The 55217-nt window shown below is 41.3% G+C and overlaps 1 protein-coding gene across 1 annotated transcript; it reads right to left on the bottom strand.

Annotated features, from left to right (window-relative positions):
• Window positions 1–640: 640 nt before the first annotated feature.
• ddb1 (damage-specific DNA binding protein 1) lies at window positions 641–39603 on the bottom strand. The gene is made up of 27 exons (XM_071534270.1): window positions 39479–39603; window positions 38145–38293; window positions 37906–38022; window positions 34885–35106; window positions 33976–34090; window positions 33156–33253; window positions 29350–29508; window positions 28581–28664; window positions 28062–28178; window positions 25445–25547; window positions 24143–24218; window positions 23951–24059; window positions 21690–21868; window positions 20802–20965; window positions 19602–19709; window positions 18263–18470; window positions 17900–17995; window positions 17275–17386; window positions 16160–16283; window positions 15361–15525; window positions 14676–14770; window positions 11165–11335; window positions 9263–9372; window positions 7131–7300; window positions 3107–3209; window positions 1858–1981; window positions 641–776 (listed from the first exon to the last, which is right to left on the bottom strand). The coding sequence occupies exons 1-27, from the start codon at window positions 39537–39539 to the stop codon at window positions 693–695; spliced, it is 3423 nt and encodes a 1140-aa protein (XP_071390371.1). The 5' UTR covers window positions 39540–39603; the 3' UTR covers window positions 641–692.
• Window positions 39604–55217: the final 15614 nt, after the last annotated feature.

Here is a 55217-nt window from a genome sequence, read left to right as displayed (position 1 = left end):
AACATGGAGAAAACATCACAAAGACAAAATAGCTACAAATCTATCATTTTCCTCATGTCGTTTCTCATACAGCTTGTTTACTCCAGACTTCAATAATAAACTTACTTAGAAAGTGTATCTCTGCCAAGTCCAATAATCAACTTGTGTCCGACAACAGTGATCACAGCCATGGGGTGTAGAGCATCTCCTAAACCTGCCACTAAAACTCAGTGCCTTTGTATTTAGCCACAAACGACCCAGTGTTTTTCTGCTGGGGGAAAAACCTCTGGGTTTTTCCTATGATATAGTCACACGTTATTCCACACAGACGCAAGCATGCACGCACACTTTTACACACACGCGCACGCACGCACGCACACACACGCACGCACACACACACACAGACCAATGTCTTTACTTTGGTCTTTTTGTTGTCCAACAGGATGCTACGCACCTCATCTAGAGAGTCTTGTCTAATTGAAGAACACTACACCCAGTATGTAGCACCTTCAGGGTCTGAACGGGTGACAAATCATTGAAGTCTGAAGGACGAACATGCACACACTGTTTATTTATAAGTATTTACAAAGCCCCAGACCAAAACCCTTCCCTTCCCCGCCCCCTTTCCCATCATCCCTCCTCCCTCCTCCTCCCTCCTCCTCCTCCCCTGGACCCTCCTCCTGACTCAGCTGGGGTCCGGATGAGGGGCGGAGCTAGTGGATCCTGGTCAGCTCCTCCACAATCTTGATGACCTCGTCCACTGTGGCCTCGCGCTTCATGCCGCTGCCGTCGTCTATCTGAAAACGCACAGTGACGCAAACGTTGAGCCTCCATTACTGGAACAAGTGCCACTCATGCTCTAGAGGCATCTGAGTCTGTGCATTGGTAAGCAAACGCAATAGTTACATGCAAATGGAGGGAGTCATCTGTATGTATTACACATTTCTGGAGCATTTTACCAATTTTTTCATTGTTGTTCTGCCATTTTCCACCATGACATTTCTACTGCCATTTAGATTCTGTTATTGTTGTCTTCGCTTGTCGCTTTAACTCATTTGGTGTTTTTCTTTTTATCTTGCCTGCAGATTGACTGCATCTCTTTTTTCTACGTTGTTATTAAATTATTAGATTTTATCACTTTTTGAAAATCACTTTGCTTTATGTTTTATCATTATGTAAATTAACTAAACTTAAAAAGTAAACTATAATTTAGTCTCTTTTGTTATGTTCTGCTGTACTTAGAGGAGATGCAATGTATTTTTTGCAGTGTTAGGGTTTAGGGCTATCTAGATGATAAGATTGAAGATCAAGATCACAAATAATTATATTGCGACCTTTAAGCCATGAAACATACTATGTTCAAATACTTGATTAAAAAATACCCAAATAGTGATTACAGGCATGTCGTCCCCCACAAATGATGCCGGCAGCCCTTGGGCCAATCACTAACAAGATGCATCATTCCTCCAATTTTCATCAAAATCACAGCAGAGGTGTAGCAGTTAACGACCTTTCAAAGTTTGAGATTTTCACCTCTAATTACAGCATCCCCTTAAGGCCAATCAGTGTAAGTGCCAGAACACGAACTATGCCATCCCTCCAAGATTTGTCAAAATCACATCAGTGGTGTCTGAGATATCATGTTTGAGTTAAGCCCCTATTTGGCCAATCAGTGTCAGTATATAAACTCTGGGACACAGTGTAAAGAAGCATCGTCCCTCCAAGTTTTGTGAAAATCAGACCAGTGGTGTCCGAAATATCACCAGAGATCTCACATTTGACAGAATAATAGTTGCCCGGTCTGACAAAAAGAACCACATTTGGTAAAAATATGAAGATATTTCATAGAGCTCAACATATAAGCGTGTGTGCTCCTACCTGTAGAGTACTGACTACTTCCTGCATCTTGGCCCGGCCTAGATCCAAGAAGCTCTCGATCAGGTCACCGTCGATGAAGCCGGTGGCCTGCTCTGTCTTGCGCTCAGTGTGGAAAGACCTCCAGGTGCCGCGGAGTCAAGGAAGATCGATAAGAGGCTGCAGCTGCTTGGCCTGAGGCCTTTTGGCAAGAGGATCATATTCTAAATGCACAAACACGTATTTCACCTCAGGCGCGGTGAACAACTACTTGTGTGGGAAGTCAAACAATACAATGACTAATGTTTGCAAAAACAGGCAGTGGGCATAACTTCGTAACATATGGAGACTTGGGAGAAAAAGTCAATGTTTTCACGTTTGGGGAAAATGAAGTTATGAAATGTTAAATGAAGACACTGTTAAAATTTGATTTTGTTTGAGTGGTCAAAGTTTAAGCTGTTGCATTTTCTAAAATCCCTGCTTTTTTTACAGGCCCTTTCCCACAAACTCCTGGTTGGCTGCCCTCACTATAGAATTACTGAAATTCATCCATTCAGGCCAGTTTGTAGCATTTGAACTGGAAAGTCTGTATTTACCTCATTTAAATTAGAAGAGCTGCTGTTGTCGGCCAATCAGAGTCCAGTATTGTGACTGTTCTGCTTGTGGGGACTCAGACTTCAAATTCATTCAATTTAACTAAATCAATAAATTCATTCACAAAATATGAAGAACATTAGCCTTATCCTGAGTCATGGTATTTTTGAAAACAGAGTCATGAAAACTAAATAATATGGGAACTTAAACACACCACCCCTCCAATTTATCTGGACTGCAATTTATCAGATCTAAATCAGATTAAAATTAGAAGAATAAAGATTAATTAAAGATTAAAAGATTAAAATTATTCATGAACAAAATACTGGCTACTCAAAAGAACTCACAACATCTATAACAAAAGTTTCTGAACCAACTCAACCACAAAACATCAGCTCTTCAATTTCAGAGTTCTTTGATTTGTCTGATAAGCACTTAGTGCTGGCCTGTATTTTAAATTACAACATGCCACTGTGCGGCACAGCAATCTCACACAAGCCATTTCATGCATGAGATGGTGCAACAAAGTGTCTGTCACACACCGTCGAAGCTGGTTTTAGCAACCATCGCTGTTCCGCCACTTTACTCTCCAGGTTTACCGCCTACATGACAACCACACCTGGCTGCCGAGGCTTTCTCCCTCTGCCTGACAGGTGGTGAGCATGCATAAGAAGGATATAAGCTGTGCTCGATCTTGCCCACACTCTTGATGACCTTGTTGAGGCGGTTCTGCAGGTCCAGGAGGAGGCTGTACCAGCCCTCGGACAGGGAAGTCACCAGGCCTGACGCACAAACACACAAACACACAGAGACATCGGTCAACAACAAATCTCTTTAAAGGGAATTTTAGAGCAATCCTGGTGTGTTGTCTGGTTTTTGGAGGCCAGAAGTCATTTATTCCGGCGGAGGATCATTTGCAGACAGCGACAGATTTGCACCCCGCTGTGGCTGTCGTCTGCGCTGGGCAATACATGTCGAATAGGTTGGACTTTTCTAACTTTTGCTCTGGCAGTAAGGAGGGAGGAGATTTTAGGACTGGTTTCATAACATAACTTAAAATCTCTCAACAATAAACAAGTTAAAAGAGAATTAGTTTTGCCATCTTCATAATGCAAGTTTCATATTGGTAGGCTGTGATGATGTTGGAGGTATATGGTTTCAATACTTCAATATTTCAACAGCAATTTCCACTCCAACATGTATCTGCTTTATTTTGAAAGCATTTTCCTGCTAAATTTCAGTCAACTTGCTTAGGGGGAGTAGCAGACTCTCCTCCCTGCTGAAATTGTGTGAGAGCGAGTGCATTACTCCAGTGTTTCCCACACATAGGCTTTACTTGGGCGGGCCGCCCAGGTATATTAACGGCCGCCAAAGTATATTTGGCGAGCCATTTTAAAAAAATTTTATCCGTCCGAGAGAACGACGCCATCCGTGATCGATTAACTAGTGGACAATCTCCCCTCGCTCTCCCCCTCCAGAGTTTCCCACACATAGAAAACTTTCACTATTTAATCGTAGAACTGTGTGTAGCGCATTGATTCGCTCAGCCCCTAATTACTCCACATGATCTCTCTCTCTCGCTCTCTCTCTTTCTCTGTCTCTCGCTCGCTCTCTCTGTTGCTCCCCCTCTCTCTCTCTGTTGCTCGGTCTCTGTCTCTCTCTCTCTCTCGCTCACTCACCGGACCCATCTGTTCGCCTCCCACTGCACACACGTGAGGGAGATTTTTTTTCCATGCCAAAAAGACGGCCGACTGAATTCCCGAAAAGAAGAGCTAACAGTTAACGTTACTCGGAATACAGCTGAGTTTCCGAGATTAGCACGCTGTATAGCCTAGCTGCTAGTCAGTATCCACGGAGTGGACTGATAACGTTAATATTAACTTTTTAACTCTGACTCTGAATGTTTGCTCCCTCAATACAGATTAATATTGAAACATTTTTTCAAAGAAGGAAAAGGACTGGTCCTGAGGAGGAGCAGGACAGTCTGAACCAGAGGAGCTGCTGAGCAGTAAAACAGAGTAGATAATAATGTCAAAGGCTAGTAATTTAACGATGTAAAGATACAGGTGAGACTGACAGCAGAGAGATGTAGCAGGGCAGAGGGACAGAAAAGCAGATTTCTCTGTAAAAGGGGCCTCATTTCTATTCTTCACCTTGTAGACAAAAGCAAGCAACAAACAGAACAGTATAGCACTGTTTATATTTTTAAGTTATGTTATCTTTGACAAAAAGTACTTTAGATATATACAGGTTAGTTATTTGTTTGACAAATGGAACTATTTAAAATGGAGTACATTAGATCATTTTTCAGCCATCCAGGTAATGGGATCCTTTATTGATATTAGCCTATATATTGACAATATAAGAGAATACAAGAATAAAAAGGCACTAACCCTAACCCCCCCCACCCCTCCCCACCCCTGCCAACCCACCTACCACCACAAATACATTTGAATTCTGTGGGAAACACTGTACTCTGAATCTCTGGGGAAAGAACCTGCGTCAAGGATGACAGTACGAAGAAACAATGGACAAACTTGTGAACAAAGGGTTATGCACAGTGCAGACTTGTTTCTCTGAAAATCCCTGTGAGAGACACAGGGTGAGAGCGCAGGGACAAACTGCCAGGAGCAGTTTGGAGGGCAGTGTCTTGCTTTAACCGCCAGATAAATTGCTGAGACTGTCACAATAAAGCCACGATCGACCACTTGCTCATCCCATCTCTCCCTCTCTCTCTTTCTCGCTCTCATCTTCCCCAGTTTGCACTCTGTGAGAAGGATCAGTCAAAACTGCCTATGTTGAAAAGTAACAGGGGGAATGCATGCCCGTGCATAAAGAAAAATACATTTGTTCGAATATTCAATCAAAGGGTGTCTGCAAGTTTCATGAAGATAGATTCAAGACATTGTAATTTCCGGATTACAGCAGACCAAAACAAGTCCCTGAGAAGTCGGCCACTTGGTGATATTTGGCTTAAAATTGTTGTGTGTGGTGCAGTTTCCTCACAAAAACATCTAATATATCACACCATCTTGAGGAGCGATAAGGATGGCAGCCGTATTTTTCTTCATTACGCAGTGCGGCCCATTTGGACTCACCGGCCGCTGTGGAAAGTGCTTACTAGAACGTAGAATTGGGGTTCTCATTTCCTGTTAAACTTTCCTTGGGGAGTTTTGAAAGAACTGCAAAAGGTGCTGGGGTGAAATAATGTGCTGTGTGTTTGGTGCTGTGGGAGCGCAAGAGGGAAATTAAGGCTGAGTCCAAATGATCTTTGCTTCCTTGTTTTTCATCTTTCTCGTCATTACTGCCTAGTTTAAATCTGAGTAATGGGGTGTAAAACTATTATTTCTCACCTGCACCTCTCTGAAAGGGACAAGTCGCTTCCAAATGAATGCTTTTGATAGAAGTTTGTGATTCTTCCTAATTGGACTGAGGTCGTCATCCATATTGCAGTCAGCAGATTAATGGACAAACGCAGTGGAAGAGAAAATGGTCTCTGCACTATTCATCAGACAGTCTTCAGACTGACAACTGGTGGCAACTGTTCAAGTGTTTATCAGTAAATTAAAGATGGAAATTACACTCAGTGTTTGTTAATTCTGCAAATGCGTCCTGAATTTGGAATTATTCCTAATATGCATGCCAACATTCCTGTATTTGCTGAAATGATATAACATCTTTTTTCGTGCTTCCTGGAGTGCTTCCAAGTCGGATGTCACAACTGGATATTTTCACTACCTCCAGCACATCAGGAAGCAGCTCAGTAGGGGAGCAGATGCGTGGTAGACTCCATATATAAGAACAAGGCATTCAAATTATAACTCGACTTCTTTTCAGATGCAGCATATAAATCCGGTGAAAGACTGTGTCGAGCGGTGAGCAACACCACAAAGCAAGAGTGTTTACTTCAGAGAGGTGCTGATATGCCATATTACCACAAAAGAAGTATGTCGCTGCTGTCGTATGAAAACCTCCCAACTCTAATCTTGGCGATTTTCATGTTTTAACTTCAGTTGAAGGATTCCACGCTCCTCTATGGGTTGAAAAAAATTCTAACACCCTTGATCTTATGAAATCCTTTCAAAACGCACTGGATAAACTAAAAAATGCATGGCAGCCAAGCTGAAAAAGGCAGTTTTTCTTAGTTCCTGAAGAGTTGACATCTTGGAGATTTTCACCAGACAGTGACGATGTATTTTTCTTTTTTTAGATTATTTTTATGGCATCTCTGGTATATTGGACAGTAGAATTGAGGGAGACAGGAAAGGGGGAAGAGAGAGGGAGATGACATGTGACAAAGGTACTGGGCCGGATTCAAACCCAGGACAATGCGGTTACATGGTACACGCCTTGGACCAGTGGTTCTTGACCTTTGATGCCTACCCACGACCCCTATCACAAGTGTGCAGAGAATGATTCTCCCTTGTTTCATTTGATGCATTATCAGAGGCTGAGAGGCTGAAAACTATTCAGTATTTCAGAAGTAAAAAAGCAAAAATAAGAAAAAATGGACATGATAATAAATTTATATAGTAGAAATATGCTTTTCTCCTATCCCATAAATCATCTTGTGACCCATTAAAATTATGTTGCAACCCCCTGGGGGATCCCGACCCCCAGGGGGACCCCCACTGATCCACCGGGACACCCTGATGATGTATCTCTGTGTGTGAACGCCTGTCTGTGTCTGTCCTTGTGCTTACCGATCATGCCGTTCACAGTGCCGAAGAGCACGGAGCCCTGGGTGGGCGTGGAGCTCTCGCCCAGATTCTGCAGCACCAGCGACCCGTGGGAGAAGACGTTGACAAACTCCCCGAGGTGGAAGACGCCGACCTCCTGGAGGTGCTGCCGCTCCTCATCTGTGGTGGCCGCACTGGACGGACCGCAGGGAGAGAGAGAGGGGTGGAGAGAAAGGCAAATAGAAACAAGAGAAAAAGAAAATGAGGGTGCCAAGAGAAAGATCAGGAGAGAGAAACAAAAAACAGATGTAGAAGGTAAAAGAAAGAAATTAGAGGGGACAAGAGAGATAGATTAGGCAAAAGAAAACAAGAGGGGTGGAGATATCAAACATTTGAAAAGGTCAGAGAATGATAGAGAGATAATGGATAAAAGGGTGAGAAACGGTGCAGAGAGCGAGAGAGATGAGACAAAAATAAAGGTCAAAAGCATTGAGTGGTGAGACCTGATGCATTAGGTAGATAACAAGTGGTGGCATGATTGTAACACAAACATTTCCTTTCCCTGAAATCAACACTTATCTAACACTGAAACGACTGAAGTGAGCAATGCAGTAAAATTATGTCAGACTAATTTCCAAAAGATTTAATTTATTTAGATTTACACATCTATAATACTACTACTACGAATAAACGTCATATGTATATATATATATATATATATATATGTAGATATATATATAGCACTTGTGTTGACATTTTTTGCATTGGCCATCATTGCTGCTGCTCTAAAAAGCAAGGGTGAAGTAACTAATTACATTTACTCACGTTACTGAAATTGAGTAGCTTTTTTGTGCACTTGTATTTTTTAAAGTCACTAATTAAATATTATACTTCACTACATTTTAAATCACATTCATAGAGAACAAACTTTGTGGCTCTTCATAAGCATCAGAAACTAGGCAATCGTAAACTGACAAATTGTGGAGCCATTTGCAACGAACGGTCAGTCAGCAAAGAAGAGAAGAGTAACCTGGTTTTACTTTGCTTGTGCACTTTATTTTGAAATTTCCAAATTAAAAGAATCTAGTTTGAACTCTGTACTTTCGTCCTTTCAGAATTGCATGCAAAAGATCACGGTTAACAATGTTCTCTTTTCTAAAAAGTAACTAACTTTTACTCTGAGCACATTTTAAATGAGCTAATTTTTTACTTTTACTTACAGTTGTACATTTACTTATACTTAAGTGAAATATCATCCAAGTAACAGTACTTCTACTGGAGTAGGACTTTCTAGTACTCTTTCCACCACTGCTAAAAAGCATCATGGGACTCAAGTGTGGAAACAAGGACCCATCGATGACAAAAAGTTGATTCTGTTGAAAAAGGTTGGAGGTCATTTGGCCACTTACTGTCACACAGACTGAATTACTGCCTATTGAGAAGCAGCCATAACGATCATGGAAAGTATGAAATTCATGTGCAATGAAATGCCACTGTGCTAGGCCCTGCTTATATGTAAAATAAGGATGGAAATCCTATTTTTTGTGGGTGGGGTCCGTTAAAGGAGTGTGGAGGTCCCTAGTAGGCCTGGGCTGATATGAAATTTTCATAGTATGATTATCTTGACCAAAAACTTGATACATGATATTATCTTTATAATTATTAAAAAGATGAAAATTTTAAAAACATTACTGTAATACGCTTCAGTTACTCAAAAACAAATGTATCAATCACAAGACATTTGACCTTTTTTAAAAAAAACAAAATTATAAACTGCTGGTTTAGCTTATAGAAAATGTTAAGTATTGTTCTGAACAACACAAATAGAAATCCAAATCACAGCATATAAAATAAGTCAAATGCATCTCAAATAAAGAGCTGCATTCACATTCATTCATTCACTGCACTCAACCTGCATTCACGTTAACTCAGTCAGCAACATGAATATAACGATTTGTTAGAGCGCTCCCCCTTTCGTGGGAAATAAAACATCGATGATGACAGACGAGAGTGGCGGTGGTCACGTTAATTAATATCAGTGGCGGTGCCATAATTGTTATTGTTTTTTACTGTGATCTGTAGTAATACTGGTTGTCCCATCCCTGGTCCCCAGACATACTGAAGACCCTGCAGCTTATCTCTGCTCAGCTCCTCACCTGTCCTTCTGGCAGACAAACAGGTTGAAAGCATTCTCTGCCCCCAGGAAGTTGTCGTCGTCCAGGATCTCCACAGCGCTCATCCAGTTGGGATTGAAGTCACGTGCGATCTGACCAAAATAAATACATAATAGATGTTCTGGGTGAAATAGTAAAGAACAATTTAGTACTGGGCCAATGCAAGGATGCTTCTTGTCTCCAAGTAAACACTGCATTATCTATGAGCAGAGAAGTGCTGACTGAAATTCAAAGATGGAGTCAATATGCAAAATCCAAAGGTTGACTTTTCAAGCATCCTTTAAGAAAAAAACAAAAAGACTTTACTATAACTGAAAGACTAACTGTCCATACAAAATATTATCACACTGTAATGTGAGATTCATCTTAAATCTCTGAAATAAACCACTAGCACACAGCATATGCCTCCATGTTACAAAATACAACCTGTTCAAATGACTGTCTCACCAGCCATATGTTCTCCAGACGCCCCAGGGCCTCCCACTAAAACAAACATGCCTCTCTAACAGATTTTCAACGCACCAAAATAAACTATTAACCACATTATATTGAGTGGTCTTTGCTTGAATGCCTTAATGCTGTTTACTGTCCTTTCTTTTTGTTCTGAGCACCTTGTTACCAATTCCACTGACATCTTGCCCCATATTTATTCATTTTTGTTCTTAGTTTTAAGTTGAAAGTTAGTATATACACCACATCAACTCACTTCAGAGACTTATTTAAAGCATAAGTGGCAAGCAGCTGGTTGACTGGTTAACTGGTTGTGATTTCAAATCAAACATAAAACCATGGCCAAAAAAGGAAAACATAAACGACAAAGTAAACATAGAAAAACACTAAAAGTCGTTTAAAATTCAATAATTGTATTAGAAAACCTTGTTTTCTAGTACAGAAATTGCAGTATGTGTTTCCAGTAGGACATATTCTGCTGAGCACAAATCAGTGTAGTATCAGTTGTGCAAAAAGTGGTATAGTGCTTTTTGCACGCCATTCAACAATTCTGAATTCTTTACGATTATGCAAGTAATTAAGGATTTCAAAATGCAGCACTGCATTCCAAAATGTAGTTACAGTACTCATTTTCATAATTTCAAAAACATCCGCAAGTAAGACATGGTGATTTGAATTCTAGGGACACGGTTTCTGGTTGCGAAATGTCAAAAATTCCTTCTTCAATCCAAAATTCTCAGGCAGTCCAATGTATTTTCCAGTTCTGAATATTTCTAGTGCTTTGATCTCTCACTTGTTGCATTGAGTGGAGACAGCATGCCTTCTGTGGTGCGTGTGACTCATGGTCAAATCTCTTCATCTATCCTCTCTCTCTCTAAAATCAATATGGACACTGCGCATCAAAAGGCTGGGAGGTATATATAGGGCAGAAGACGGAGAACACGGTTGGGGCTGAAACGTTGTCCTTTTAATCTTTCAGTGAAAAACGTTGCCATCTGTGCAATAGTGTGTTCTACTGCTTCTATCCTTTGATGTCTACTCAACTCGGCACCTAAGTTTGATGTGTATGCCTATAACATTGTTTTGAAGGTATACATAGACTAAAAAACGTCATAAAAAACACAAAAAACAAACACAAAACCCAGCGCTACATTTAGACAGTAAAGACAAGCTACAACATGCAGATGTGGATGTACAGACACAAACTAAATATTGTGTATACAGCTCAAGAGTTTTCTACAAAAACTAAATATTATTTTGAAGTGTGAGAAAATCATCTATTTTCAAAACCAATGGCCTTGGCTGAAAGCAAGACCCCTGAACTGCCTTTTATCTATTGGTACAGCAAAACCACTAACCACTCCACAAACTGTTTGCCATTTTCAGTTCATGCTTGGTTATTTTCTCCAAATCCTCTTCGGCGTCCCATCTTACCTCTTCGAAGTTGCCCTCCATGGGTTTGTATGCCAGCAGCAGGACGGACCGCATCAGGTCTCCCACCAAGATAAAATCTCCTTTGGTCTTCAGGTAGAGGGCCATGATATTGTTGTAGTGGTTACACTCGGTCCTCAGCTCCTTCTCGGCCGTCCACTCGTACAGGCGGACCTGGAACCGACAGGCATGGTGAGGAACAGTTTGCCGCACAATCTGCGGCACAATCTGCCCTGGTAGAGGATCTACAATGAGCTCCATCAGTATATGAAGACCTGGTTGACATTTTGGTTCCATATTGCCATCACTTTGGATAGAGAAGCTGCTCCAGAGGGAGTGTGTCATGTTGCCATAAGCGCCGCGCTGCTGTGACACTCTACCTGCTACACACTGAGCTGCCGATTCAATATCTTTAGGATTTTCCACTGCCCTAATTTGACTCGTTATTCCCGGCCAATTGGGTGCAAGCAACATTTAATGCATTCTATGTAAATCATCATAATCTGGGCAACAGGTTAAATAACATTTAGCTGGCTTTAGCTGGCTAAACTTTGCCACAAAGCATCGCTTGCCAGATGTTGACCTGCGACTTTAGCAAGGCTATAATAAAGATAGGCTACAAATAAGATGGATAACCTACCTTAGCTGCATTTGAGATTTATTTTTTATATTCTATTTATAGTGTCAAGCCAATGGATCAGAGGTATCTAATACAATGCAGGCTACAGTGAAACCTGGGGGTCCCAAACAGTGAAACCTAATCCCCATAGAATGAAAGAAGAAATTAAGCTGTAGGCTGACTGATTTTGCTGAGGACCCCTCAGACTCTGGGCTCTGAGAACTGCTGAGAATATTTCTTACTATTGACATTTGCCATCTTTTCACTCTCTGGCAGTTGCCTATAACTGTAAGACAGCACTTTTTTTATTTATTTGTTTGTTTTTTTTAATTACTGAACATACTAGACGTATTTGTATTTAAACATTTCTTAAAATTTACATGTAGCTATATGCTAAAGAATTCTATAGTAAGTCACTGGAAACAATGTGTTGATGTCGCGTTGTTCATTTTTCTAGTGTCATTCATCAGGAATTAGATCTAAGTGAATCTGGATGCTCTCTGGTTGCTGCCATCGGATGCAAAGCAGCCAGTGCAGCAGCTGACTTTAAAGGAAGCATTCACTTGATGGCTGACGCCCGATAGCTCCAGTGTAGCTTGGCCGTTACACTGTTAAAAATCATCTATCTGTGATGCTCAATGCATTCCCGGAGTTATTTTGTGATTATTATGGGTTGCAATTTACTTTCTTGGTGTACACAATTTCCCTCAAGCTGCCTTGTCTAATTCTAATATATGTAGTGATTTCCTACATTTCCTAGAATGACTCAACAACTTCTATAAAAAATGGAGTTCTGCTATATACATGTAGGTGGAGAGAGCAATCTCTGGTATCTCTGGCTCTTCTATGATGTGATTGTCGAACGTTGGTGTAAAATGACGGGTCTACAAAGAAGCCCTCGCTCTTTGATTCTGAGGGACTGACACTAAAACCTGACATTTGCTGTTGATGTTTTAGACAGCTGAAACCTTTTCTGCTATCAAACTCCATTGTAGCTGCACTGGGAATATCAAAACATGACATAATGTTGTTTATATCTTGCCAGTTATCTGTGCGACAAAGGAAAATACACCACCAAAAAAAATAAAATGGGCCCAGAAATGCAAAGTACATTGCCAATAGCTCTTTTTTTTTTTTTAAACAGTGTTCAAGTGTTTTAGGGTTTTAGGGTTTTTTTTTAATGATTTTTCCTTTAAAGAGCTGCTGGATTGTAATGCTTCTCCTATTCAGGCTGCTCAAAAGTACTGAAACAGATTTATATAATGATAAATCATTTTTAGTAGGTGATAAGGCATTCTCACTGTGTGATGACTTCTGATGAAGTCTGCAACCCATGGATATTACCAGACTCTTGATATCTTATTATAAGGTTGTCTTTCTGGTCTTTTATCCTTTTAATCCATCTATAGCTCTGTCTGGATGAGATTAGCATTACGGGACAGCAGGGGAAAATATTCCTTTATACTGCACGTCAGCGATTTCAATGAGCAATCCATATGGGATAAATCTATTCCAAAATTACCCTTCAAAATTACTGAGGAGCGCTTCATTTTCAGAAATAGATCACACACTACTTTCACTGTCACCAGTCAACAAAGCAAGAAAAGTCAAAACACACAACTCACACGGAGGTTGGCTTGCTGGTGAGTATACAGTCAAAAATTTAGTTTTTTTTTTTTTTAAATGGCCGCACAAAATATTTTTCCAATTAGCGGAGAAACAGTGAAGCGTGTCATGTGGTAAGATCAAAAACATCACTTTGCAAAGGACTAAACTGACCATCTATACCAGTGAAAATTACATCATCTGACCTCCTCCTGTAAAACTAACCCCATCCAGACAGACAGGCCTTAGCGTGAAATGCCTCTCACACTGTAGGTGGTGGAGTATGGAGTTTGGCTAAATGAGCAGGGTCAGGGGTTAAGTGATCTCCTCCAATAGAGAAACTGTATACAGGAGACTAGAAGACAGTTAGTAAGTTGCTTCAATCTCCAGTGGGAGCGCAATCATGTTACAATTGACAATTTTATTGGCATTTGGGCAGTAGTAGCCTAAGGGTTACAGATGCAGGATTGTGACTGGAAGTTTGCTGGTTTGAAATCCCTGGACCATATGGTAAATCTTGGTGTGGGAACAACTATCGAGGTGGACTTGAGCAAAGCACTTCATCAGCACCTTCCCAGTGGACAACAGAAAAGACTTGAATTGTACTGGACTACTTCCAGGTGTGAATGTTTTTAACTGTGAGTGTGAAGCAGAGAGTTGCAGAGAAAAAAGCCAGTCTGGTCAGTCAAACTTTCCTGGATAATATAAAATAGAGCTGAACAATTAATTGAAAAAAATAAATAAATAAATCAAAATCACAAAATGAACATCTGCAATTTCCAAATTGCAGAGGCTGCAATTAATTGCTTAAGAGAGAGCGGTGTTCATTGTTCACTGGATTTCTAAACAAGGTGTTTTAGAACTGCAGGTAATTTTTGGTCCATGAATCAAGTACTACATTGGTGAAAACCTTTCATCATACTCAAACTCAGTAAATCCTGCACATTGACATCTATATTTTTTTTTAGCAGAATCACTTTTCTTTAAATTGTAAAGTTCTAAAAATGTATAACAAGAAAAACATTGCAGTTTAAATTGCAATTGCGATATTCTGTCAAATAATCGCAATTAGATTTTTTGTTAATGTCTTTCAGCCCTAATATAAAATAAAATCTATACTTGTTAACTTAATTTGCGTACCTAGATGCAGATTCAATGTCGAGGCTGCAATTATTTTCTTCAAGTCTACAAACATATGGCACATGAACATATTGCAGTACAGCTAGCTCATGTTAGAAATAGTCAGGTTTATGTCAGAAAACTGAGCAACAACATCAAGCTGCCACTCACTGTGCTATTGATGCTGGCCAGCAGTTTGCCATTGAACTCCACCATAGAATAGACAGCTCCCTTCACCTCCTTCTCAGCCACTGTCTGTAGCTTCCCTGCAGAAAAGAGCGAAATGTCTGTCAGTCACTGTTCAGTTAGCATTCAAAGTGTTACATGCTCAATGTCAACCTAAACTAGCAACTACAAGATCTTGTTAGAGTGAGGTGGAGAATGGTGTACTGCTTGACAAGGGAGAGACACACAGATGCGGGAAGGAGAGGGAAAAAAAAAAAAAGAGTGAAAGAGAGTAGGGAGGCAATCAGGACAAAAAGAAGGACAGGTTTAGAATGAAAAGCAAAAGGAGGAGTTAAATGCGAGCGATACACCTTGAGAAGGACAGAGTATGAAAGGAAAGAAGGGGAATGGGTAAAGCCTGGTGAGCCAAGGAAAGAACACAAGATAAGAAATGATAAGAAAATGATTAAGTGAGGTGGGGAACAGGGGCATGGTAGGACAAAGTGTCCGTGAGTGAGGAAACAGGAGAGAAGAAAGACAAAATGAAAGAGAGAGTGAAGGATAAAGAGAGCAAGGCAAAATGAGGCAGATGAAAAAAAGAGAAACTGGATGGGGGGTTGAGAAACAAGACAGAGATAGTGTGCGTGTGTGTACAAGAGAGGGACAGATTAAGAACAGCCTGGCTACGAACCGTCAGTGTAGTGGAAGACGATGATGCGTCCCTGCTTGGGCTCCGCCTCCTCCGGGTAAACCATGGCGGTGCCAACGATGAAGTAGACCGACGGGTCTCTGCCCAGACGGCAGGACACCATGCTGAGGGCGTACTCGCTGGGGAGGAACTGATGGGCATGGAGAACTAACAGAGGGACACACAACACCAGCGGTGAGACCAAGTCAACTTTACTAGAGTCCTCAAGTCTAAATGTAGAATACCAAGTCAGGTCAGAACAACTCAAGAGTCCAGTATCGATTTCATATCTTAAAGAAAACAAAATATCTAGGACTTTTCAATGCAATATAATTTGCAATATAATAGTGCAAGTCACCAGAAACAACTCAAGTCTCAAGCAATTAAAATTATGACTCAAGTCAAAGTCATGTAACTCGAGTCCCCACCTCTGCACAACACAAATACATAATGAAACCGGAGTGTGTTAAGAGCACAATACATCTGTCAGTTGATAGGATAACACATCTCTTGGTTCTTTTCCTTTGTTATTAAGTTTTGTTTTTGTATTTTGTTAAGTTTTAATTGGTGTGTGACCGTGTGGTCAGGCACTGTATAATTAATCTATTCCTAGTTTGCACAACAAGTTTGCAATACTTAATTTAGCAACTGATGTGTGAAGAGGCTCGTATATATAAGTGTTAAGATTCTATTGATGATCTTTTTCCCTTTACAAGTTGAACACAGTATTTACCATCAGACACTCCACATGAAAGCTCCGGCTAAGTGAGCTCAAATGGAAATGTACATCCGGCTGTCTCACCTTCAAAGGTGTGCTGATCCACAACTAGGAGACTGTGGACCTCCACCTCCTCACCAAAGGAGGTCTCATGGGGGGAGGTGCTGCTGGGGAAGAGCTTGCTGGAGCTCACGCTGCTGGAGAGAGCCTGGAGGTACAGAGATTTATAGGATGGGAGAGGGCAAAAGAGAAAGTGAAGCCTAATAAGCGCCTTCTCAGGGTGGACAGCAATACAAATCTCTCTGTTTCTGTTTGAGCTCAATAGCCCTGTCGGCACCATCTGTAGCGGCAGATGTGCAATGATAAAAATCAGGTGAACATCTTTCTGGAAACTATGGTCATCAAGTATGAGAGGCTCAGGCTCTCCTTTGTCTCCACATAGTTGTGTGCTGCAGCAATCAATACACCACAGATGGGAGTGCATACTTGTCCCCCTGGGAAAGCTACAGAGCCAAGGCGAGTGGCCACAACACATGTTGTCATAGTAAACCTGGCTGAGAGAACTTTTTGATTTGCTCTCCAAGTGGGTCTCTTTTTAGAAATTGGTTCCTGCTATTCTGTGTTGGCAGCTGAAATCTCATTGTCCTTATTTATTCCTTGGCAACAAATCAGCTGAGAAGAGGATTATGTTGAGCAGGATTTAACAGAAGATGATATTTAACTTAATTTAATTTGAACTTAATTCAAACCGTCTCATCACAGCTACGTCCTGCTTGAGTAGGTGAAATACTGAAAAAGAAAGAAATGGCCTGCTCTTCCTCTCTTGCTGTCACATTTACTGACTGCCAACATGTCATAGGGGTGTTTCTGAAAAACACCAGACAGTGGACTGGTACACAATAGCCTGAAGGTTTAAATCCTGGTTGTCTGAGAAAATCTAGGAGGGGGATTTGAAGGAGAAGTGCTCTCCCCACCTATGACAAATACCACTGAAATGCCCAAGAGCACAGCACTTAAAATCCTAACTGCTCAAATAGAGCTGCTAGGTGGCTAACAGGACAAGACATCTGTTGTCCTGACAAGCTCCCAGTCTCATGTTATAAATAATATGTTCTTATTCAGCTTGCCTGGTTAGATAAGGATATGAAAACAAACAAGCCCTTGGGCAGTTAGCAACCAAAACAGAACATGGAGCTTACCTGAGTGCTAGCGCTGGGGCGTACGGCAGAAGTGGTGCCGCTGACATCCTGAATCTCCACCCTGCTGGAGAGCACCCCGAAACACTGGGATACCTCCTGGTAACAGATCCGCCTGGTGGGGTTGTAGGGTGAGAGTGAGAAGAGAGATGAGAAAAGAAAGGGTACGGAGGAGATGTTAAACATGGAAAGAACACAGGTGAACAAAACAAGGTGCCCCAATAGATTGCTTCCCGTTTTCAATAAACAATAAATCTTTCAATAACTTATGTAACGAGAGCTGAGTCCGGTCTCTCATTTAGATGTATGCCCTATGCATATGAGTACAAAAAAAGAGGGGACATCAAACAAAAAAAATATTTCATTCAACAGATGTAAAACCATCCACAGAACAAATGCACAAAGAGGACATTGGTCAAACCAAAGCCAAGCAGAAACACACAGGTAAAGACATTGTGGACACCAAGAACATATAGTTGATTTGTACAAATTATAGTGCAGAATTGTTAACTTGGAGTCTAACTTGAATCTGTCACGTATTTTTTTCAAATTTGTATGGTCCAAGATTTACACTATACTATTTAGGCTTTTTAGTAATGATAACTCAATATTTGACAAGGGAACTGACCTGGGAGACTCATAGAGGGGAACAGTGCGGATGTGGAGTTTCTGAATCTCGTCGATGGTACCGATAGTCAGAGTGCTGTTGTTGGCTAGAGCCAGACTGTCAAAGACACAACGCATTAATGGAAGGGGAAAAAACAATACATCAACTCCCTGCAACCAAACAAAATTTCATTATATGCATTTCAGTAATCAACAGAAAACATATCTGAGCCAACTGTCTCTGCTAAAAGATCAAAACAGAAGCAGTGAAGCTTGTGTGTTTATGAACTCCTTTAGCACAAAGGAAGAAAACATGAAAGAACGACATTTTCCTCTGCAGCTTCAGACTGAAAAATGCACAAGTGTGAAGAGTGGTGCCGCTGACCTGTCGGGATAGCCCTCAGAGTTGAGTGGGCACATATAGTTGACCTCCTTGAGGTTGACATTGGAGAACACCAGCTTGTGGTTGGAGGAGTAGATGACAGTGGGCCGGTCAGAGCAGGCGAAGACATTGGAAGTGGACAGGGATCGGAAGGTCCTCAGCACAGTGGGCTGGGTGCCGAGGGTGACCTTCTTACGCTCACTCAGGACACCTGGGGCAGGGGAGATGAGAGCCAAACACAAGTTCAACTCCAGTTTGAAGGGAGGGCTCTACTGACCTAACCCAGGTCTGAAATTACCTCTTGCCAAGCGCCATTTGCCAGTGAAAATTGGTCTTGGTGAATAAATCAATAAAGGTCACCTGCCACACTGGCCAGTGACTTTTTAAGATAATAACATTTGACTGCCTCGGTTATATATAGTCTTTGGTCTTTGCTTGTTCTCAAACTTTGTCACTGCTGACCACTGTACACTTGCTGACCGGGTGGAGCCAATCAAATCAAGGCAAAACAATGGCTCTGTATCAAACAGGATCCTGATTGGCTGCTTATTACACTGCTCTACACAAAGCAGTAGCATCTAAAACCTCTGTTTCTCCGCTGTCTGGATGGTTAACTAGCCTAAAGTTTGTTGAAACTTAACGTTACTCCCATGTGGCGACACATATCAGGGGTAAAGTGACCAAAAAGAAAAAAAAGACGAGGAAGAGAGAAAAAGATCCATTGTAAAAGTCAGTGACCAAGTTTTTAATTAACACACAGTACCTGATTCTGACATGAAACAGAATTAAAAACGGGTAGGGTAACATGTACTGTATATTTTCCATATTTATTCATTATTTTGTGTATTAATCATTAATATTCATTATTTTGGCCGGTAAAAATGATCCTTGGCAGGTATTTTCTTTTTTAGTTTACCAGTGCTTGGCAGGTGAGCCAAAAAGTTGATTTCAGACACTGGACCCAACTATAGCTGGTGGATGGTGCAGGGTAAACTGTATGAAATCACACCATTTGGTTACATCATTGCATCTTTTTCTGTAGGCAAACAACAGGCACTCAATCAAAAAGAAGAGTTCTAACAGTAGTTTCTTCAGGGACCTGATGAGATACTGCAGGAAGTCCCAGAGGGTCTGAAGCAAAAAATGAAGAATGCTTTATTTTCACATTTTGCTTTCTCCACCGTTGCATCCAAATAATGTGCTGACAGTTATGCAATTCTGTATGAAAAGATATCTGCAAATGAAACTTTCCTGACAGCTGCCATGGACTTGGGGTTCTTAGCATGAGAAGAAGCCCTGGTCTACCAGCAAAGGGAGGTTGTGTTAGTGTTGGAGGACGTACCTGTCTGCAGGTCCAGACCAAAGTAGAACAGCGCTCCATCTCCAAGGGCACAGAGAAGGTAGTAGCTACCCTCAAAGGTGGTCATTAGGATTGAACGAGGGATTATCTCTGGGGACACACACACAGAGTTGAATGATTTATTTATGCCCCGATATGGAGTAACACACACACAGGGCCAGAAATGAACACCTGCCAAGCGCTAAATGCCAGTAAAAATTGACTCTGGCGGATAAATCAATAGGGGTCACCTGTCAGACGGGTCGGTAACTTTCTGAGACGGGAACATTTGAATGCAGCAGGCTGTCTTTTGTCTTTGCCTGTTCTGAAACATTGTCCCTGCTGACCACTGACACTAACAGAAGCCAGTCAAATCAAAGCAAAACAATGCCTGATTGATGTGCGCACACAGATAAAATGACAAACACACTTACACACAAACAAATAGGGCTATTTTGTCATAAAAAAAAAACAGACAAAGAAAAACGAATCCACCTATTAACAAAAACTAACACAAAGCTGAATTGCAGCTGTTGGGATATCCTCTGCTCCAAATGACAGCTATCAAATAAAGACAATTAGAATAGCCTAGTAGCTATTGATGGGAAACGTTTGCTGTTCATAACTCACAAAGGACTTATTTCTGCAGTCAGATTGTGCTTGTTAGGGGAGTCAGAGTACACTCCGCAGTGTTCGTGCATTGAGCAGCTGTCAATCAAATGCATGCAGGAAATAATGTGTGTCATTGTGGGAAAGAGTAGCAGACATATTTTTCTTGGATGAAACATTTTAATCGGAAAATAAGGGTCCGGCCTGTGCTAGTTCGTGATGTTATGAAACTGTGTCTCCACTGACTGCTGACTTTTTTATAAGTTGAGCCAAAAAAGTAGTCAAGTCTGCTCTTGCATATTTTAACATTCTAAGTTAACATACTTTTGAAATGCCTAAATGGTATGCTAAATGCGTTACGGCTGGCAGGTCAGTTTATGTTTAAGTACTCATTAAGCACTTAGTAAGTACTTAATAAACACTTTTTACCATTTTTTTTTACCATAATTTTAAGCAATAAAATTAATTGGCAATACAAATCCACTTCACCCACCATTTTACTATTATCTCTGTCCACCAATCTCTCCCCACAGCCCAGCCAACTTTTTTGCTGTCACTGCAACCCCCCGCCGCCCCTCCCTTTTTTCCTCTCACCTCCCCCCAGCATCTCCTTGTGCAGGGCTGTGAAGCAGGGCAGCTTGAGCACACGGGCTGAGATGTCGGTCCAGAGGCCCACAGCGCAGAGGGGTGACTCACCGCCACCTTCCCCCAGGGGTGTGATGTCCAGGCAGGCCACCTCGTGCTCCATCTCTGTGGTGCTGAGCAAGGTGAAGAGAGAAGGGGATGTGAGGAAAAAACAGTAGCAGGCTGCCTGGCACATTGTGTGAGTGCGGACTATGCATAGTGGAAGAAAATGAGTACTGGCAAGCACAAAAATGTGTGTTACTAAGCAGCAGTTATATTCGAGATTTTGAGAATGTTGGACATCTGACTGTGTCTTTACACTGCGAGCAACACCTAGTCACCAGAGGTCCATTCATTTCCTATAAAACTGAGCAATTGGGGAAACTCGACCCATGTGTTTAAAGCCAACAAGCTTGTCAGTTGAAATAAGCTGGACACCGTCAAACTTTTCTCGGTCTTTAGCCGTCAATAGCCAATCTGATTTCTGTGCTTCCTTGTTCCCTCACTGATGTGAATTTGTTTCATGAACAATAGCTCTGCCTGACAAGCGCAAAAAGGACGTTGATTACAGCCATTCAAAGCTTCCCAATTCTACTTCTACAGGAATAAATGTCTCAAAAATTATGCTTGGCAAGCAGTATCCATCGTTGGTAAGCTCTGAAGTAATCTTAACATTTTTTTTATTTTATGTTACGAATGGCAATGCCAAAGCAGTGAAAAATACCTGATTTGCCTGTTCAAAACTCTGTAGCTGCACGAGGACACTACATGGATACACTCTCTGACACTGCACCAATCAGTCAGAACAGGGTGTGAACACATGGTTGATTGGTTTGAGTGTATGCACATGTGTCCTACCTGATCTGTTTGAGCTCTCCCGCCAGGATCTGGAGGTAGTAGAGGGCCCGTCCCACGGCCAGCACCACCTGGGTGTGGTTGCAGGCAGCAACACTGATGTTCCTGCCCTGTGGCTCTTTCCATTCGCTCACTAAGGCCTTGCTGTCCTGGAGCACCAGGCGCACAGAGCCTGATGTGATCTGAATGAACACACAGTAAGGCAGGTCATATTTTACCCCTTCTGAAGATTACTTCACACAATATTTCTGGAAAGTGACAAAAAGGAAGGGGAAGTAGGGTTCGGCACATTTGTCATGAACCAGATTCAAACCCATGGCATGGCATGGGCCTTAGTCCATTTGGTCACCAGAATGTGCCAGGTACCTGGGTCGGGGATTTGTGTTTTCATTTAAAATATATATATATATATATATATATAACACATACATCCTATCATGAAAGTTTTATAGAAAAAAAAGCTGGGTAACAACATTTTCTATGAACTTTGCATTTTTGTAAATGTGATGAGAATATGATAAGACTATGTTTTTCCCATTGGAGAGAACATAAATTTCTTCACCCCGCTTCAGCTATTTAACATACAGTGCATGTAGCATATCCTTGAGCCCAGATAAACTAAGGAAAGTAGTAGTAGGCCTATTGCAGCCAATACAGATGTTAAACGAGATAAAGGGGGAAAATTTAACTGAACTGGATAAGACCAAAAGAGAACCAAAATTAAATTCTGCTAACTAGAATTCAACAAAAATGCAAATGTATTAAAGGAACAACTAACTAAAACTGATAACAATTTAATCAAAACACTGATACCAACGAATAAGGCACAGGCGAAAACAAAATAAACAATAGATAAAGGCAAAAATCTGAGATAATTGGCTAACTGAAATTCCTTACATGAAACTTTTCAAAGTTTTAAAACATGACTGACACTACAAAAACATCAGAATAAGCTGGCTGCATTTTCAAGTTGCAAGCCAGATCTGCTACCTTTTCCGGAAAAGTTAATTTGATAATAATACATATTGCATGTGTCAAAAGGGTTTGCGACTACCTGGCAATAAGCCTCTTGGGAGTAAGGAGATACAGGGGAAAAAATAAAACTATAATATACCCACAAATTAATAATCTGACAGAGGGGCATGCAACATCAACGGAAATTACAGCAAGATGGAGAGTAAGACAAGATTCAGATGAAAAACAAAAGCTAAAGGAGCCTCATTAATAGACTGTTCAGAAATGGGTGAAAGCAGCAGCAGCAAGTAAAAAGAACAGCCATGCTATAAATGGAGGCGTTAAAATATTAGGGGGAGCACATAACAGAGTAGGTTAATGGGATGTGAAACTACAGCATATACTCGAGATAATGTTCATAATAGAGTCCTTGAAAGCAGTTATGAAGATGAAATTGTCCAGTTTTTGGGTCGTTCGCAATATAGTTGAAATCACAGCACTTCTGTTCAGGCACCAGAGGTGAAATTTAAACTGCACTGAACTGTTGTAGCGAATGTGAGAAGGGAAGAGTTCTTGCTTGGTAGAATGATTTCATCTCCTCATTTGGAAACCAGACTGCAGTCGGGAGTCAACTTGTTTCCCCAACGACTAGGGAGCTTATTTGTCGAAGAAATGATACTTAAATAGTTTGGTAGGAAGTGATATTTTCACGGAACTATTGATTTTTATTATTGGAAACGAGATCATGTCTTAGGGCAGCAGGCAGTGCGCTGCAAGGGTCCTATAACAATAGGTCAGACTAGTCATCGGCGTAATAACTCAGTGTAGGTCAGTACAGTCGGAGGAATTCCCAAGACGTTTCACTCTTAAAAAAAAACTAGGCTAAAACTGGAATTTAAATTAAGTTCAACTTCCCTTATTAATTTAAATAAAGTGCAATATTCATCTCGACAAAGTATAAAATACATGAGGAAAAGTCATTTTACGCTCATCATATTCAAGACTGCCTCTTTCAATCATGTATGACACAGCTCCAGCAAAGTATATCTTATTAAAAGGAAAAAGGCCAGAGTTAAATTATTAATTTGAAACTGAAATTAGCCAGTATTCATGCTTTGAATGAGGACCCATGAATGCCGCAAGTCAGCCAATTCTGGGAGAGTAGGCTCAAAAATTAATAATGGAACTTCAATGTTAAACTAGTCAAAAGGTTCCTGGTGAGGACAGATTGAGCATGTGTTTTACGGTGATGGTAGAAGGTTGTGTGTGTGTGTGTGTGTGTGTGTGTGTGGGGGAGTGCATGTATGTACTTGGATGAGCTGTTGGTGCGCCACGTTGCCACAGTAAAACGTCTGCTGGTTGTCCACGAAGCCTGGAAGTTCAGTCTCCTCGACCTCCTCGCCACTCAGCATCAACACTCTGGGGGGAAAAAGACACTCTTTAGATAAGGCATTCAGAATCGACTCTACACTTATCTGACTCGATGCACGGCGAGGACTCACCGTGTTTGACCCACGAAAGACAGCACCAGCATGTCGTCCGTCTCTCTGCCTGCCTCAGAGCGCAGTGGCCACAGACCTTGGAGAGAATCAAAGACAGAGGATGTGAGAGAGAAAAGTTGCTAGTCTCTAAACTTACAGAAACGCTATGTGTAAAAGTGTGTAGCAAAGAAATTGAAATCAGATACACCCCTCGAAACTGAAATGTGGTTATTAGAGATCAACAACTGTATCCCTTTAGAGAAGATAACATATCTGATGAAGAACAGGATTAAAACATTTGATAAGATATGGCAACCTTTTATCTTCTACATGGAAAATCTCCCGCCGGACGGCTCTATCTTACAATGATATGTAAATTGTTTTAACGCTTTGAAAACTATACTATTGCGCTCGGTAGATGACCCTGTATACTTTGGGATTTTATAAATGTCAAGCTAGAGTTAGTAGTTGTCCTTTTTACAACATCTATGTCTGTTATTTTACCATTGTACCCGCCCCTCCTTTTTTTTTTTTTTTTTTTTACATGTGTAATTATGGGTTATGTTATGCGTGTTGTATTATGTCTTGTTTCAATTTGTGAAAATGTGAAACATATTTTTTAAAAAAGAAGTTGCTCTACATCATTCTACACGGCTAGAAAAGGAAAATATTCCGTAAACATCCCAAATGAGCATTAACTATTCCATCTGTCAAATGTTAATGTGTTAGTAGATGTTAGGGTTGCAGCGCTCTCTCAGCGGGCCATTGATTGGTTAAGTGAATAATTGCCTCTCATCAAGAGGCTTGGGGTAGGAGGCAGCAGCTGAGACTTTTAGGGCAGGGCTGGTCAATAAACAACTGAAGCTTAGCAAGTGCAAGCAGACCTTAACTGGCCTCTGTGTCTCACTCAGGCATCAGAGACCAGTCTTGGGAGAAGAGTCTAATTTTCAGAGATTAAAGGGAGTCTGCCTGTGTTCAAACCTGACGTAATTCTTCAACTTGACAGGAATTGTAATGCTTCTTGTTGCTTTACTAAATGAAAACAAATGCTTCCTAACTTACCCATGGCAATTTTCCAATGGGTTTGAAAGAACCCATGACACCTAAGCCATCTGCTCACGATCTTATGCTGAGATGGGACTGGCAACAACTGGCGTCTTGGCTAGGCCAGGCAAACAGATGTGCAGGTTGATGTAGCTCTACTGTCATTTCAGTGCGGGATCAAGGTCCAGATAAAGTCAAGATTTGGGAAGGAGGCGGAGGCAGGCAACAAGACAGATGTCATATGAGAGACACTCATACGACACACACACACACACAAACCTTTTATTCCAGGCAGGTCAATGCTGGCATGCTCATGAATCCCAATGCCGTTGCGGATGATTCGGAGGGAGCCTTCCTTGAACGCACCCGAGCATGTCACCAGCTGAAGGCAGCAAAGGGGAAATAAGTGAGAGATAAGGACAGAAATACAGAGACCGAGAAATGAGGGGTGATTTTTCTCTTAAAAGCTCTGTTTATAGACTTGATTTTATGTGATTTATCCTCTTATTTTTACCACTGTATAGTTTATTCCCTCTTTTCTTATCTTTTTATGTTGTGGTACCCTCTCATATCTACTTTGCTTTTATTTGATGGTTAACACTATGAAAAAGTGTTTATCACATACAGTATATACATTTATGATTATTATTATTATTAGTAGTAGTCATAGTTCGTAGCAGTAGCCGTCCACATCGGTCGCAGTAGTAGTAGTTGTAGCAGACCTCGGTCATAGTAGTAGTTGTCGTAGTCATTGTAGTAGTAGTAGTAGTAGTAGTAGTAAACTATAAGCTTTGTGAATCTCTGCCAGTTTATAATGGCAATTCTCTGCGATGGCGGTAATGGTAAAGGCATGACCCGAGTGTTGAGATTGAGATTCAACACCCTGAAGGTGAAGAGTCCTGGTGTCTGAACAGTCCGACTGAAAAGGACCAGAGTGTTCTTTATTCACCCGGTCTTGGTAGTCAAACAGGATAAATATCAAAGCCCACATGATTTCTGTCTGTACCACCTGCCACTGCAGCAGTTTCTTCCCAATGGAAATCACCCTCCCAAGCCTGGCAACCCACCCAACACCCCAAAGCACGTTCCCAATGCACTCACACACACACTGGACTGACTGAATCCAGCTAATCTGCACATGGACACTGATAAGATATTCAGGCCATCAATCAAGCTAGATGAATTTTCCACATCTGTCATTTATGCATCTTTCGCCATTTATCAACCTAGATGTACTTTGCTCATCTGTGAATACGCCAGTGCTGCTATAACACTGCAACAATTCTCCAGCTTTGAACACACTACAAGTATACAGTCAGTCTGCTGTCACACAGCAAGCCTTGTCTGCACTGTACGCAAGGTCCTGTCTTGCATTTTGTCCTGCACCAAGTGCATCAATCCCACTCTGTGTAAATTGTCTTGCAACGTATTAGCACCAATTAACCAGGTCAAATGCTTTGTGCATTCGCTGCACAGGGCGAATTAAAGCAATTCTGATTGGATTCAGACCTGGCCTTCAACAGACTGGAATGAGTTTGAGAGTGTGGTTGAATACACTCAGTACTGAGTGTGTGTTGGTCTGTACCCAAAGGACAGTTCAGCACTCAAGTGGACCGTTGCCTTTGGAACCAGATCAAGTGCCCCGAGGCCTAGTCTCAAACCCTGCCAAGAAACACCTTCTGTACTGTATCAGTCCTCACTTAAATCTATTCTATCTCCCTCTGCCTCACTGACATCAATAAAAAAGGGGGAAAACATTCAAACAAAAAAAAATGTTATTATTGATGACACCCTGATGTTTTCTGCATGTTAAGGTAATCTGTCTAGGAACCCGCCAAAATTAGACAAATTCATTAGGTAATTGGTATCATTTACACACTAATATACAAAAGAATATACAGTATATTTCAGAAAGAAGAAAGCAATACCAAACCGTTTCCTCATCAACAGGCACAGAGTAGAAATCGTGCCTTCTTAATCTTCTTCTTAGCATTTAGTCATCCACACTGACACCCTTTACACCTCGCAATAACCTGCATCGTGGGTGACTGTGTTCACACCACAGATTGTGCTTAGCAACTGCTAAAAGGTAAATCAACTTTAGCGCACAGAAGTGCTAAAGATGATGGATTGTCAGGATACTCATGGATAAGAAACAAGCGAGACGGCGCCTTCACTGTCAACTTAAAGGATGTAAATATTATGAGAGGAAACAACATGCATGGCAATCTGTGTTTTGGCAAGAGAACAAGAAATCCAATTTAAATGTGTGTACCGGAGATGCATTTTAACGTCAGGTGTAAATGTAGTCCAGCTAAATCATACCTAGACACAACTGGGATACGAGACGCATGTTAATGCCAGGTGTACAGGGGGCCACAGGCAATAAACTAGACTAGAAAAAGAAGAACACCAGTGCTGTCTATAAAAAGGCACAGGAAACAGGAGTATTTGATGTCAGCAAGAATCTCCTGAATAGATTTCTACCCAGCTATTCTGGCCAGTGGCAGGTTTATGCTGTAGTATGTTGCATCCTTAATTCTGCTGACAAAAACAGCATTAACAAAACTCAAGAAAGCCGGATCCATCAGTGGTATAAGCCCAGACTCCCTGGAGGCTGTGACAAAGAGGATGATAAAGAGGAAAACAAACACCATTATGGATAATACAGACCATCCTCTATAAAGTGTATTCAGCGACTGTTAGAGTGTTTTCAGTAATCGCTTTGTCCTGTCTACACGCTCTAGTGAATGCTTTAGCAAATCCTTTTTCCTATCTGACTGATTTCATTTCATTATATATATAACTGTTGTTGTGTGTGTTGTGTATTTCCTTTTTGCAAAAATTGTTTCCCTTATCAGACTGATAAAGTATTCAATTTCAAGCTGGTGTTTACCTGACCCTGGCCTTGCCTCTCCAGGTCGACCACACACATGTCCACAATGGGCCCCAGATTGGTGAAGGTCTCCATCACCGCCACATATGAGCCCTGGTCGTTACTGTCCACGTTGAGCTAGAGAAAATACAGATGAAAACCTCATTACAAACCAAGGTGGATGTATGAAAAGTGTACAGTGGAAGAGGACATCTCATTTATCATCAACTTTTTATCAACTTCTCTTGAAAATTAAGATATCAGACCACAAATGCTGACGTAATTTGAGAAAAAAAAACAGGTGAATATATTCTCTATCCTACATTATGAACACTTTTTCATGATTTCATAACTACAGCAAAGAATTTCCCTGATAAAACATGTTTCTGGCAAACAAAAGATGCCAAACAAGATGCAAAAAAAGGTTAATAAAAAGGTTTAACCTCCTGTCATCACATTTTGTCAGATTCCATAATATTTTTCCCAAATTACTCCAAGGATCCAAAGCAGTGAGTATCTATATGATCTCTTGCTGCTTACCTTGACCAATTGGGAGTCGCCCAGTCTGGAGCCAACAAACACCACCCCATTGTCCAGGTAGGTCAAACACTCAGCAATGGATGTCTATCAGGGGAGAGACAGACAACATTTCAGCCTCTTAAACCGGGGTTTTATTGACACACAATGAAGACAGTCAGTTTTTCATCTGGCCTGTTAATGTAGAGGTGCTGCTCCCTGATGACGGAGCAGATTCCTAACAATTTCCTAACAATCTGGTTTATAATGATTGAAAAGCAATCTCTCTCTAGCTGAGCACTCCAACTCTGCTTGATAAATACTAGTTCCAATGTCCCTCAGCAGACTTGCAAGAAAACATTTTACCATTCTTAACTCCTCAACAAGTCATTAGGGCACGATATCACCTGCCAAAAGCTGTCTACTTTTAACATTGGATTTCGTTACGGGCGCAGTATTCTTATACGGTGTCTAAATCAACTATACATGGAGAGGTAAAACCCTGGTAAACAACCCCCAAAGAGTTGAGATCTTTTCTTTTCATCCTCTAAACAAGTGTGGACTGATCCATTAGCTTGAGGCAAAGCTATAAACCATTAAAAAGTCAGTCGTAACAGAGGATACTGAGAGGAAAAAGACAGCAGGAGAAAATCAACAAGCAAGAGAGAGAGAGAGAGTGGGCTGTCAAGCCAAGCGAGCGAGAAATGGAGAAGAGAAACGCCAGAGGAAAGGCAGGTGGATAACCAGAGCCAAGAGACGGAAAGAAAGAGAGAGAGACAGATAGAGAGAGCACCTCTCCGAGCAGCTCCACATGTAGGTCCTTCAGCACCACGGCACCGTCCATTAGCTCCTCCTTCTCCAGCAGCAGCATGAACAGGCGGCCCTCCATGTCCCCCAGCAGGTAGCGCGAGCCGTTGGGGTCCACCCGGTTGTGACAGACGATGGTGCTTTGCTGCAATGGAAAACAGAACACAATACATTTAAATACTTGTGATGTATTGCAAAAGCCCGACGTTAGAGATAAAGTGTCAAACTGCTCCTTGAATGACTCCACTACAAAAAAAAAGTTGATTCAATTTTTCATCCTAACCGTATTTATTATTTACACATGCGTGTCCAAGTATGTCTGCATACACATAGGAGACCTGTCTTCACAATGTTTGCTTTTCTCCCTTCATTATTAAAAGATACACTGAGGATCTTTCCCCAGGTACAGCTTAAGCCTAGGCCAGACTACAAGCCACTTCACATACAGGCTCAACAATCGGTCTGCTTGCCGTCCCGTCAGGAAACTGTTCACACTATGCAACGGGGCAAAGATGGGCAGCACACACCTGCAGACGAGGGATCAAACACTGTCCGATTTCCCAGTTGTCCAGAACAAAAAGTAGGGTTTCTATCGTTTCTTTCTTCATGTTACAGAAGCTACAGCGTACATTTACCTTACCAAGTACTCTGAAGTGACATTATTACAAAGATAACATTGATGACGAATTTTGTATGAGACTTCTTTCACATAATTTGTAATTGCACACTTGTGTGAACTGATCCAAGGCATGTTTTACCATTTTATTTGGGATTTATTCCTCCTAATTAACTCGTATAGCAACTTATCAAGAGTGGAGAAAGGGGAGTTGGGAATCTCTACTGATGTAAACTGAGTACTGGGAGTTGTTAAAGGTGACTTCTCTTCTGGTTCACTCTCTTTTTCTTCTCTCTTGAGTTAAACTCCCAGGGTCACTACTTTCAGTCTCGGATCGTTTCACACAACACGAGCCCGACCAGACTGGGCCCGACCTAATCAAACATTTGAAAAAATCTTGTGGGGCTCCGACTGATCTGGAGTCGTTGGGCGGACCAAATTCTCCAGTCAAACTACAGCAAATAGAGTTAAAATTGTCCAGTGTGACTTAGCCTTTAGTCTGTTAACATTCTAATTTTCACTCAAACAGACAGCATCATTATCGCCGTCTACTCCACAAGCCGAGTGAATTTCTCACTTGATCAAACCTTTGCGAAACCTATTTTCACAATCATCCTGCCTGTGGCATTGTTTACATTCATTTTCCAGCTCAAACTGTGCTTCCACTTTCATTTTCACGGTTTGGCAAAGTTCTAACATCCCTCTCGTTTGAATGGCAGGTAATTAGCTTGTTAGATGTTAGGGGGGAATCCACTTGGCTTGCCCACCAAGTATAAACCAGTCTACAAACAGCATGTGATGTGCTCATGCACCCTCAGCACACCCCCATGCTGGTGGCACTTTTGATATCTATGACCCGTTTTTCCCTACTATGCTCAAGAGTGACAATTTATTAATTAGTTGCCAGAAATGTCGCTGTACATCAAAGGACACGCTATTGTGTTTTCCTGACACCACTGAAAGGAGAGCATGTTTCAGCTGAATACTAATGTCACACCAGGCGCATAAAAGTCCAAAATATTAAAACTTCAACTTCATTTAGGATGAATGGTCGCATAGCAACAACAGCAGCCACAACTACCACTTCCCTCAAGCATCTGCTGAGCAGCGACTACTAATGCTAGCTGTGGATACAGGGTCATAACAGAAACATGACAGCTTGCAAGACAACTGTAAGTTTGGTAACTTTGGAGATGTAAAGAAAGGCAGAACAAGCGGAACACAGATATGAGTTTCTTCCCAGGATCAAACAACAACAAAAGGTTTGGGAACATTTCAACCTATTCATCTTCCAAGTAGTCAGTCAGTTTTAGTAGGCAGGCTTTAACCGATTTTTCTTGTTGCCTTGTTGTTTTCAATTGACAATACAGTGCTGGCAAAGATACCATTATGGTGCAACATATGGCACTGTCTTACCAACAGGACGCACTTGAGCTGCCTAATGTCCCTCCATAATCACCATGATATATTAAACATAATATATACTAACAAGGTAATTAATTAAGCTAATTAATGCAAAAAATAGCTAATAATTTACACATTAAGGAGGTACAGTAATTTTGAAAAAAAACAATCAGGTTTTCCTCATTAATATGCTAATTTATACAGCAAGATGCTCAGAAATCTAACCTGATCATCACACTCTATAGAAGAGAAGACACAAGAAGAATGTGTCAATAGACGGACAGACAGACAGACAGACACCACCATGATGACATATTGTCCCACACACCATGTACACCATGGTGGGACTACATGGAAAGGAATGGAAAATGTACCGGTGCTTAGTTACACTGTCTCTAACTCCTTTATTTTGTTTCCTCCAAACCTATAATCCAATAATCAATTAAACTTCAGAATATTCATTAGAAGGCTCAGTTACCCAGAATAGTCAATAGTTGCAGCTATAGTAGAATTATTACTGCTTTTGTTGTTGTTGTTTGTGTTTGGGGGGTGGGTTGCAAGGGCAAACTGGGAATGGACAAACAAGGCAAAGCTACACAACTCCAATGTAGAAGCTATCACATTGGAACAATTTAAAATGTTCTTTCCAAAATGTATGAGGCCGTGGTGCTGGAGAGTGGTGCGATAGTGAGAGAACATCCTCCTAATTATAGACACGGGATGCTGTTAAGGAGCTCCTTGGGGTCTTGAGCTCTGTTAAATGTGAGAAGAGCAGTACAGACTGCATTTTGATAAGGCAACAGTAAAAGCCATGGTCTATGGGGAGCTAAAGTCTTCGTCACGTCCGGTATAAAACTGACAACATGTATTGCAAAATTCATGAAGAGCAAACTATACAATGTAAACCTCTGGGTGCACCATATGTCTCAGGATATTGATTTATTCCCATATACAGTCTTTTTTTTCAAAAAGCTATGGATATAGCACTACATTTTCCACAAAACGTCCATTTAATTTGCTTACACTTTTGGACAAACCTTACTTTCCCTGACATCCGCTGAATATTAATTGAGATTTTACTTTATATTATTATGATTACAATCTGATACAAATCACAACATATTATGCATCTCTCTTAAACCTGGTAAGCTGTTATCCTATCTCGCTAATGATAGTAACCTATGACAGTGCATGAAGTCAACTCTTTGGCTGACTTCACACTAGTTTGTAATTGTATTCTGTTTCCATAATACAAATTTGTACCCTAACCAAAGCATTTATGCAAAAATCTGCGTAAAAATGACTCATTGTTTATTGCTGATGCAGGGCCTTCCATCATTATACCAATGAGATGCTTTGCCACATCTTCGGCTTAAATTAACATCATGTACTTGTCATTATATACTGAACAGCCATACTACCATAGCTAGTAGTTTTATACGAAATGCGGCTAATGAGCTGTCTTTCTGCTTTACCTCCCAATTAAGAGTGTGAGATGTCACTGCTCCCAATACAATATTTTCACACTATGATAATAATGTGATTCTTAGTGTTTTACTACACACCAAGTAAAGCAATTATATACTGCAGTGCAAGTGCTTTTAATTGGGCTTGCTTTGGATTAGGGTGCATGTCTGAGGAAAATGCTGTAGTGCTGATCTACCAAAGTGGAAAAGGTCAGAAAAATCCAATAACAAGTAAATGTACTGCTTCTAAAAGAGACAGTAAACAAAAACAGACAACTGACAACGGCAATCATTTGATGTGATTACCTTGATGGTGGGTGGTGCAATGGCCAAGTATTTGTCCCCATTGTGGTAGGTGATGGATTCTTGTCCTATGATTATAGCTCCCCCAAATGGCTCTGGCACTGAAAGACAAGCAAAATATTGGATCACATCATAAAGATACACAATTCACACAATCAGTCTGTTCTAATTCTAAACAAGTTAATATTGTATGCACCACTCAAAAGCCACTATTGAAATCCTACTTTGATTGAGATTTAGAACAAGATGATAAATGATGAGGCCAGAAAAGTCAAGTGCAGTTAAAATCTGGCTTCCTGTCTCACACAGCTCTGCTCCAAGGTGCCCAGTAGGGCTGAAAGATATTGACAAGAAAGCTAATTGTGCTTATTTGACAGAACATTGCGATTGCGATTTAAACTGTGATTGATAGCATTACAAATTATTCTTGTCATGAATAATAAAAAAAAAGAAAAGTGATTTTGTTGAGAAAAAAAATAAATAAATAGATGTCAGCGTTCAGGATTTACTGAGTTTGAGTATGATGAAAGGTTTCCACCAACATTGTACTTGATTCTTGGACCAAAGATTCCCTGGAGCTCTATAACACCTTGGTCAGTAATCCATTTAAACGCCCCTCTCTCTTAAGCAATTAATTGCAGCTTCTGTGATGTGGAAATTGCAGAAGTCTCACATTGCGATTCCGATTTTTTGGATTAATTGTTCAGCTCTAGTGCCCAGTCTGCCCTCAGTCTGCCCCAGTGAATGCAGTTATTTTTGAGAGTCCCAGATAACTTTTCTCTTGCTCATACATCCCTAATTGCATCACTTTATCTCTGCTCACCTGGGATGACCATGGATGCCTCAGCCTCCACGTTCTCCTGTTTCCAGGGGCCCTTGTTGAACTCCTTCTCCCTGAGGGAAACCTCGTAGGTCTTCACATGGCGGCCCTGGGGGTCCTGAGGTACAGAACAGCACACCAGATTAGACATTCAAAAATGTCTCGTATGCAGACAACATTACTGTAATGTACCTTTGTGAGAACTGATTCAGTGCAAAGCCCACCACAAAATTTATATAGACCCAAACTCTGTGCTGCCCAAACTGCTTAAACACCAAATCCATAATCCTAACACAAACAAAAGCACATGTCCCCCACACTTCCATCCCTGACAAGAGATCAAAACATTTCCGGCTTTGACAAGGACTGACTGTGACTGTTAGAACAAGGGAATGTGATGCAAGTGTTGTGACAGTTGACGGCAAAATATATTTATGTAACTTTCAATGAAAAGTTACAGTTATAGTTTCATCATAAATACAATGCAAATACAAACAATATCTTTGTATTATGGTGAAGCCCCGTCGAATGAGTGAAAGTGAATTCAGTGTTCTACATGGTAAACACGTTTTAATCAAAATTTACATTAGCATTACTTGAGTACTTAAGTTACATAACTTTTGTTGAAACAGCAATATTATTAAATGCAATTCCCATCACTGGTTAGAACACAATAACTCAACATGGCTTTCAAATGCATTTTGAATTAATGAGTTTTGTTAGAGGCCAAAATGTAAATATCTCTCAAACAGCATCATGGCCTCCAGGTTAAATTTTCAATTCAAAATTCAGAACTGCATGAATTTAACAACAGAGAGTCTTTCCTATTCCCTTGAGCACACACACACACACACACACACACACACACACACACACACACACAAACATCCATCCAGCCAGCCCCTCCCCTACCTGGTAGATGAAGCAGACGGTGGGAGCCTGGCAGCCATAGAGGAAGTGAACGTCGATGACCTGCAGCTCCTCCAGGCGGATGTTGAAGGCCTTGAGTTCACGGTTCTCCCGGTCTAACGGGATCACCTTGAACAGCCCGTCGTACAGCCGCAGGCCAATCATACGGCACTCTGGGTCTACGATGCCAATGATCCCTGTCTCCGATGGACGCCCAATACGATCCTGCCAATGTTGAAAAGCGAATAGCATTTGATTTGGATAGATTTTACACATGGATTAAGAGGAGAAAAATGCAGACAGAGCAGAGTATATGTAGGCATTTCTCATGATATATGAACTGTTTGAAAAGATTTAATGCAAAACTTTGATTTCCACCTTCTCAGATAAGCAGACTACTCGCATGTTAATGTAAAAGAAATGCATAAAAACACCAGGCAGAGCACACCAGGCAGAGCTCTAGACAGCAAATGAAATGCTGACTGTGGCGCTGATGTATCCTGAGGCAATAATGTGACTGCATACAAATTATAAATAGCTACGCCTTTTTTATTCTTGTAAATCCACCATAAATTCCAAGTCTAAAACTTTGAATTGGCCCTTCTGCTTTTAACATTTAAGGGCCAATGGAGCCTTTTAGTCTGGAGCCCTGCAGGCCCATGTTTATTCAAAATATGAAACACATAGCCTATGCCAAACAAGCATGATGATTGGTTGTTCTCATTTAGCAGCCCAATATACATTTTAATTCAACAAGGAAAAAACACACACAATACACAAAAGACATTTCTTCTAGTTTTGCTTTAACACATATTGCCATTGCAATGTTTTCACATCTTTGTCATTTAGCTGGTGCTCTCATGCAAAGGGACTTGAAATGAGAACAACAGTAAAATAAACTTCAATTCATAGATCACCAACATTACAAGCAACCAATAGTGACGAGTGCAGGGTTCAGGGTTTGTTTGTTCTTTCCCCCCCCCAACAAGCATTCAGGTCAGTCAGTCACTCCTTCACAGGACTTGAGAAAATCATTTTCTACAAATCATATTTGCTTTTTTTATTTAGCAGTATCTAATTTGTGAAAGCTTTATCTTAACTATGAATCTTCACACCTTAGCTGCAAATTTTCACACAACTCCCACAATCCTTTTCTCATATTCAGAAATAACTATTCTCTCTAATGTATCTTTAACTAGTCATGTCAGCATATGAGGAAAAATCTCCATCGTCTACATTTAATATTAGAAATAAATATCTTATCTGCCAAGAGGTAGAATTTTTGATCACAATTCGAATATTTGCACTTTTACACACTGTGGCTGCGGTCGAATAGTCTTTTTGCTTAGGAAGGTTCCTAACTGAGTGAAATGACCCGGAAGTACCTAAGTGGCAGCCATGATAAGAGAATTCTCTAAATGCTAAGGAAAGGTGCTTCAATGCTTCCTTACTTAGCTCCTTTAGCATAGGATACACTGGACCATCCTTTACGAAAGGAAAGGAGATAGTGCCGCCCCACAATTCCTTGCAACGCACCATTCGGCCGTTCACGAAAACAAACGATCATGACCGACAAGGGACGCAGATCAAAATGCAAGATACCGTTGCTTATTAAGCATTTTCCATCTTATGCCATAACTTGCTAATATGTTTTGAACTTTCAACAACATGTTAAACCCATAGGCGAACTATAAACGTTACGTTGCTGTTGTAAACTGATCAAAGTGAAGTTAACGTTGTAGCGTAACCTCTGCTCAGTTTGCATTAGTTATTTCATTCTGAGCATTGTTGTATTGCAGCCTTTAGGAATATCATTCATTAATTTTACACAGATGCTGAAACCCTTGCCTTAATGTAATAAAGGCCTGTATCGGCCAGAACAAATTAAAAGCACAATAAAGTCAACATTTCAAGGTGTTAACTGAGTTGTGTGGTGGTTCTTAAGCTATTATATACATAGGCTTATAATCAGATCATAATCAGCATATCGACCATAACACAGAAGTCTGTCTTTCAAGAAAAAGGGATATGAGACGTTTTTAGCCAGATGATGTTTTTAATTCATCATGTTTGAAACTTAAGAATGATGATATGTACATTAGTAGATTTGTAGGGCTAACATGTTATGCCTATCTTGCATGAATTTAACAATTATTTTCATATAATCATACTAATTGGGATTCATGTCGATAAATATGAGTGGACAGGAGGGTGAGCGTGAGCAACCATTCTCAATGTGACAACCATTTCGTTTCACTTTTGTGACTGGTAGCCTATATTCCTTTTTTATTTCAATTCCAACCTTGGTGATGAAGCAATATTTTTCCCCCGGGTTGTCCACGTTTATCTAGCCTGCATGAAACAACACGGTAAGAACGCACGGGGCGAAGTATCTAAGATGCGCTTTTAGTAGTCCATCTTCGGAGCATTGTAGTTTCACCACGGCAGACCCACGTCATTAACATCCGCCATCGCATAATTACGTAGCCTAGTGTAAGTGCAGTCGGATTCTCTACACCGCGGTTGTCTTTTCCTAAGTCCTTATGAATTCTCCTTCACATCTTCCCTTGACCTCATGACGTTTTCCAACGAGGTCAAGGAAAAGTGGTTAGGAATAGGAGTTAGGACGTATTTTTTTGACTATTCGACCGCAGCCTGTGTTTTGAAACTGTTTTCTCTAGCCCGCTAATATCCTATTACAGCAAATTAGTGACACTAAAAGTATAAATGAGCTAGCAGAATAAAGCTAGCAGCCAACTGAAATCATATCATTGCATTTCTTTGCAGTTAATCGGTGCGTAAGTTTGATTAATGAGATTCCGCTATGGTTACACAGTTGTCGCCACAAATTTTGGTACATTTGACTAAATTAATGAGAGCAGTCAAAAGATATTATTTTTCATGTCAACCATCCACATCAAAAATAGAACCTCTTGAATTTCATATTTATTAAATTCATAAATTCAGGTTTATCAACATACACTGAATGTCAAAAATCTTTTTTCCACTGCTACTTGCACCCACCTGCACATTCCCGTGGGCGCGGGTGATGATGTCAATGCTCTCTCCGTTCTGTTTGTATTCGAGGATGCAGGCGTTGTACTTGGATGTGAGAATGAACAGCAGGTCCTTGCTCTCGCCCTGCACATGGCAAAAAGATATTGAGATCACAGACAAAACACACAGAGGCTTCAGTCTGATTTCACAAATGAATTGCCTCCACCACCATATTTACTACACACACAAAAATTTACTCCACCCACCTTGGGCCTGAAGAGCTCCATGACTGCGATCTTGCCATACATGCCCACCTCCTTGACGGGCCTCAGCCCCTCTGCTGTGACAACATAGATCTCCAACCGAGTGTTTTTAGCTATGAGCAGGTTCAGGTCCTCTGCAGAGGTGAAGTGGCCTGTGGAGGTGAGGAGGCAGAAGATGAAAAAACATTTCTGGCACAACTTCACCCACTGACAAGGTGCATGCAATGGACAGGTAACACTGGAAAAGAGGAAAATTCCAGCAACAGTCTAGTCATGAGCTGAAACGCATTGGTTTTACTAATAAATGTGTTTGTTCTCAGTACTGCAAGTATTGCTGGAAATTAATCATTTCCGAGGTGAAGAGCCAGGCCAGATGAACACTTTACATTATCTTTATTACACTGTAAGGTTAGGGGAGAGAACGGGAGTAGAGGGAAAGATGCCTAAGAAAAGGTGAATAACATCCAGCAAACATTTAGCCTGGTCGCAGTTTTCAGCACTCTTCGAATTTGCATGGCGAATTCGAAGAGTGCTGAAAACTGCGATTCATAGGGGCTGGATACCAGGCTAGCAAACATTAGGTACCAGAGTTGAATCTACAACATCGCAAGTAACGTATATTGTGAAAGCCTGGTTAAGGAGCATTTTCACACAGAATTGTAAATACATAAATACAGAAAGTGTAGCTCTTGGCATCTTTACCATAAGGTGGACTTCAGGTTATAGTGTTAAATAGTATTAGGCTTATTAAGGCAGATAGACGGTGGGGTTGCTTGAGATAGACAAGCCATAGTAAATAAGTCTGACATGCAAAGTCTGACTGCAAATTCCAACTTTATTAATGGGATTGACAGGCACGACTATTACATGTTTTTAAAAAGCCCTTGAGGTGACATAACACAATTCACGGCTGTGAAATGTGTCAAAGCCGCAATTCCTCTCGTCACTACCAGACTTAGGTTCAATCATGTTAAGTCACGGTAGGGTTTTATACCGTTTCGAGTGCGTTAACGTTAACTTGCTGGCTTCGCTACTGGGTCCAAAACAGTAAGCAACGTACGACACAGCAGATGTGGCGTTATTTTGGTAAACATGACGTGACAAAACAGGGACGGGATACGTGTAATATAGCTAATGTGCGCATTGCTACTAATAACAAGGCCTTATCTTGGCTCTAAAACATTAGCAAAACAAAAGCTAGCAGCTGCTGTGGGCCTGTCTGGAGCAGCTCGACTTCCAGCGCGGGAGCTTAGCTAGCATGCAGGTGGCGAATGTCCGCGATGTTGATGCGATGTTTTGTCGCTGCACAAAATGTAACAAAAATAACGGTTATTTACCTGTGATGCAGGCATTGACTGCCGTGGGTTTCTGAGCTGTTACCACGTAGTTGTACGACATTTTTGAAAAAAACAGAAACTGAACACCGGAGGAGTGTTTTAGTTTTGCACAAGTGAAAACACCATTGATATTAAAACCTCCGGAAGTAGTTAGCTGAGCAGTTAGCTAGGCAGCCTCAGTTCAAGCTCAGGATTATTTCTCACAGCGCCCCCTGTGGCCGCGGAGGGCCGCTGGTTTAAAAGTCCAGTGTGCAAAACACGTAGTGGCGAATGAGAAAAAATATATAACTTAATAAAAACTATATATAAATACAGCTCTTTTATTTAGATTGCCTATCAGTGGGCTGCAAAATACGAAATTTTCTCATTTATTATTATGTTTATGTGCATTACCAAAGTTCAATTATTTGATAGAGAATGCTTGATGAAAATATTTTAGTGTTTAGTGTTAGTAGCCTAGTATTTAGGCTAAATACATTGAAGTGCTGTTTTGACTATTTGAAAGTTATATATACTGTATATCATATATAATCATTTTATCATAGCCTATATATCATATTACACCATTTCACTTGTTTAGTTTAGTTTAGTTTAATTTATTAGTTTATAATGTCGTGGACAGTCCCCATTAATTAACTGTAACAGTAACAGTAAAAGCTTTATCCTACATGGCTAATTTCCAGCTGTTGTCCCCGGCCAGCTGACAAAGGCAACTTAAAATAGATTAGTTAAAAGAAAAAAACAAAACAGAACAGACAAAAGAAAAAACAGAAAATACTAATAATAATCACAATCACAGCAAGCACAAACAAAGGAGGCAAGACATACAAACACATGAAGGCAGGTAAGGGTGACATAAAGGGACAACATCAATGGAGTTCATGAGATAAAAACAAACAAAGGGGACAAGGGAGCAAGGGAAGAGAAAATAATCACAGCAATCACAAGCAAATGGGCAGGACATAAAAACCTATGCAGGCAGGTAGTAAAGACATAGAGGGGTACCATCAATGAAGTTCAAACAACAATACAAAGGGAACAAGGGTGAGAAGAGAGAAAAAAAGAGATTAATGTGTGCAGTTGTTGTTATCAGAGAGCCATGTTTTAAGGTGTATTGTAAAGGTGGAGTATGTATGTATATCTTTGATGTGGGTGGGTAGTGAGTTCCAGTTTTGTATAGCTATAACAAAGAATGATAATTAACCAAATGTACTTTTCCTGAATGGGACTAAACAGTCGCCCCGTGTGGTGCTTCTGGTGGTCTGATTGGTTTAATGTGATATTTTAATTTAAAAAAGGTACACATACATTGTATACATTACTCTCATCAGCTCTTGTTCAGGGAACTCCACAGGTGCTCAGTTGTTTTGCTCCAATAATACCTTCATAGGAATGCAACAGGTGCGAACCAAGGAAGCGGACTATCAGGTGTGAAAACGCCCTAAGACTTCCGGTTTGGGTGTCAGCCTTCAAAATAAAAGCACAAGATTTTAAACAATGCAGTTTTAAACCAGTCAGTTTGTACAGAAACTGTTTTATACCAATTAATTTGTATTTAATTGTCAAATCTAATAATTGAGCACCCAGATTAATATTTGATGTCATAATAATACACTGTGCAGAATACATAAAGAACACAGACTGAATTGGACACTGAACAGTTCACCTTTCATAAAAACAAGGAACAAACCCAATCTTCTGATGCATCTTTGCATGCTACATGTGATTTTGAGCCAACAATTATCAAACTTTGCATGAAGAGTTTTGCACTTTGAAACTCTGTCGTGTTTTTTTTTTTTTGTTTTTTGTTTTTTTTGTGTAGAAAGCCTTAAACTACAATGTTCCTTTCTGTCAAAATCTCCAGTGAGTTACTAATAGCAATACCAGCAAGTTCACAGGTGTGTGTGTGTGTGTGTGTGTGTGTGTGTGTGTGTGTGTGTGTGTGTGTACACCTCTACGTCCAGATAGGATCCCGCAATGGCTGGTTAGGATTGGCTGGTGACTATCATCAGGGGGCATTGGTTAGAATGCCAGTATGAATGAAGAGGATCAATGAAGTTGAGTATTGGTGATTTATTTAACACACAATGGAAAAAGAGAAGGGAAAAACAAAAAGACATGGGCTGATGAAGCAGATGATTTTCAAGTCGTAGTTATCTGTACATATACAATAAATACAATAAATCAAAATCAAGTCACTCTTGAAATGAAATGGATAAGGTAATCATTCTGGATAACTTAAGGAAGTTCAGTCTGCAGATTATTGACAATGAATGCAAATATATATACAGAGTTTAGTTTAGTTGGGTTGTTGTTTCTCTCAGTGTCAGGTAAAAACAGGGCTACAAATGAGATCTCTGTTAGGGTGCATTGCTACTGCTCCATGAAGAAAGCAGAGAAACCACACCAGTTGAGAGTGGGAGTATAGTAAATGTTGGTTCAAAGTTCAGTTGAACTTATTTTTGGTTCTTTCCAACTCTAGCATGCTTCAGTGTAGCCAATTATTTTAGGCCTTGTCTATAATGGACAGAGGTAAGGTACATATTTTTAAGAATCAAAGCATAACATTAATGATTCATCATCATGAATGAATGATTGATTGATTACTAATTACTAATAAGCATATATAGACGCTAATACCACTGAAACAATGGTGAAGCAGAGCTGTTACCTAAAGGTAGCTGAGTGCAGAATTTAATATTTCTAAATAGAACTTTCAATTCCCGAGGGGAAATTAGCACATTGCCGGCATGTTGGCTATCAGGTTGGAACATAACTAAATTATATCTGCAGGGAATTCTATTCACCTTAAAATCAGATTATATAAAGGGATTTGTCTCACTCAGCTATCTTTAAATTTAAAGATAGCTGAGTGAGACAAATGTTGTTCAGATTGCAGCTTCCATCCCATTTGTCCTTAGGTTTTTTTACTGAGTAACAGGTGTGATATAGCCTAAACTCTTCAGTTGTTTTAGTTCATTTACACTTTTTTATATATGCATTCCAGATAACTTTACGTGATTCAGATCCAGTTGTGCTGGTTAACAGTTGCTGCTCCTGTGTGGCTGGAACTGGCGTGTGCAACCATTTGGTAGCTCTGCTTTATCGGACAGCCCATTACTCAGAGAGTGGCATGTCTCTTGTCCCTCCTGTCCTGTCATGCACCGAGACGGGACACAGATGGCATAAACCTCGAACAATGCTTTGTATTACTCTAATATTTAGTATATTATTGGATTGCAGTACTCCTTTGCCCAGGCTTTGACTAGAGGCCCATTTTTGTAGTTTACCAGGTGGCAAGCAACTGTGTAGAGCTGGCTGATGTTTCCTGTGACTGAAAGAGGGATGACCGTATCAAACAATTTGTGCTCCTTCACCCTTCGAATCAGTCACTCAACACAGACTCTGAGTCTTGCTGTGGACTGTGTCCATAGGTGTCATTTACACTGGGGACGCTGGGGACATGTCCCCACCACTTTTTGAAATGGCAGATTTTGTCCTCATCACTTTTTAAAAGCATAATTTGTTAAAAATGTTCTGAAAAATAGCTTGCACTTAGAAATGTTAACTAACAAATGAGAACGCTTTGGGAAAGGTTTATTTGCACAATAAGAAAACATACAATGCAATGTAAATATAGAAGAAACAAATGCGCATTGTCCAAAAAAAGTAACAGAAGCTAAAACAAAACAAAAAAACCCTTGCCTACTGATTCTAAAATGACCTAAAAACGTGCATGCATCGATCAGTAACTTTAACAAATACTTGACATGGTGTTGCAGCTGTGGATGTCATGCATATGGATGACTTTACTTGTGCGGTCAACGTTGTTGTGTGTTTTATGCTGAGTATCGACTCTGTAGTAGCCTAGGCTCTGCCCTTTTGATGCACCGTTATGCAATTTTTTTCTTGCCATAATTATCTACTCTGACCTCATACCAATCCCCCCATTACATTGCCTAAAATCGCAGAAGACCGTTTAAAAAAATTTTTTTCATCTGAGCCCTTATGTCCCCACCACTTTTCAACACAAAGTGACGCCCTTGACTGTGTCTCCCTGACCTGTGGTGCGGGCATCTGTGCTCTCCCGGATAGACAGGCAGGTCTGTACACCTTACAGGGCACACAGTCATCCACAAGAAAGCCTTTGTCCACCATGACGGCCGTTGATGGTGTGAGGAGAGACACAATACCAGACTGCTTCAGGATCTCCTTGTCAGTGATAGACCCTGCATGAAGGGCTGAGATGAAGGTTATTGCCCCATGTGGAGCCATACCAATTAATCTTTTAAAGGTGCAGTGGGACTTATACGTAGAAAACACCTCACTCTGAAGGAGAAGAGAATTTGGTGTTTGGCAACGCAATTCTGTGCAGTCAAGCACCGCTTCTGTATCTGGGTAGGCATTGAAAACAACTGGCAGGTGAGCCTTCACAGCCTGCAATCACTAAGACTTGACAGATTTGTTTACTACCGGCTATAGCTGCAGCACATCGGCGGCGAAAGTTGATAGACGGGCTGAGATTTCACAGGAAATACGTAGAATGACGCCATGCATAGAGGCTATTGACTTAGCAGTGGTGATGGGCGGACTCGACACAGCGTTTTGAAACACTTTGACACTTTTGCGACACTGCCGTGTTGAAACAGTGCTTCGAGGCGTGTATCAAAGTGGCCAAGTCATGTGATTTCAGCAAACGAAGCTTCATAGTCGAAGTTTTGGTGATTGGACGCTAGTATGATGTGCCTTCCCGCTAATATTTACAATAAAAACAAATAAACATGGCCAAATGTGGGTTTTCATATAGGAAAAAGAGAGAAGAGTCATTTTGATATTCAGAGAGATTTAGTTGATTTGGAGAAATGGAGGGAGCAAGAAAGAGGCCAAGGTTACAAACAACTCTAAATTGTTTTCTTCAGTAGAAAAAATCCTGATAACACTCAGAATTTCCTATTCCATATACCACTTTTATACACAAAAGTTTATTTCTTACACAAATGAAGTTTACAGTATTTCATACACAAATTAATGTATAAGCATATAACTGCCTTCTTATATATGTCTATAAAGTCAACAAATAGAATGTAAATATTGTATATAAACTATACTACTGTCATACATACTTTACACAAATGATATCATGAAAATGATTTAAAAAATGATTAAAATACAACCATATGAAGGCCTCCATATTCTACATAACTTCAGGTCTGTTTATATCAGTATATTTTAGACTACTCTTGCATGAAAATTTATGCAAGTAATTTCCAAATCGTTTAATCGTTGTAGGTGTTGTTTTGGGTCTTCCTATGGCATTTACACACATTTAACCAGGTGTTTCGAGCATTTCGAAACAATCATTTGCCGAAGCAATTGGTTCAAAGCTTCAGAAAGCCTTGTTTCTCCCGTCACTACTTACGAGTACTCGTGCACAGAGGTGAACTGACTACCACCCCATGACAAAAGAGAATGAGAGTGAGAGAGCAGTGCTGCAGCAGCTTAAATAGTGCTGAACAGGTGAGCACAATCAGGCTAAAGTTTAGTGGCAGAGACCAAGGTGCTAGTAAGGGGTGCTGAGGAAATAGTAAGGGCACTAAATAGGGTGTAAAGGAGAGTGAAGTGGGGAGTGAAGGGAGTGAGGAAGTCAAACAAAAGAAATTGGTGATTTCTTCAATAAAATGCTGATGTGCATGACTGTATAGGCTACAAAGCCCAATGCCCAAGAGTTTGCAGAAACAGTGATGGTCATTTGATGCCACCTAGTGGTTGAATCAGAATCACTAGTGAGACTCCTTCACCTTCACTTGACTTATTTTCTTGACAAATACTCTCACTCTGACTTAAGTAAAACTTAACTAATTCATCATGAATAAAATATTTCACAACTCTATCCACCTCTGATAGCAAATGATAATAAAAGACACATGAAAACTATGATAATGCAATTTTATTGAAGCACAGATAATCACACCCAGATTTATGGGCAATTTGCCAGAAGATGTTAAAAGGATGGATGTCCACTTGCTGGATCAATGATGCCGAGTGGAAGGCTTGGTGAAAGCTCTGAACACAGATGAGAGGAACCTGATGGCAGGAGGTTTAGGCTTCTTTGGCAGGCGAGACGAGCCATTCTCTGTGCCGACCGCTTCAGTGCCAGAGACAGAATTCTTATGGCCACAGGTTGGATTGCCAGAGACAGAATTCTCATGGCCACAGGTTGGATTGCCAGAGACAGAATTCTTATGGCCACAGGTTGGATTGCCAGAGACAGAATTCTTATGGCCACAGGTTGGATTGCCAGAGACAGAATTCTTATGGCCACAGGTTGGATTGCCAGAGACAGAATTCTCATGGCCACAGGTTGGATTGCCAGAGACAGAATTCTTATGGCCACAGGTTGGATTGCCAGAGACAGAATTCTCATGGCCACAGGTTGGATTGCCAGAGACAGAATTCTCATGGCCACAGGTTGGATTGCCAGAGACAGAATTCTTATGGCCACAGGTTGGATTGCCAGAGACAGAATTCTTATGGCCACAGGTTGGATTGCCAGAGACAGAATTCTTATGGCCACAGGTTGGATTGCAGGAGAGAGAATTCTTATGGCCACAGGTTGGAGCATCACTGCGGCATTTTCTGGCCTTCTTTGATTTGTGGCAGGTCTTTCTCCGTCCTCCGCAGGTTGTTTCTTTAGTCTTGGAGGAATCAGCTGCTGGCTGCAGCTGAGTTGTCAAGGCTTTGACAACAGCATTATCGAAGGCGAGATCCTGAGACGCCATGGCAGCCTGCAGTGCCTTTGCAGAGCTGAACTCCTGACAAAGTTCACTGAACACAGCCCTGTTGATCTTTTTAACACTAATATTGTCAATAATAGTGCCATTCAATTCTGCCGCTGTCTTCTCTGACAGACGTTTGACCATTTCTTTCAAGTCCGCCTGGCAAAGTGATGTTTGGGTTCTGCTAGCGATATGTGTTAGCAGCTTCACAAGTAGGAAATTGGTCAAGTATCTGTACTTAAAGTCACTCTTTGACGCCACTTTTGACTCAGAAGTGGTTGTGGCAGAAACAACTGCATCAGCTGAGGCACCATCACATGCCACTTTAAATAGTGGAGCTGTATCGGCAGCAGACTCTACAATACTATGCTGAGAAACCACAACCTGTGGTCTTCCAGATCCACTGCTGTCCTCAATGAGTGTCTGTGTGTTAATGCTGTTACCCTCCAAAGTTGCTGACAAGTTACTTTCTTGATTGGTCAGCATCTTTGAGAACAAATCCTCGATGTCAGTTAAGGCAACAGACATCCGGTTGTCAAGATCAGGGTCACTGTGGGTAGTTTTTGTTGTTGACTCCATGGTGACCCAGAGGGCCGTCTGCTGCATGAAACGTCTGACTGCATCCTCTGCCATCTCATAAAGGAATTCACGTGAAACGTGTGACTCGGTGGCTTCCCCTTTCTTCATGAACTTAAAACTGACAGTGTCAGACACAGTCTTTCCCACCAGCTTTTGGGGAATTTGGTAGGTCTGTCCACCTATCAAGACAAAGAAGATCTTTTCAGTGAGCTCCTGTAAAAATCTGCTCAGCCCATCACCAGAGATGACTTTCTCTAGCCTTCTGTAGAAGTGCTTCCTCCGGCTACTCCGCGAAAAGGTGGCACGAGAAGACTGTGCTTTTTGTGCCTCCTCTGCCCGGAATATCTCCGCCACCAGACAGTCAACACTGTCAATGATATCCTGCATGTTGTCATTACTTAAATGACAAGAATTACCAATGACTGTAGTTCTGGTGACAGGAGCAGAAACCTCAAGTGGGGTCCGTGAAATTTGACAGCGCCGATGGGTTGATACCATGGACCTGTGTGATGCACTGGCAATACCTTGTTGTGATGTCAAGTTAACAATCACAACGGCATTTCTAAGGCGCATGTTGCTCTTAAGTTCCTCCACCATGTGACAGATGTAATTTTTGGCAAACTTGGAAAATCTGCTTTTACATCTTTGGCGGCCAGTAAGAGCAAGCGGTGGGGACTGCGAGGTAAAAAAGGCCTTGATCTTAGTCTCCACTGACCTTAATAGACAGGTAGTAAATGGGAAAATTCCATTACCTGTTTTCTTTCCTCTGGTCTCATCACATCCGGAAGCAGTCTGCAGGTCTTTGACAATGATTCGAACAATGTCAGACGCTGCAGCATCAGCACACAGAATGGTGGCCTCTGATTTTGCATTGCCAGCTCTACTAGTAGGACTAGTAGTTGAGCCAAGAGTCACACCACTCCGCTTGATAAGGATGTCACTCACAGCTATCGTGGCTGTGGTGACAAAGTTGTCTGATGCCAATTTCTCCATGAAAATGTCCACGACTCTGAGCACAGAAGTCGTGGCATCATCTTCAGTACTGTCCTGCCAACACTGCTGTTGTGTGGAGCTGTTCTTTACTTTAGCCACACAAGTTTTCAATATGGCAGCAACATGAACTACCATATCACGTAGCGCATTGGTGCAAGAGATGCTGCCTCCTACAAACACCGCAGGCACCTCAGTCTCCAAAACAGGGGTCTGGATGGCCACAGACAGGACAGAGTTCACCTTCTGTGCCACCTCTTTTGCAACCAACTGGGTCAGTTCCACTGAGTTCACAGATCTCTGCACTCGGACTTGTAGAGCATCAGCCATACATTCCTGAAGCGAATCTCCGAGGCTGGCGCGGATGCGTTCCTCAGGCACGCTCAAGAAATCCATGATCCTCTGTGAAGCTTCAGTCTGCCCTGTGGGACATGAGCTCCTGTACCTCCTCCTGGGCAGCAGGGAAATGTCACCGTTTGTCCTGATGTAACTGTAAGCCAAAGGCATTACAGTATCCAGGATCGACGTGGAGACCAGCTGAATGATGTCCACGCCCATGTCTGCCAGCACGGCCCTCGTGGCACAGTCGATGGTGCCAGCTGCCATCATTGTCAACTGCACTGGAGTCAGCTTATCCAAGCGCTGGGACACCAGAGGGCAGAGGGCCTCTGGTCTTATTATGGGGATTTCCATATCGGGCTGCATATCATGCAGCGGTGGTTGCGAGGCAAGTTTAGTTGACCTCCTTAGCATTTCATAGCATTTTACAGCATCCATGTTCCAACATGTGCCAACTTGCTTCTATCACTTCGCTCGTCCGTTTGCTTGTAACTCGCTGCTATCACTTGGCTCGTCCGTTCGCTTGTAACGCGTATCACCTCGCCCAGTGATAGAATGACCTCTCTGCCGCTGAGGCAGCCTTTATAGGATAATCCAAGCTGATGTAATAATGCCGGCGGGTTCTAGAACTTCCCATTCATTTTTCCCATAGGGAATTTGATCATAAGCCATAACGTTTTAACTGTGTGAGATAGACTTACCATGAGCTATATGCCCATGTTCCTGTAGAAGCCAGACCATCGGCCCATCTATTTTCAACTTCACTGTTAAGAAAACATGTTTTATTCCTGAGTTTCTTGTCAAAACAGACGTGCAGAGGACTGGCAGCAAGCAAAGTAAACAAAGTTTGAGAGCAACGCTAAAAATGTATCAAATGGGCTATCCTTATAATTTTTCCATACTTTATTGTGTTTACATCATTGCGGGGAGAACCCGCCGTAATGCGTGCGCTGGTCAGAATAACCAGAAAACAAGACTTTAGGTTTGGGGTGTGTAGCCTTCAAAATAAAAGCGCAAGTTTAAACGTGCAAAAATACAGTTTTAAACCAATTACAGTTTTTCTTGATTGCCAAGACACATTTCTTGAAATTATGCTCCATTTCCCAAAACTCTAAACACAAATGCATAACTGCACACTCATCTTCACAAACTTCAAACTTCCATGTCAAATCCAAAGTCTCCACTCAAAACCATGTAATCTTACATCTAAACCAAACTTTGCCTTCAGACATCACACAAAAGCCATCAAATACACATACACTACAAAATAGCCATTACACACTGGTGAGATCAATTCAAAACACTACTGTAAAAACCTGTTACTGCAATGAATAATGGCGCTTATGGTTTTCTCCCAGAACAACCTCTTTACATGATGAACACAATATAAAGACACAACACATACATTTTCAAAATGTTTACACTACGGATGTAATACTATTTCTGGCCACAACATGGTTTGCAATGACAGCATGTCGCTGTTCGCATTTCCGTGCGGTTTTACATGCGTAGAAGGAATAAGTGACGCAGTAGCTGAGAGATCTTGGTAACAGTAAAGCGAAAACTGTGTTGGAACATTTGAGTCACATTTTGTTTTTGATCGTTTATTTGCTTGTGATGAATGAGACTCGTACTCATTTCTGGTTTTAATACTCGAACTCTGTTGGATTTCATGTCACTTGTTCCTGACGTTTGTTAATCAGCACCCTGGTCCCTCCACTGTTTCCTCACTAACAGGTAAGACCGAATTCACTTTCATATCAATGATTTCATTAGTTATGCCCTTAGTTTTTGCATTGTATAACTTATCTTAATAAAATACTAAAGTCTTTGGTCAATTTTCGTTACTAAGGTGATCGATTGTAATGATAATCAAAACAAAACAGTAATCAGACAGCTAAGTTGATTCAGCTAAACAGAGGCAGAGTCACCTCATGCTTTGTCTGATAGAGAGGAGGGCGAGCTGTCTGCACTGCAGGGGAAGAGATGGAGAAACCATCTAGAAACAGTGTCACTCAGTGATATTTGTCATTCCTACATGCCCAGATTGATGATGAGTTACTTGTTTGAGTGCTGGATAAATTCTGCTTGTTTTTGTCTGTGCTGTCAATACACCAGTGATTAAACTTTGCACCAACACTGCATGTATGAAACTAATCTTGAATCTTATCCAGACTGGAACATAGTCTGTTTCTTCTTGATTATGGCCATATATGCGTAAACAAGCCTTTGACAATGTGCCCTCCTGTCCTTCCTTCATTACAGCAGCAGCTTCCAGCAGATCCAGGACCTCAGGAAGTATTTAGCTGAGAGGCCGGCTCCATCAGCCAGTTCATCTGAGGATGACAGTTTGGTGCTCGTGCCAAGGAAACCTGGGGCAGCATCTGGAGCAGCAGGGCTGATGGCTATGCTGTGTTTATCCTTGGGAAAGTGTGTCTAGGCAGCAGGATGCAGCAGCTGCAGCTCCACCCAGGCCTCAAATCCTCCAGGTTGGTCAGTGAAATAAATCTCTAATAATTCCATGAACCAAGAGTTCTTTCTTTGCATGTGTGTTGAAACTGTATCTCAAGGTGTGGCATGCAGATGGATGGAACTTAAAATTGAATTTGAAACCTATAATTCAAAGCAGATTGACACTCAAATAGATTTAAAAAAAATGTGAGATTGCATGGCACACCCACTATTTTATTTATTTTGCACATGGTAATTATCCTTCTACTTAATCTGTTTTTTAAGATTTTAAAAGTCAAATAATGCCCTACTGAATATTCTTAAGTTAATGGTTTATGTGCTGCTTTTCAGCCAAATAATTTAAGAGAAATTGATTATTATGTGGCAACAGTTTTAAATTGACATGATCGCAGGTTAAGACGATGATGGGACGTGTTGTATGGTTGCTTCTAGTTACAGGTAATATAGTACAGGTTGTAGTGAATAGGACATTCACATTTTTTGTTTGTTACATAGTGAGAAGCAAGCCATGATCCACGGCCTCTGGACCAACTGGACCTGCTGCTTCTCTTCACCAAGGTAAACACACATGTTGCTTTATGTTATTCAGTGTCAAAGTCATTTTTAGTCCTGTGAGGTTGAATGTGTTTTTTTGTCCTTAGCCCTGGGAAAAGTCCCTGTGCCTGTCCCACCCCAGCTGCTTGATCTGGTCCCATCCTGGGCCTCTCAGCAGAGATCAACATCATTGCAACATGGTATGGAATTTCACTTAAGTGGCATTTGAATCATTTGCAGCCCTAGCGACCAACATCATTAAGCTTTCTGTTTAGTAATATGCTGTTGGATGCTGTGGGTTCATAACAGACTAGTAATGTTTATTTTGTCCCATTGTTTTAGATCCATCATCATCTCTCCACCTTCTGTCCAGACTCCAGCCTCCGTCCCTCCCTCCTCTGTCCAGACTCCAGCCTTTGTCCCTCCCTCCTCTGTCCAGACTCCAGCCTCTGTCCCTCCCTCCTCTGTTCCTCCCTCCTCTCCCCAGACTCCAGCATCCGTCCCTCCTCTGTCCAGACCCCAGCCTCCGTCCCTCCCTCCTCTGTCCAGACTCCAGCCTCCGTCCCTCTCTCCTCTGTTCCTCCCTCCTCTCCCCAGACTCCAGCCTCCGTCCCTCCTCTGTCCAGACTCCAGCCTCCGTCCCTCCTCTGTCCAGACTCCAGCCTCCGTCCCTCCTCTGTCCAGACTCCAGCCTCCGTCCCTCCTCTGTCCAGACTCCAGCCTCCGTCCCTCCTCTGTCCAGACTCTAGCCTCTGTCCCTCCCTCCTCTGTTCCTCCCTCCTCTCCCCAGACTCCAGCATCCGTCCCTCCTCTGTCCAGACTCCAGCCTCCGTCCCTCCTCTGTCCAGACTCCAGCCTCCGTCCCTCCTCTGTCCAGACTCTAGCCTCTGTCCCTCCCTCCTCTGTTCCTCCCTCCTCTGTTCCTCCCTCCTCTGTCCAGACTCCAGCCTCCGTCCCTCCCTCCTCTGTTCCTCCCTCCTCTCCCCAGACTCCAGCATCCGTCCCTCCTCTGTCCAGACTCTAGCCTCTGTCCCTCCCTCCTCTGTTCCTCCCTCCTCTCCCCAGACTCCAGCCTCCGTCCCTCCTCTGTCCAGACTCCAGCCTCCGTCCCTCCTCTGTCCAGACTCCAGCCTCCGTCCCTCCTCTGTCCAGACTCTAGCCTCTGTCCCTCCCTCCTCTGTTCCTCCCTCCTCTGTTCCTCCCTCCTCTGTCCAGACTCCAGCCTCCGTCCCTCCCTCCTCTGTCCCTCCCTCCTCTGCTCCTCCCTCCTCTGTCCAGACTCCAGCCTCCGTCCCTCCCTCCTCTCCCCAGACTTCGAGAAGGTTCTGGCTGCAGACCTCCAGCGTCAGGCCCCTATCTGCTGCTCCAGCAGCAGGACCCTGTCATGTGATCCGGGGGCCTGCTGCAAGAGATGGAAGTGACGTTGATTTTTGAAACTCTATGAACGTGAAGGAAGTAGAAGGACTTTTCAGCATCTAACTTTATTTCAAGTCTACAATATTTAAAATCAGTTCATTAATTAGTTTACTTTAAACATCCAAATATCATTATTGCTGCGATGCCGACCAAAATGTCCAGAACACGCTCTGTGGGGGGTATTCTATAAGTCGGAAAAAATCACATAATCTTATGAAGCACTGTATATAGGCTAGTAATTATTCAAGTCAAAGCAAAAATACACAATTTTCTGATTATTTACATATTGTGAAAGCAATTCATGAAAGCACACCGTGCCGCAAAAAATACCACCTGTTCTAGTCAGACGGTATATTGTAGAAATTCATGTTAACTAATGAAAACAAATATGAATTATTAACAAAAATCAGTAGATAAAGTTACATTGTGTCCTAGGGTATTAATTATCATTGGAAATGTGAAAATGTTTAATAAATATGACTCGCACACTGGCTTTGCAATTATTAATTACCGCTCTGATTGTGGTTGTAAAAGGCATCTGATTCCATCTGATTTGATTCATTCATTTGATTTGACACCACTGAACCACCAGTGCAAGGCCAAAGGGCAAGTTTGACCCTCGAAAGTTGACTGACAGGCAGCACACGCGCCTCCACTTACCTGTGACATTTACAGGTACAATAAGTAAGGTTTGTGCTGTCCCACAGCAAAACAAATTACCATAATATATCTGTGGGGGGATGATAAGGTTATTAACCCCAAGTGACTCAACCAATTCTCTGCCAGGTGCTGAGATTTCTGGCTGCAAAGTGGTGCGTGGCAGTCGAGAATTCTTTTTTTTTTTTTTCATTATTATTTTTTTGGCTCTTTAGATCTTTAGATCAGTAGAGATTGACAAGGAAGTGAGGGTAGAGAGAGAGCACATGACATGCAGCAAAGGGCACGGACTGGATTTGAACTTGGTGCTGCTGCACTGTAACCTAATATGTCCTCTGCACCCTAGCCTCCTATGTCCTCTGCACCCTAAAATCCTATGTCCTCTGCACCCTAACCATCTATGTCTTTTGCACCCTAACCTCCTATGTCCTCTGCACCCTAACCTCCTATGTCCTCTGCACCCTAACCTCCCGCTATATTATTATTAAGTGTTGTACCACCAACAGGTTTAGGAGGCCATCTAAAATAAAATCCCAGCTTAGTATCTACATTTGTTAAGAAACCGAGAAACCATTTTCTCTACATGATCAAAAAGCACTGAGATGTACAACTTGTACCATAAATATTTATCAAAATGTATTGGCAACATGTCTCATCAGTAATGATTAAGATTTTCCCTTTGTTACTTTGATGTTGTTTCCTTTGAGTATAGTGACCCCTGTTGATCTACTGATACCATGGCAAGTATTCACTCTGACTTTCCTAAAAAGTGGTATCAGAGGTGCTGCTTTGCATTTCTTGAAAAGAGTGAAATCAGTGAGATAGATTTCTATTTCTTCCTTCACTCCAACAATAAGAGGTAAAATTAGAGTAGCACTCAGTATCACTCTAATTTTCTCCCGACTTAGTTATATGAAAGATTTCAACAGTAAGCTATCAAATTCTGAAACACATATTCAAATGTCTGTGAAGAGTGAAATCTTTCATATTAGTTTCCACCCCATAACTGATCTCCCATTGCAGATCTTGTCTGACCAAGAAATTGATGCCCAATTCATTTTAGAGGTTAGTCCAACAGTGAGTGCATTATGGAACTCATTTCATCCCTGCATAAATAGATATACCAAAACCTTCTAAATATTGTGCCAATGATTTTAAAGAATCAACCAACTCTATAAAGCTAATTAGCATGTCAATGAAGCTCTAAAGTGTCAGTACACAGTAGGCAGCTGATACTTTAATCTGATTAAATTCCAGCCTAGGATCTTCAGGTACAGAACACACAATGCCACTGTGATTAGTGTTCCTCCCACATTAAACAGACAATGTACAGCCTTGCCCAGAGTTACCTTTGGAAATGTGCACATTGCAGGGTAAATGTACACATTTACAGGGTAAAATGTACAATTGCCCACGTGACAATTCCAGGCCATTATTGTAATAAAGAATTTGTTCTTAAATGACCTGCCTGTTTAATAAAAGTTAACTACAAAAGGGCAACACTGTGCATCGGTTTGGGAGTCATACAGAAATTGAAATACTGTTTCTGAGAAGGCTGTGCATTCAACAGTGACAGGATTTACTGATGGTGTCTTCTGGCCTGGAAACACTGAGAAACAACACAGGCAACAGTGTGTAACACACCATCCTGGTTTCCTTTATTGTACAAAAACAAAAAAATGTAAACCATTTGTACACACAAAACACATTTCACACAGATACATTTCAAAACTTTCACAAGGCATTCTGTCTGATAACCCAAATTCAATCATTTCAGAAAACAGAAGAAAGACAAAACAATAACATGTGAATGAAATAGCATCAGTGAAATAAATGACTAATGGTGCAATCTGACAACAGATAGGCACCACACTCCCAAAAGTTAAAAATATCTGCGTTTCAGCAATGACAATTTTCATCAGAGGGTGAGAGATGGAGTGTGGCGCCTTTCTTCTGCCCATGGATATTTCAACATT

Source organism: Centroberyx affinis, unplaced genomic scaffold (genome assembly GCF_046629955.1).
Source record: "Centroberyx affinis isolate AG114_WGS23_722 - 3 ecotype Tasmania unplaced genomic scaffold, CSIRO-AGI_Caff_v1 ptg002510l_1, whole genome shotgun sequence".
NCBI lineage: Eukaryota > Metazoa > Chordata > Actinopteri > Beryciformes > Berycidae > Centroberyx > Centroberyx affinis.
This window is presented reverse-complemented; position numbering and strand designations above follow the sequence as displayed.

Excerpts from the sequence above, each read along its gene's own strand:
- ddb1 (XM_071534270.1), bottom strand. The coding sequence starts at position 39,539 with ATGTCGTACAACTACGTGGTAACAGCTCAGAAACCCACGGCAGTCAAT. Across the intron at positions 11,336-14,675 it reads TGGCCAGCATCAATAGCACA|GTCCGCCTGTACGAGTGGAC; the intron begins GTGAGTGGCAGC and ends TGTCGGTTCCAG. Across the intron at positions 1,982-3,106 it reads GGCAAGATCGAGCACAGCTT|CTGGAGGTCTTTCCACACTG; the intron begins ATATCCTTCTTA and ends ACTCCGCGGCAC.